Source organism: Tamandua tetradactyla, chromosome 12 (assembly GCF_023851605.1).
Source record: "Tamandua tetradactyla isolate mTamTet1 chromosome 12, mTamTet1.pri, whole genome shotgun sequence".
Taxonomy (NCBI): Eukaryota; Metazoa; Chordata; class Mammalia; order Pilosa; family Myrmecophagidae; genus Tamandua; species Tamandua tetradactyla.
The window spans coordinates 20,029,417-20,101,505 of NC_135338.1; the positions used below are offsets into that span (position 1 = coordinate 20,029,417).

The 72,089-nt window shown below is 42.9% G+C and overlaps 1 protein-coding gene and 2 long non-coding RNA genes across 10 annotated transcripts; 1 reads left to right on the plus strand and 2 right to left on the minus strand.

Annotated features, from left to right (window-relative positions):
- Positions 1-10,742: 10,742 nt before the first annotated feature.
- On the minus strand, positions 10,743-18,977 carry LOC143651853 (uncharacterized). Its single transcript, XR_013160284.1, has 4 exons — positions 18,794-18,977; positions 17,540-17,659; positions 13,866-14,246; positions 10,743-12,051 (listed from the first exon to the last, which is right to left on the minus strand). It is a non-coding gene; the product is annotated as an uncharacterized LOC143651853 (long non-coding RNA).
- Positions 18,978-26,778: 7,801 nt separating this feature from the next.
- On the plus strand, positions 26,779-28,712 carry LOC143651850 (zinc finger protein 354B-like). Its single transcript, XM_077122680.1, has one exon. It carries the CDS (start codon positions 26,799-26,801, stop codon positions 28,602-28,604), a length of 1,806 nt encoding a protein of 601 aa, XP_076978795.1. The 5' UTR covers positions 26,779-26,798; the 3' UTR covers positions 28,605-28,712.
- A 3,722-nt stretch (positions 28,713-32,434) lies between these two features.
- LOC143651852 (uncharacterized) lies at positions 32,435-58,358 on the minus strand. Of its 8 annotated transcripts, none has more exons than XR_013160277.1 (11): positions 58,195-58,358; positions 57,707-57,774; positions 57,193-57,290; positions 56,040-56,076; positions 55,777-55,830; positions 55,525-55,630; positions 49,752-49,875; positions 48,411-48,527; positions 41,467-41,772; positions 40,641-40,699; positions 32,435-32,545 (listed from the first exon to the last, which is right to left on the minus strand). It is a non-coding gene; the product is annotated as an uncharacterized LOC143651852 (long non-coding RNA). The 8 variants fall into 8 exon arrangements; XR_013160280.1 differs by lacking the exon at positions 56,040-56,076 and adding an exon at positions 56,398-56,608; XR_013160281.1 differs by lacking the exons at positions 56,040-56,076; positions 57,707-57,774 and adding an exon at positions 56,398-56,608.
- Between the last annotated feature and the right edge of the window lie 13,731 nt (positions 58,359-72,089).

Genomic DNA, 72,089 nt, shown 5'->3' on the forward strand with positions numbered 1-72,089 from the left:
GATCCCATCCTCACACGGAGCACTGTTGTCTGGGCTCTCCCTGCCAGCACGCCCAGAAGTTGCCGCAACGTCAACTTCCGGTTTCTCACTACCCGAGAGTTCAAGTCTCAGCTTCTCTCTCTCTGGTCGCACTTCACGACAAGCTGTGACGAGAAACCAGGATGCACTTTCCACAGGGAATTCGGAGAGCTCTTCTGCTAACTATCCAAGTTCATGGCATTGAAAATCTACATGCCAGACAAAGCCACTAGTCCATTCGGCCCGATGACCTGCTCTCTGAAAACAAGGATCGCCTCCCTTCCAGTTTGCAAAAACCCATGCCTCATTTCGCTCGACGGCCTCGTCACAGGGATCTTGAGAGTCCATATTTCTCACAACAGTCTCTTCACAGCATTCTAGGCCTTCTCATAAAAGATTTGCACATTCTCCCAGATTCTTCCCCTGATCCATTTCAAAAGCCATTCCAACATCTTTGGTATTTGCAAACTACAGCAGCAGCACCCCACCCTCCGGTACCAAAATCTCTTCCACTTCGCCAGCTGCAGGGATGCAAAATACCAGAGGCGGAGTGGCTTTTCAAACGGCGGGTTGAAGAAGCTGCGAGGTGACAGGCCTAAGGCTGAGAAAATGGCCCAAGAAAAGCAAGTCCACACAAATGTCCAATCACAGGCATCCAGGGAAAGACACCTTGGTTCAACAGCCCCGATGAACTTCAGGGTTTCTCTCGCAACGCACAAGGCCCACGGTCAACGCAGTCAGGGTCTCCTTCTCGCCTGCAAAGGCGAATGGTGAACACGCTCAGGGTGCCTCTCGCATCGGTCAGGGCCCGTGGCAAGCACAGCGTCATCACCGAGCATCTTCTCCTGGCTTCTTATTTCAGGAAGCTCCCTGGGAGGCACGTTCCTTCTTCACGGCCAAAAGTCGCTGGCGGCTGGATTCTGCTCCTCGTGGCCATGTCTTTCTGCTCTGCACTCTCTGGATCTTTCCTTCTCCAAAATGCTTCCTCCTTGACGCGTGTCCAGAAACCTACCAAGACACACCCAAATGGCTGGAGACATGTCGTCACCTAATCCAGCTTGACAACCACTCTGGAGTACATCACCCCTCCAGGGAGACGACCTCATGACACTTTCAAACACACAGAACTGAACACGGACGATTCTGCCCTGAGGAAAGAGGACACAAATTAGGACACAGCTGCTCTAGGGGACACGCACCCTTTCCAATCGGCACATTGCACCGTTTGGACCCAAAAAAGGAAATTTTTTTCCCATGCACAAATTACATGCATCCATAACAATGTCAGAGAACATTAAACCGCTTCGGTAGCAAAAGACATGAAACACAATGTGAGAAACGGACAATCTCCTATGGAAGTTACTTGTGGGCCCGGTCTTTCTAAGGACAAATTAACCTCTGGCTTTAGACCTGCAACAACCCAACACAAGTCATTTGCGGCCAACGTACAAAGGAGGAACAGTCATCGGACATACATATGCATTCCCCTAGGGTGAAGGGAACCCAGGGGACACGGGACCCAAGCAGTTCCAAAAACCTGCAGGAGCAAAGTCCATCAGATTTCAAAGTTGGAAAGCCATTCGTCCTTGGGGCTTCTGAAAGCAGCAGTCCCACCCCTTCCAGAGGCCTACGCGCAGCTCTGCCTCTCTCCAAAGGCAACTTGGGGGAACACTGGGGAGAACACCTTTTTCTTGGCACCACCCTCTCCCAGCATGGGGGCTGCACCCGGGCCAAGCGCCGTCTCCGTGGCCCATGCTCAACCCCACCATGTGGTGGCAGCCAGGCTCTCCCCAAACCCCAGGGAGTGGGCTTCCCGCTCGCCAAGGCCTGACATCGAATGGCTCTGCCCTGCAAAAAACTGGAAAGCCCATCCTCGGCCTGTGGGGCAAACTCACCATCTCCACGGGCCGGGCTGGGTCCGCACTCCTGGCCCGAGGTGTCTCGACGTCGGACCTCAGCCTCCATGCTTTTGCCTCTGAACTTAGTTTCCTGCCACTGGTCCCTCCTCTGAAATACACAGTCCCGACCAACACTGGCTCGCTTTCTAAAGGTACCCCCAGCACTCTCGCTGGCCCTCTAGGCAGGAGCCTTGCAGCATGCTCAGCAGACAGAAGGAGTTTCCACAAATCCTTCCTGGAGAACTCCATGTCCGAACCTGGTTTCCTCTGAGAAGACTGACTGATCCCATCCTCACACGGAGCACTGTTGTCTGGGCTCTCCCTGCCAGCACGCCCAGAAGTTGCCGCAACGTCAACTTCCGGTTTCTCACTACCCGAGAGTTCAAGTCTCAGCTTCTCTCTCTCTGGTCGCACTTCACGACAAGCTGTGACGAGAAACCAGGATGCACTTTCCACAGGGAATTCGGAGAGCTCTTCTGCTAACTATCCAAGTTCATGGCATTGAAAATCTCCATGCCAGACAAAGCCACTAGTCCATTCGGCCCGATGACCTGCTCTTTGAAAACAAGGATCGCCTTCCTTCCAGTTTGCAAAAACCCATGCCTCATTTCGCTCGACGGCCTCGTCACAGGGATCTTGAGAGTCCATATTTCTCACAACAGTCTCTTCACAGCATTCTAGGCCTTCTCATAAAGGATTTGCACATTCTCCCAGATTCTTCCCCTGATCCATTTCAAAAGCCATTCCAACATCTTGGGTATTTGCAAACTACAGCAGCAGCACCCCACCCTCCGGTACCAAAATCTCTTCCACTTCGCCAGCTGCAGGGATGCAAAATACCAGAGGCGGAGTGGCTTTTCAAACGGCGGGTTGAAGAAGCTGCGAGGTGACAGGCCTAAGGCTGAGAAAATGGCCCAAGAAAAGCAAGTCCACACAAATGTCCAATCACAGGCATCCAGGGAAAGACACCTTGGTTCAACAGCCCGATGAACTTCAGGGTTTCTCTCGCAACGCACAAGGCCCACGGTCAACGCAGTCAGGGTCTCCTTCTCGCCTGCAAAGGCGAATGGTGAACACGCTCAGGGTGCCTCTCGCATCGGGCAGGGCCCGTGGCAAGCACAGCGTCATCACCGAGCATCTTCTCCTGGCTTCTTATTTCAGGAAGCTCCCTGGGAGGCACGTTCCTTCTTCACGGCCAAAAGTCGCTGGCGGCTGGATTCTGCTCCTCGTGGCCATGTCTTTCTGCTCTGCACTCTCTGGATCTTTCCTTCTCCAAAATGCTTCCTCCTTGACGCGTGTCCAGAAACCTACCAAGACACACCCAAATGGCTGGAGACATGTCGTCACCTAATCCAGCTTGACAACCACTCTGGAGTACATCACCCCTCCAGGGAGACGACCTCATGACACTTTCAAACATACACAACTGAACACGGATGATTCTGCCCTGAGGAAAGAGGATACAAATTAGGACACAGCTGCTCTAGGGGACACGCACCCTTTCCAATCGGCATATGGCACCGTTTGGACCCAAAAAAGGAAATTTTTTCCCATGCACAAATTACATGCATCCATAACAATGTCAGAGAACACTAAACCGCTTCGGTAGCAAAAGACATGAAACACAATGTGAGAAACGGACAATCTCCTATGGAAGTTCCTTGTGGGCCCGGTCTTTCTAAGGCCAAATTAACCTCTGGCTTTAGACCTGCAACAACCCAACACAAGTCATTTGCGGCCAACGTACAAAGGAGGAACAGTCATCGGACATACATATGCATTCCCCTAGGGTGAAGGGAACCCAGGGGACACAGGACCCAAGCAGTTCCAAAAACCTGCAGGAGCAAAGTCCATCAGATTTCAAAGTTGGAAAGCCATTCGTCCTGGGGGCTTCTGAAAGCAGCAGTCCCACCCCTTCCAGAGGCCTACGCGCAGCTCTGCCTCTCTCCAAAGGCAACTTGGGGGAACACTGGGGAGAACACCTTTTTCTTGGCACCACCCTCTCCCAGCATGGGGGCTGCACCCGGGCCAAGCGCCGTCTCCGTGGCCCACGCTCAACCCCACCATGTGGTGGCAGCCAGACTCTCCCCAAACCCCAGGGAGTGGGCTTCCCGCTCGCCAAGGCCTGACATCGAATGGCTCTGCCCTGCAAAAAACTGGAAAGCCCATCCTCGGCCTGTGGGGCAAACTCACCATCTCCACGGGCCGGGCTGGGTCCGCACTCCTGGCCCGAGGTGTCTCGACGTCGGACCTCAGCCTCCATGGTTTTGCCTCAGAAGTTAGTTTCCTGCCACTGGTCCCTCCTCTGAAATGCACAGTCCCGACCAACACTGGCTCGCTTTCTAAAGGTACCCCCAGCACTCTCGCTGGCCCTCTAGGCAGGAGCCTTGCAGCATGCTCAGCAGACAGAAGGAGTTTCCACAAATCCTTCCTGGAGAACTCCATGTCCGAACCTGGTTTCCTCTGAGAAGACTGACTGATCCCATCCTCACACGGAGCACTGTTGTCTGGGCTCTCCCTGCCAGCACGCCCAGAAGTTGCCGCAACGTCAACTTCCGGTTTCTCACTACCCGAGAGTTCAAGTCTCAGCTTCTCTCTCTCTGGTCGCACTTCACGACAAGCTGTGACGAGAAACCAGGATGCACTTTCCACAGGGAATTCGGAGAGCTCTTCTGCTAACTATCCAAGTTCATGGCATTGAAAATCTACATGCCAGACAAAGCCACTAGTCCATTCGGCCCGATGACCTGCTCTTTGAAAACAAGGATCGCCTCCCTTCCAGTTTGCAAAAACCCATGCCTCATTTCGCTCGACGGCCTCGTCACAGGGATCTTGAGAGTCCACATTTCTCACAACAGTCTCTTCACAGCATTCTAGGCCTTCTCATAAAGATTTGCACATTCTCCCAGATTCTTCCCCTGATCCATTTCAAAAGCCATTCCAACATCTTGGGTATTTGCAAACTACAGCAGCAGCACCCCACCCTCCGGTACGAAAATCTCTTCCACTTCGCCAGCTGCAGGGATGCAAAATACCAGAGGCGGAGTGGCTTTTCAAACGGCGGGTTGAAGAAGCTGCGAGGTTACAGGCCTAAGGCTGAGAAAATGGCCCAAGAAAAGCAAGTCCACACAAATGTCCAATCACAGGCATCCAGGGAAAGACACCTTGGTTCAACAGGCCCGATGAACTTCAGGGTTTCTCTCGCAACGCACAAGGCCCACGGTCAACGCAGTCAGGGTCTCCTTCTCGCCTGCATAGGCGCCTGGTGAACACGCTCAGGGTGCCTCTCGCATCGGGCAGGGCCCGTGGCAAGCACAGCGTCATCACCGAGCATCTTCTCCTGGCTTCTTGTTTCAGGAAGCTCCCTGGGAGGCACGTTCCTTCTTCACGGACAAAAGTCGCTGGCGGCTGGACTCTGCTCCTCGTGGCCATGTCTTTCTGCTCTGCACTCTCTGGATCTTTCCTTCTCCAAAACGCTTCCTCCTTGACGGGTGTCCAGAAACCTACCAAGACACACACAAATGGCTGGAGACATATCGGCACCTAATCCAGCTTGACAACCAATCTGGAGTACATCACCCCTCCAGGGAGACGACCTCATGACACTTTCAAACATACAGAACTGAACAGGGATGATTCTGCCCTGAGGAAAGAGGATACAAATTAGGACACAGCTGCTCTAGGGGACACGCACCCTTTCCAATCGGCATATGGCACCGTTTGGACCCAAAAAAGGAAATTTTTTCCCATGCACAAATTACATGCATCCATAACAATGTCAGAGAACACTAAACCGCTTCGGTAGCAAAAGACATGAAACACAATGTGAGAAACGGACAATCTCCTATGGAAGTTACTTGTGGGCCCGGTCTTTCTAAGGCCAAATTAACCTCTGGCTTTAGACCTGCAACAACCCAACACAAGTCATTTGCGGCCAACGTACAAAGGAGGAACAGTCATCGGACATACATATGCATTCCCCTAGGGTGAAGGGAACCCAGGGGACACGGGACCCAAGCAGTTCCAAAAACCTGCAGGAGCAAAGTCCATCAGATTTCAAAGTTGGAAAGCCATTCGTCCTTGGGGCTTCTGAAAGCAGCAGTCCCACCCCTTCCAGAGGCCTACGCGCAGCTCTGCCTCTCTCCAAAGGCAACTTGGGGGAACACTGGGGAGAACACCTTTTTCTTGGCACCACCCTCTCCCAGCATGGGGGCTGCACCCGGGCCAAGCGCCGTCTCCGTGGCCCACGCTCAACCCCACCATGTGGTGGCAGCCAGACTCTCCCCAAACCCCAGGGAGTGGGCTTCCCTCTCGGCAAGGCCTGACGTCGAATGGCTCTGCCCTGCAACAAACTGGAAAGCCCATCCTCGGCCTGTGGGGCAAACTCACCATCTCCACGGGCCGGGCTGGGTCCGCACTCCTGGCCCGAGGTGTCTCGACGTCGGACCTCAGCCTCCATGCTTTTGCCTCTGAAGTTAGTTTCCTGCCACTGGTCCCTCCTCTGAAATACACAGTCCCGACCAACACTGGCTCGCTTTCTAAAGGTACCCCCAGCACTCTCGCTGGCCCTCTAGGCAGGAGCCTTGCAGCATGCTCAGCAGACAGAAGGAGTTTCCACAAATCCTTCCTGGAGAACTCCATGTCCGAACCTGGTTTCCTCTGAGAAGACTGACTGATCCCATCCTCACACGGAGCACTGTTGTCTGGGCTCTCCCTGCCAGCACGCCCAGAAGTTGCCGCAACGTCAACTTGCGGTTTCTCACTACCCAAGAGTTCAAGTCTCAGCTTCTCTCTCTCCGGTCGCACCTCACGAAAAGCTGTGACGAGAAACCAGGATGCACTTTCCACAGGGAATTCGGACAGCTCTTCTGCTAACTATCCAAGTTCATGGCATTGAAAATCTACATGCCAGACAAAGCCACTAGTCCATTCGGCCCGATGCCCTGCTCTCTGAAAACAAGGATCGCCTCCCTTCCAGTTTGCAAAAACCCATGCCTCATTTCGCTCGACGGCCTCGTCACAGGGATCTTGAGAGTCCACATTTCTCACAACAGTCTCTTCACAGCATTCTAGGCCTTCTCATAAAAGATTTGCACATTCTCCCAGATTCTTCCCCTGGTCCATTTCAAAAGCCATTCCAACATCTTGGGTATTTGCAAACTACAGCTGCAGCACCCCACCCTCCGGTACCAAAATCTCTTCCACTTCGCCAGCTGCAGGGATGCAAAATACCAGAGGCGGAGTGGCTTTTCAAACGGCGGGTTGAAGAAGCTGCGAGGTTACAGGCCTAAGGCTGAGAAAATGGCCCAAGAAAAGCAAGTCCACACAAATGTCCAATCACAGGCATCCAGGGAAAGACACCTTGGTTCAACAGGCCCGATGAACTTCAGGGTTTCTCTCGCAACGCACAAGGCCCACGGTCAACGCAGTCAGGGTCTCCTTCTCGCCTGCATAGGCGCCTGGTGAACACGCTCAGGGTGCCTCTCGCATCGGGCAGGGCCCGTGGCAAGCACAGCGTCATCACCGAGCATCTTCTCCTGGCTTCCTGTTTCAGGAAGCTCCCTGGGAGGCACGTTCCTTCTTCACGGACAAAAGTCGCTGGCGGCTGGACTCTGCTCCTCGTGGCCATGTCTTTCTGCTCTGCACTCTCTGGATCTTTCCTTCTCCAAAACGCTTCCTCCTTGACGGGTGTCCAGAAACCTACCAAGACACACACAAATGGCTGGAGACATATCGGCGCCTAATCCAGCTTGACAACCAATCTGGAGTACATCACCCCTCCAGGGAGACGACCTCATGACACTTTCAAACATACAGAACTGAACAGGGATGATTCTGCCCTGAGGAAAGAGGATACAAATTAGGACACAGCTGCTCTAGGGGACACGCACCCTTTCCAATCGGCACATTGCACCGTTTGGACCCAAAAAAGGAAATTTTTTCCCATGCACAAATTACATGCATCCATAACAATGTCAGAGAACACTAAACCGCTTCGGTAGCAAAAGACATGAAACACAATGTGAGAAACGGACAATCTCCTATGGAAGTTACTTGCGGGCCCGGTCTTTCTAAGGCCAAATTAACCTCTGGCTTTAGACCTGCAACAACCCAACACAAGTCATTTGCGGCCAACGTACAAAGGAGGAACAGTCATCGGACATACATATGCATTCCCGTAGGGTGAAGGGAACCCAGGGGACACAGGACCCAAGCAGTTCCAAAAACCTGCAGGAGCAAAGTCCATCAGATTTCAAAGTTGGAAAGCCATTCGTCCTGGGGGCTTCTGAAAGCAGCAGTCCCACCCCTTCCAGAGGCCTACGCGCAGCTCTGCCCCTCTCCAAAGGCAACTTGGGGGAACACTGGGGAGAACACCTTTTTCTTGGCACCACCCTCTCCCAGCATGGGGGCTGCACCCGGGCCAAGCGCCGTCTCCGTGGCCCACGCTCAACCCCACCATGTGGTGGCAGCCAGACTCTCCCCAAACCCCAGGGAATGGGGGCTTCCCGCTCGGCAAGGCCTGACATCGAATGGCTCTGCCCTGCAAAAAACTGGAAAGCCCATCCTCGGCCTGTGGGGCAAACTCACCATCTCCACGGGCCGGGCTGGGTCCGCACTCCTGGCCCGAGGTGTCTCGACGTCGGACCTCAGCCTCCATGCTTTTGCCTCTGAAGTTAGTTTCCTGCCACTGGTCCCTCCTCTGAAATACACAGTCCCGACCAACACTGGCTCGCTTTCTAAAGGTACCCCCAGCACTCTCGCTGGCCCTCTAGGCAGGAGCCTTGCAGCATGCTCAGCAGACAGAAGGAGTTTCCACAAATCCTTCCTGGAGAACTCCATGTCCGAACCTGGTTTCCTCGGAGAAGACTGACTGATCCCATCCTCACACGGAGCACTGTTGTCTGGGCTCTCCCTGCCAGCACGCCCAGAAGCTGCCGCAACGTCCACTTCCGGTTTCTCACTACCCAAGAGTTCAAGTCTCAGCTTCTCTCTCTCCGGTCGCACCTCACGAAAAGCTGTGACGAGAAACCAGGATGCACTTTCCACAGGGAATTCGGACAGCTCTTCTGCTAACTATCCAAGTTCATGGCATTGAAAATCTACATGCCAGACAAAGCCACTAGTCCATTCGGCCCGATGACCTGCTCTCTGAAAACAAGGATCGCCTCCCTTCCAGTTTGCAAAAACCCATGCCTCATTTCGCTCGACGGCCTCGTCACAGGGATCTTGAGAGTCCATATTTCTCACAACAGTCTCTTCACAGCATTCTAGGCCTTCTCATAAAAGATTTGCACATTCTCCCAGATTCTTCCCCTGATCCATTTCAAAAGCCATTCCAACATCTTGGTATTTGCAAACTACAGCAGCAGCACCCCACCCTCCGGTACCAAAATCTCTTCCACTTCGCCAGCTGCAGGGATGCAAAATACCAGAGGCGGAGTGGCTTTTCAAACGGCGGGTTGAAGAAGCTGCGAGGTTACAGGCCTAAGGCTGAGAAAATGGCCCAAGAAAAGCAAGTCCACACAAATGTCCAATCACAGGCATCCAGGGAAAGACACCTTGGTTCAACAGGCCCGATGAACTTCAGGGTTTCTCTCGCAACGCACAAGGCCCACGGTCAACGCAGTCAGGGTCTCCTTCTCGCCTGCAAAGGCGAATGGTGAACACGCTCAGGGTGCCTCTCGCATCGGGCAGGGCCCGTGGCAAGCACAGCGTCATCACCGAGCATCTTCTCCTGGCTTCTTGTTTCAGGAAGCTCCCTGGGAGGCACGTTCCTTCTTCACGGCCAAAAGTCGCTGGCGGCTGGATTCTGCTCCTCGTGGCCATGTCTTTCTGCTCTGCACTCTCTGGATCTTTCCTTCTCCAAAACGCTTCCTCCTTGACGGGTGTCCAGAAACCTACCAAGACACACACAAATGGCTGGAGACATATCGGCACCTAATCCAGCTTGACAACCAATCTGGAGTACATCACCCCTCCAGGGAGACGACCTCATGACACTTTCAAACATACAGAACTGAACAGGGATGATTCTGCCCTGAGGAAAGAGGATACAAATTAGGACACAGCTGCTCTAGGGGACACGCACCCTTTCCAATCGGCATATTCCACCGTTTGGACCCAAAAAAGGAAAGCTTTTTCCCACGCACAAAATACATGCATCCATAACAATGTCAGAGAACATTAAACCGCTGCGGTAGCAAAAGGCATGAAATACAATGTGAGAAACGGACAATCTCCTATGGAAGGTACTTGTGGGCCCGGTCTTTCTAAGGCCAAATTAACCTCTGGCTTTAGACCTGCAACAACCCAACACAAGTCATTTGCGGCCAACGTACAAAGGAGGAACAGTCATCGGACATACATATGCATTCCCGAAGGGTGAAGGGAACCCAGGGGACACAGGACCCAAGCAGTTCCAAAAACCTGCAGGAGCAAAGTCCATCAGATTTCAAAGTTGGAAAGCCATTCGTCCTTGGGGCTTCTGAAAGCAGCAGTCCCACCCGTTCCAGAGGCCTACGCGCAGCTCTGCCTCTCTCCAAAGGCAACTTGGGGGAACACTGGGGAGAACACCTTTTTCTTGGCACCACCCTCTCCCAGCATGGGGGCTGCACCCGGGCCAAGCGCCGTCTCCGTGGCCCATGCTCAACCCCACCATGTGGTGGCAGCCAGGCTCTCCCCAAACCCCAGGGAATGGGCTTCCCTCTCAGCAAGGCCTGACCTCGAATGACTCTGCCCTGCATAAGATGGAAAGCCCATCCTCGGCCTGTGGGGCAAACTCACCCTCACCATGGGCTTGGCTGGGTCTGCACTGCAGGCACGAGGTGTCCTAACGTCAGACCGCAGCCTCCATGTTTTTGCCTCTGAAGTTAGTTTCCTGCCACTGGTCCCTCCTCTGAAATGCACAGTCCCGACCAACACTGGCTCGCTTTCTGCAGGTAGCCCCAGCACTCTCGCTGGCTTTCTAGGCAGGGGCCTTGCAGCATGTCATCAGACATAAGGACTTCCACAAATCCTTCCTGGATAACTCCATGTCCGAACCTGTCTTCCTCTGAAAAGACTGACTGATCCCATCCTCACACGGAGCACTGTTGTCTGGGGTCTTCCTGCCAGCACGCCCAGAAGTTGCCGCAACGTCAACTTCCGGTTTCTCACTACCCAAGAGTTCAAGTCTCAGCTTCTCTCTCTCCAGTCGCACTTCACGACAAGCTGTGACGAGAAACCAGGATGCCCCTTCCACATGGAATTCGGAGAGCTCTTTTGCTAACTATCAAAGTTCATGGCATTGAAAATCTACATGCCAGACAAAGTCACTTGTCCATTCGGCCCGATGACCTGCTCTTTGAAAACAAGGATCGCCTCCCTTCCAGTTTGCAAAAAACCATGCCTCATTTCGTTGAACAGCTCTGTCAGAGGCATCTTTTCAGTCCACATTTCTAACAACAGTCTCTTCACAGCATTCTAGGCCTTCTCGTAAAAGCTTAGCACCATTTTCCCAGATCCTCCCTCTGTTCCATTTAAAAAGCAGTTTCACGATCTTTGGGATTAGTAAACTTTAGCAGCAGCACACCACTCTCCGGTATCAAAACCTCTTCTATTTTGCCAGCTGCAGGGATGCAATATTCCAGAGGTAAAATTGCTTTTCAAACAGCTGGTTTAATAAGTTGCTAGTTTACACTTCTAAGTCCGAGCAAATGACCTCATTAAAACAAGTCTACAGCAATTCCAATCTAAGGCATCCAGGGAAAGATACTTTGGGTTTCAAGGAGGCCAGTGAAGTGGAGGGTTTGTCTCTCAACTGAAAAGGCACAATGTAAACACTGTCAGACTTTCTCTCTCATCTGCAGAGGCACATGGTGATCATGGTCAGGGTGCCTCTCTCATATGGATGGAGATATCGTGAGCACGGCATCTTCTCGTAGCTTTCTCTCCTGGCTTCCAGTTTCAGGAGGCTCCCTGGGAGGTATGTTCCTTCTTCATCTCCAAACGTCACTCACTTCTAGACTCTGCTTCTCGTGGCCAGGTTGTTTCGCTCTGCTCTCTGAGCATCTGTCATTCTCCAAAAACTTTCATCTTTTACAGGACTCCAGCACCATACTGAGACCCACTGAAAGGACTGGAGTCATGTCCTCACCTAATCGAGAGAAACAAAAAGGCCTGATTATATCACACCTGCAGGGAATAGATCTGATTCCAGTTTGAAACATACACTATTGGATAGGGATTCTTCTGTCTTTTTGAAATGGGATTGAAATTAGAACACAGCTTGTCTAGGGGACATGCATCCCTTCAAATCAGCACCTTTCACCGTTTGGACCCTAAAAAGGACCTGTTTCTCCCATGTGCAAAATCATTCATTCCATAACAGGATCAGAGAACCTTAGACCACTTCACTAGCAACAGACACGTAATACAAAGCGAGAAATGAACAAAGTCCTTTCAAAGTTCGTTAGGGCACAGTCTCTGAACAGCAAAACTACACTCTGGCTTTGGACTTCTAAAAATCCAAGACAAGTCATTTGTTGCCAACATGCGAAGGAGGAACAGTCCTGGAATACACATATGCTGTCGGATAGGTTGGGGGGAACATAGGGGACACAGGACCCAAGCAGATTCCACAATCTGCAGGACAAAGTCCACTGGATTTCAAAGTCTGACAGTCATTGGTCCTTGGGGCTTCTGAAAGCAGCAGGCCCACCCGTAACAAAGGCCTCTGCAGACGTCTGCCTCTCTCCAAAGGGAACCTTGTGGGAAATTGGGGAGAACACCTTTTCCTTGGCACAACCCCCTCCCAGCATGGGGGCGGCAGCCGGGCTCTGTGTCATCTCTGCCGCGCATGCTCACCCCACCATGTGGTGGCAGCCAGGCTCTCCCTAAACCCCAGGGAATGTGCCCCCCTCTCTGCAAGGCCCGAGGCGGAACGACGCTTCCATTGCCATGAGGTGGAAGGCCCATCCCTGGCCTTTGGGGCAAACTCACTCTCTCCACGGGCTTGGGTATGTCCGCTCTCCTGGCCCAAGGCTTCTTGACTTCAGACCTCAGCTTCCATGCTTTTGCCTCTGAACTCACTTTGCTTCCATGGTGTCCCTTCTCTGAACCCCACACTCCAGACTGGCAGTGGCTCTCTTTCTACAGGTCCCATGGCCCTCTCGTTGGCTTTCAAGGCAGTAGCTTTGGATCATGCCCATCAGACAGACAGCGTTTCCACAAACCCTCCATGGAGAACTCCATGTCCAATTCTGGCTTTCTCTGAAAAGACTGACTGGTTCCATCCTCACAGGGAGCACTATTCCCTGGCGTCTCAGTTCCTGGAAGCCCACACTTTACCCGAGCATCAACTTCTGGTTTCTTCCTACCCTAGAGTTCAGGCCTCAGCTCATCTCTCTCCGATCACATCTGACAATAACGTGAGGAGAAACCAGGCTGCACTTTTCACATTTCAAGGGGAGATCTCTCATGCTAAACATCCAGGTTCATGATGTTTGAAATCTACCTTCCAGACAAAGCCATTAGTCCATCCTGCCAGACTACATGCTACTGGAAAACAAGGATCGCCTTTCTTCCGCTTTGCAATCGCACATGCCTCTTTTCTGTCTACGGCCTCATCTGAGGTATCTCTAGGGGCCACATCTCTACCAACAGTTTCTTCAAAGCATTCTAGGCCTTCTCTGTCAAGGTTCTCACAATTAGCCCACATCCTTCCCTCATCCATTTCAAAAGCCGTTCCAACATCTTTGGTGTTTGCAAACTGCAACAGCAGCACCCCACTCTCCACTACCAAAATCGGTTCTGCTTTGCCAGATGAAGGAATGCAATACATCGGAAACGGAATGGTTTTTCAAAAGGCCAACTCAGTAAGTTGCTAGTTTACACTTCTAAGGCTGAGCAAATGACCCAGTTAAAACAAGTCTATAGCAATTCCAATCTAAGGCATCCAGGGAAAGATACCTTGGGGATCAAGGAGGCCAACGAAGTGCAGGGTTTGTCTCTCAACTGAGAAGGCACATGGTGAACACAGTCAGACTTTCTCTCTCATCTGCAGAGGCACATGGTGAACACGGTCAGGGTGCCTCTCTCATATGGATGGAGACACAGTGAGCACGGCGTCTTCTGCTAGCTTTCTCTCCTGGCTTCCGGTTTCAGGAAGCACACTGGGAGGCATGTTCCTTCTTCATCTCCAAACGTCGCTGGCTGCTAGACTCTGCTTCTCATGGCCAGGTCGTTCTGCTCTGCTCTCTGTGCATCTGTCATTCTCCAAAAAGGTTCCTCTTTTTCAGGACTCCAGCACCATACCGAGACCCACTGAAAGGACTAGAGTCATGTCCTCACCTAATCGAGCGAAACAAAAAGGCCTGATTAAATCACACCTGCAGGGAGAGGATCTGATTCCAGTTTGAAACATACACTATTGGATGGGGATTCTTCTGCCTTTTTGAAATGGGATGGAAAATAGAACACAGCTTGTCTAGGGGACATGCATCCCTTCAAATCAGCACATTTTACCATCTGGACCCATAAAAGGACTTGTTTCTCCCACGCGCAAAAGACATTCATTCCATGACAGTATCAGGGAACCTTAGACCACTTCGCTAGCAACAGACATGAAATACAAAGTGAGAAATGAACAAAGTCCTTTCAAAGTTCTTTATGGCACGGTCTCTGAACTGCAAAATTACCTTCTGGCTTTGGACCTCTAAAAACCCAAGGCAAGTCACTATTGCCAACATATGAAGGAGGAACAGTCCTGGGGTACACATATGCTGTCTGATAGGGTGGAGGGAACACAGGGGACACAGGACCCAAGCAGATTCGAAAATCTGCAGAACAAAGTCCATTGGATTTCAAAGTCTGACATTCATTGGTCCTTGGGGCTTCTGAAAGCAGCAGGCCCACCCATAACAAAGGCCTCTGCAGAGGTCCGCCTCTCTCCAAAGGGAACCTTGTGGGAAATTGGGATGAACACCTATTTCTTGGTGCCACCCCCTCCCAGCATGGGAGCGGCACCTAGGCTCTGTGCCATCTCTGTGGCATATCCTCACCCCACCATGTGGTGGCAACCAGGTTCTCCCCAAACCCCAGGAATATGCCCCACTCTCTGCAAGGCCTGAGGTGGAATGATGCTTCCACTGCATCAAAGTGCAAGGCACATCCTCAGCCTTTGAGCCAAATTCACTCTCTGCACAGGCTTGGGTGGGTCCGCTGTCCTGGCCTGAGGCTGCTTCACTTCGGACCTCAGCTCCCATGGTTTGGCCTCTGAAGTTGTTTTTCATCCATCAGGTCCCTTGTCTGAACCCCACAGTCCAGGCTGGCAGTTGCTCTCTTTGTACAGGTCCCAGAGCACTCTCGCTGGCTTTCTAGGCTGTAGCCTTGGACCATGCCCATCAGACATAGAAGTATCCTTCCTGGATAACTCCATGTCCGATCCTGGCATTCTCTGAAAAGGCTGACTGGTGCCATCCTCACAGAGAGCACTATTCTCTGAGGTTTCCATTCCTGGAAGCCCATAATTTTCCACAATATCTACTTTGTGTTGTTTCATACCCAAGAGTTCAGGTATCAGCAAATCTCTTTCTGGTCGCATCTCACAATAAGGGCTGAGGAGAAACCAGCCTGCACTTTCAACCTTTCACTTGGCGATCTCTTCTGCTAAACATCCAAGTGGTGTGGCATTTAAAATCTACCTTCCAGATGTGTCAAGAGCTCACAGATAGTGGGGTGGGGTTGCACACACATGGTATGGGGCTGGGGGTGGCTCGAGGCACAGGACCACAGTTGCCCAGAGTTGGGAGGGTTGGCAGAAATGCACACATGCACGTGCATGGGTCAGGGGAGGCCAGACACTGATGTATGTTTGTACAAGGTTTGGGGGTGTTGTATGTCTCTAAGTTTTGGGGGCAGATGTTGCCCAGCTATGCAGGTGAGCACTTGCAGCCTTGATGTGCAGGTGATTATTCACAGGGGGTAGGGAGGTGAGGGGGACTAGGGGTGGGATCAGGTTCACAGTTCCCAGCAGGGGTGGGGTGAGACTGTGCACTTGCCTGTGAGAGATGTGTCATTCTGGGGTATGTGAGTGGGTTTGTGTGGGGCGAGGATGTGTGGGGGCTTTAAGGCAGGCATGCTTGGAGGGTGATGAAAGGGAAGGTGATGAGGTTCAGGTGCCTGGGTGTTGGGGAAGGACATGGCAGGAACTGCATGCGTGAGTGTAGCATGTTCAAGAAACATGGCTTGGCTTATTTCCTAGTACCTGTCTCCCTGTCTCTGCATTCCTGAGGGTTCTGAACCTCTCTGTGGAAAGCAGCACATTAGACTATGCACTAGCTGGTTGAACTCTGGTTCTATGCATCTCACTTCTTCAGTTTTTGCAACCAGGGCAACCCTAAGTGGTACAGAAGACAGTCCCAGGTCACTTACGCCCTGGAATCGATGTCCCAGTCATTTTTCTGTCACTTCTCTAGCTGTTCTTTGGAGCAGGGGTGACTTCAACCTATCTTATTCTGCCATCTTCCTGCTAGTAATAAAGACTTCAGATATTCACCATTAAGATGACAACGGTGTTTTTTTTTTCTTATAAGCAATAAGGACAACCAGATCAATATACTGAGCCCTTGACCTTGGGGTCTGCTCCTGTGCTGGTTTGAAAGATGTACATATTCTAGAAAAGCCATGTTTTAATCCTAATCCCATTTTGTAAAAGTAGCTGTTTCTTCTAATCCATATTCAGTACTGGATGTTTGAAACCTTAATTAGATCATCTCCCTGGAGATGTGACTCCATCAGGAGAGGTTGTTAAACTGGATTAGATGGAGATGCGTCTCCACTCATTCTAGGTGGGTCTTGATTACTTTACTGGACTCCTATAAAAGAGAGATTCGGAGAGAGCAGAGAAGGATGACAGAATGTCACAGAACAACAAAGCAGAGAGTCCACTGGCCAGCAAATTTTGGAGATGAAGAAGGGAAATGCCTCCCAGGGAGCTGGAAAGGAAGCTAGCAGATGAGGCCATGTTCATTATGTGCTTTTCCACTTCAGAAAGAAACCCTGAACTTCATCAGCCTTCTTGAATCAAGGTATCTTTCCCTGGATGCCTTAGATTGGGTACTTCTATAGACTTTCTGTAGTTGGCATATTTCCACAGCATAAAAACTGGTAACTAACAACTTATTAAATTCCCCTTTTAAAAAGCCATTGCATTTCCGGCATATTGCTTTCTGGCAGCTAGCAAACTAGCACAGCCCCTAAGAAACTTATTCCTGCAAAGGTTAGGCTAAGTCTACTTAAAATTGAGCCTAAGTTTCACACCCAGAGAACCTCTATTGTTGCTCAGATGTGGCCTCTCTCTCTGAGCCAACTAGCAGGTGAACTCACTGCCTTCCCCACTACATGGGATGTGACTCCTAGGGGTGTAAATCTCCCTGGAAATGTGGAACAGAAATCCCAGGAAAAGCTGGGCCCCAGCATCAAGGGTTTGAGAAAGACTTCTTGACCAAAAGAAGTAAAAGAGAAATGAAACAAAATACACTTTCCATGGCAGAGTTAAGAGGTTATGCTGGAGGTTATTCTTCTGCTTTCTACAGATATCCCTTTTTAGTCTATGATGTATTAGAGTGGCCAGAGGGAAGCACCTGAAAAGTTGAGCTGTGTTCCAGAAGACTTGATTCTTGAAGATGATTGTATAGTGAAGATATAACTTTTACAATGTCACTGTGTGATTATGAAAACCTTGTTTCTGATGCTCCTTTTATCTAGAGTATGGGCAGATGAGTAAAGAAAAATGGATAAAAATAAATAAATAATAGAGGTAAAATAAATTGGGAAGATGGAAAAACTAGTGGTCAATGAGAGAGAGGGGTTAGGGGTATGGGATTATGAGTTCTTCCTTTATTCTTTCTATTTCTTTTCTGGAGTTATGAAAATGTTCTAAAAATTATCATGGTGATGAATTCACAACTATGTGATGATATCATGAGCCACTGATTGTACAACAGGTGTGGACTGTATCTGTGTGAAGATTTGTCAACAAAAAATTTTTTTAAATGACAGCTGTGTGCTTTTTCTAAGGTCCTTCTTGATGTTGAGAGATTTCTTTTATAGTTCCAGTTTGTTGAGTGATTTTACCGTGGATGGGTGTTGTTCTATCAGATGCTTTTCTGTCTCAATTAGGATAATCATGGGTTTTCCCCTTCATTCTATTTACCTGGCACATTATATTGCCTTATTTTTGTAAGTTGAATTGCCCTTTATTCCTGGAGTAAATTGTGCTTATGACAGTGTATTATGTCTTTAAAAAGCAGCTTGATTGAATTTGCTACTTATTGAGCATTTTGGGTCAATATTTCTAAGAAATACTGGTCTGTATTTTATCTTAATACTTTGACCTAGTATTGGTATCTTGGAAAAACTGGTCTCCCAGAATGAGTCAGGAAGTGTTCCCTCACCTTCTACATTTTGGAAGCGATTGAGAAATCTAGATGCTAATTCTTTAAATGTCAGGTAAAACACCAATGAGTCAAGCAATTGTGGACTTTCCTTTTTTGGAAGTATTTACATTACTGATTCAATCTCCTTACTTGATGTGGGTCTGATCAGTATTTATATTTCTTCAGGATCAATTTAGGTGGTTTGTGTCTTTCTAGAAATTTGTCCATTCTATCTGGGTTATCGAATTCGTAGATGTTATAGTTGAGGGTAATATTCTCACTCTCATTTCTGCTTTTAGCAATTTGAGTCATCTCTTTTTTACAGTTGCTGGAGCAAAAGTCTGTCAATATCATTGCTGTTTCAAAGAACAAACCTTTAGTATCTGTCTTAGTTTGCTGGGGCTGTTGCACAAAGTACCACAGATGCACTGTCTTAAAACAGCATATTTATTGTCTTACCATTTTGGAGGTGAAGTGTTATCAGGGCCTTGTCTCCTCTTAAAGGAGAGAATGCATTATAAGCCTCTCTCTTGGCTTCTATTGGGTGGCAATGAAATTTCTCTGCTTGTGGCAGTCTAATTCAATCTCTGACTCCATCACATGGCTGTCTCTCTATTTCACTCTTACTGTGTCCAAGTTCACTCTTCCTAAAACAACAATCATATTTTATTAAAGGCCCATTCAAACACCAGTGTTCATCCTCTTGAAATACCAGGTGGTGGCCACATCCTCTCTAAGCTCTGCAGAATTGACCCTTACTCTTCATTCGCAAGGTTGATATTCACCGCAAGACTTGAGGATGTTCTTAGGGCCAGACAGCTGCATCAATGGTTCTATATTTCAGTCATTCTTATTTCATTTTGTTCCATTTTTGGAACAAATTGATCTACAGATTCAACAAAGTGCCAATGAAAATTCCAGCAAACTACTTTGAAGATTTGGAAAAAGCTAACTACCAAAATCATCTGGAAGGGAAAGAGACTCTGAATAGCTAAAAGCACCCTAAAAATACAAGAACAAAGTGAGAGGATTAATACTCCCTGACTTTAAAACCTATTATAAAGCCACAGTGGTCAAAACAGCATGGTACTGGCACAAAGATGGAAGCAATGAACAACAGAATCGAGAGTGCAGAAATAGACCACCAAATCTATGGTCAACTGATTTTGACAAGACCCCCAAATCCTTTGAACTGAGACAAAATAGTCTTCTCAATAACTGGGCATGGAAGAACTCGATCTCAATAGTCAAGAGAATGAAAGAGGACCCCTATCTTACACCCTACACAAAAATTAACTCAATGTAGATCAAACACATAAATATAAGAACTAGCATCATACAGCTTCTAGTAGAAAATATAGGGAAACATCTTAAGACATAGTAATAGGAAGTAGCTGCCTAAACTTTACAACCAAAGCACAAGCAACAACAACAAAAAACAGATAAATGGGAACTCCTCAATATCAAATGCTTCTGCACCTCAAAAGATTTTGTCAAAAAGTTGAAGAGGCAGTCAACTCAATGGGAGAAAATATTTGGAAATTACACATCGGACAAAGGTTTCATTTCCTGTGTATACAAAGAAATCATACAACTCAACAACAAAAGAACGAACAACCCAGTTTTAAAATGGGCTAAACAAATGCATAGGTCTTTTTTGAATAGCAAATACAGATGGCTCAAAAGCACATAAAGGAGTCCTCATTTTCATTGGCTATAAGGGAAATGCAGACTAAGACTACAATGAGATACCACCTCACATGTATAAGAATGGCTACTATTAGAGTCAAGAGATTATCCTGGAGGTTATTCTTATGCATTAAATATATATCACCTTGTCGAGAAGATGGCGGCTTAGTAAGACGCGCGGGTCTTAGTTCCTCCTCCAGAAAAGCAACTAAAGAAACAGAAACAATACGAAACAGCTCCCGGAGTCACGACAGAGACCAAAAAGACAGCGTACCCCATTCTGGAACAGCTGAACGGGCAGGGAGAATCTGCTGCGGTGAGATACCCAAGGGGCGCGCGTTTTCCCGGCGGGGCGGCTGGCGACTGGGGTCCCCTCCACGCACGTGGCTCCCCGGTCTGACTGGGAACGTTGGATAGCGGGGCCCTCCCGTCACGCTTGGCGTTTCGGGCCAGCTGGGCAATTAGGACCGGCACTCTCCCAAGCCGCGGCGGCCAGCGGTTTCCCGGGCCGACTGCCGTGCAGACAGACGAGCGCCACGAGCGCCACCTACTGGGCAGGAAAAGAAAAACAGAGCCCAAAGATTTCACAGAAAAACCTTTCAACCAGCTGGGTCCCACACCCAGGGAAATCTGATCAAATGCCCAGACACCAGCAGAAAATAATGGATGACGCTCGGAAAATTGAAGATATGGCCCAGTCAAAGGAACAAACCAATAGTTCAAATGAGATACAGGAGCTGAGACAACTAATGCTGAATATACGAACAGAAATGGAAAAACTCTTCAAAAACCAAATCAATAAATTGAGGGAGGACATGAAGAAGACATGGGCTGAACAAAAAGAAGAAATAGAAAATCTGAAAAAACAAATCACAGAACTTATTGGAGTGAAGGACAAAGAAGAAAAAATGGAAAAAACAATGGATACCTACAATGGTAGATCTAAAGAGACAGAAGCTACAATTAGTGAACTGGAGGATGGAACATCTGAATTCCAAAAAGAAACAGAAACTATAGGGAAAAGAATGGAAAAACTTGAGCAGGGGATCAGGGAACTGAATGACAATATGAAGCGCACAAATATACGTGTTGTGGGTGTCCCAGAAGGAGAAGAGAAGGGAAAAGGAGGAGAAAAACTAATGGAAGAAATTATCACTGAAAATTTCCCAACTCTTATGAAAGACCTAAATTTGCAGATCCAAGAAATGCAGCGCACCCCAAAGAGAATAGACCCAAATAGGCGTTCTCCAAGACACTTACTAGTTAGAATGTCAGAGGTCAAAGAGAAAGAGAGGATCTTGAAAGCAGCAAGAGAAAAACAATCTGTCACATACAAGGGAAACCCAATAAGACTATGTGTAGATTTCTCAGCAGAAACCATGGAAGCTAGAAGACAGTGGGATGATATATTTAAATTACTAAAAGAGAAAAACTGCCAACCAAGACTCCTATATCCAGCAAAATTGTCCTTCAAAAATGAAGGAGAAATTAAAACATTTATAGACAAAAAGTCACTGAGAGAATTTGTGACCAAGAGACCAGCTCTGCAAGAAATACTAAAGGGAGCACTAAAGTCAGATACGAAAAGACAGAAGAGAGAGGTATGGAGTAAAGTGTAGAAAGAAGGAAAATCAGATATGATATATATAATACAAAAGCCAAAATGGTAGAGGAAAATATTATCCAAACAGTAATAATACTAAAAGTTAATGGACTGAATTCCCCAATCAAAAGACATAGAATGGCAGAATGGATTACGACCCAGCAATACCACTGCTAGGTATCTACTCAAAGGACTTAAGGGCAAAGACACAGACGGACATTTGCACACCAGTGTTTATAGCAGCATTATCTACAATTGCAAAGAGATGGAAAGAGCCAAAATGTCCATCAACAGACGAGTGGCTAAACAAACTGTGGTATATACATACGATGGAATATTATGCAGCTTTAAGACAGAATAAACTTATGAAGCATGTAATAACATGGATGGACCTAGAGAACATTATGCTGAGTGAGTCTAGCCCAAAACTAAAGGACAAATACTGTAAGGTCCCACTGATGTGAACCGACATTCGAGAATCATCTTGGAATATATCATTGGTAACAGAGACCAGCAGGAGTTAGAAACAGGGTAAGATAATGGGTAATTGGAGCTGAAGGGATACAGACTGTGCAACAGAACTAGATACAAAAACTCAAAAATGGACAGCACAATAATACCTAAGTGTAATGTAACTAGGTTGGAACACTGAATGAAGCTGCACCTGAAATATGGTTTTTTGTTTGTCTGTTTGTGTGTTTGTATCTTTTGTTTTTGTTTTTTTTCTTTTTCCTTTTTATATATATATATATGCAATTAGTATTATTATTTTAATTCTCTTCTCTATATTAACATTCTATATCTTTTTCTGCTGTTTTGCTAGTTCTTTTCCTAAATCGATGCAAATGTACTAAGAAATGATGATCATACATCTATGTGATGATACTAAGAATTACTGAGTGCATTTGTAGAATGGAATGATTTCTAAATGTTGTGTTAATTTCTTTTCTTTTTTTTGATTAATAAAAAAATTAAAAAAAAAAAATCAGCCAAAGCGGGAAGGAGGAAGGCTGAAAGATAGGGATCTACAAGCCCAGGCAGCTCCAAGCAAGGACGGAAATCAACCAACCCAAAGATGGGTTTCGCACGGCCCCGGTGTAGCTCTCGGACATGCTTCTCTCTCTCCCCTTCCTTTTCTTTTTAGTCTCGTACCAGAATTTTATGGGGGAAAAAAAAAGGTGACGCCTTTCCCTGGCGATTTTTCCAATCCCAAGGCTCCAAGGCTCAAAGCCCAAGTTCCAGAATCTTTGTGCCTGCGACCATTGGCCCTAATATCCCACAACACAGGCTCCCTCTCAGAGTGAGATCTTGGAGACAAGATGTGCGCTCTGATAGAAGGACCTCTATTCACCTTAGTTTCCAGCTCTTAACGCCTGATTCTTTAAAAGCTGTGGAAAAATTGTTTTGAAGTTATAACCAGGTACAATGACAAATTGTAAAATGACAATTGATCCCATTGTTAAACATGATAGAAACCACCATTAGTGAGCCATGTGCCATTGATAAAGCTGGTTTGAACCCAGCTATAATCTAATTTCAAAGCCCATAGTGAAGAAAATGCATGAAACAATACGATAAATTATCTGACATAATTTTGGCATGTTAGAAAATGCTCTGGACAAGGACTTAAGAGATCTGATTTCTAGTATCAGCTCCCCACTGGCTTCTTGCTGAGCCACGTTTGTCAAGGAGGAGATTGGACCAGAACAGTGATTCTCAAGCTTAAATGCATACACGAATCACCTCGGGATCTAGTTAGTTAATTATCCAAAGTAATTATTTAACAGAATGAATTGGGACCATATAATTCAGAAGGTAACTTCTAGCAGTAAGATTTGCTCCTGAGTCCCGATTCCTAGAGTTAGACCATTATTCTTCTTTTCTGGCTACGCATTAAAATCAATTTTCAATCCTATAATGAGCTGGGACTCAGCACCAAGGGATTGAGAAAACCTTCTGGACTGAAAGGGATAAGAGAGAAATGAGACAAAATGAAGTGTCAATGGCTAAGAGATTCCAAACAGAGTCAAGAGATTATCCTGGAGGTTATTCTTGCGCATTAAATAGATATCACCTTTTTAGTTAAGGCATAACAGAGAGGCTGGAGGAAACTGCCTGAAAATGTAGAGCTGTGTTCCAGTAGCAGTGTTTCTTGAAGATGATTGTATAATGATATAGCTTTTGCAGTGTGACTGTGTGATTGTGAAAACCTTGTATCTGATGCTTCTTTTATCTACCTTATGGACAGATGAGTAAAACATATGGATTAAAAATAAATAAATAATAGGGAGAACAAATGTTAAAATAAATTTAGTAGATTGAAATGCTAGTGATCAATAAAAGGGAGGGGTAAGGGGTATGGTATGTATGAATTTGTTTTCTGTTTTCTTTTTATTTCTGTTTCTGAATTGGTGCAAATATTCTAAGAAATGATCATGATGATGAATATGCAACTATGTGATAAAAAAGAATGTTCACATTGTATGTTAATTGGTTCTATTAACAAAATTTTTTTTTAAAGTTCTATGAAAAAAATCACATTTCAAACTGAAAAATATATACTCATGCCAGGGCCTTCCTGCAAATCAGTTAAAAAAGAATCTGTGAGTGGGGCATGGGTATTTTTTAAAGCTTCCCCAGTAATTCTAATGTGCAGCAAGGTCTGATACTAGGAAACATTAATGGAATAAAAACAAACTTTTAATGAACACTTTCTATGTCCTAGGCTTTATCTTCTGTCATAAATTCATAGAATCCATTTGATTTAGTGATAAGTTCACAGAAACCCTTTGATTCAATGAAAACCCAGGCTGCCAAATGAATGTTTACCAAAAGGAAGTGAAACCTAAATTCAGGATAATAATCATGAACATGTGTTCTGTACCTAGCTGTGGGAGGTATAAAAGGAATCTATTTTATTGGTTCCTGCCATAATGGGCTTGCACTGCCATCAAAGGGACAAGATTGAATTTAGGACCCACGGGTTAAATCAAGCCTCCCAAACCATTTTCCTAAAACACTGTAAATTTGTTGCCAACATTTTTAAATTGGGAGGTTTTGTATACAATTCCAGGTTTCCACCTCCTCTTGAACAATTGGAAGATCTAACAACTCTGGGTGTCCAAGTAGCAATATTTGCCTGGCACTGAACTGGGAAATCCCCCCTGTAAATAGGGCCTGCACTATTGAATATGCCACAGTCCTCCCTACTCCCTGTTACTCCCTGATACTGAAGCTAAGTGTCAGTTGTCAGGTATGACCCCAATTTAGCTTAATATTTTAAAGATTATAAAGAAAGTGAAATATTTCTTGATCCATATTTTTATCAGGTGTAGAAAAGCAAAATATAGAGCAAGAAGGCCTTTGTTTCAAATTAAAAGGAAGAAAAATGTATTTGAGAAAATAAAGACTACTATACCAAGTTATCTTCACTTATGACCCTGATAGACATCTGAGTTTATGACCTGTGATCTATAATCATTAAAATATATATTCAGGGGCAGTGCAAGGGTGGCTCAATGGCAGAATTCTTGCCTGCCATGCTGGAGACCTGGGTTCAATTCCCAGAGGCTGCCCTTGCCAATACACACACACACACACACACACACACACACAGAGTATATATCCAAATGCAATAGAAAACAGTACATGGTATAGTATAGCCTAGTGGTTAAATGCATGTGGTCTAGAGTAAGATAGAGATTCAAATCCAAGCAATTACAAATTGTACAATATTAAACTGCTCTATGCCTCAGATTTCCCTTTATCAGTATAAGGGTTAAATCAGAGGGCTGATCTGAGGATTGAACAAGATAACACAAATTAATGTGGTATCTGGTATCTAGTAACAGTTTCATGAATGTTAACAATTATTGTCATTATCCTGGTCAGGAAATTCTAAAGGATGATTTAAGGAGCTGGTAATGTGAATTGTAGTTGGGAAAACTGTAGAAGTGTAGAAGAGATGGCCTGACTAAGGGCAGGAGGAAGAGACGGCTTCATCCAGATGAAGAGAAGACAGGTCAGTAGACGCTTGAGCAAAGGTTCAGAAGAGATGGTGACCACAGCCTGGGTTCTTAAACCATACAGTTGCAAGACAGTCACACTGGAGTTTTCCTCATGTTTTTAATCTTTAAAGATTTTGCTGACCCTTGCTTCATGGTGTATGGTACGTGATTGTAGCAATCACTAGAGCGATTTTGTGCTTTTGTTCATCCACAATTTGGCAACGATTCCACGATTTCAAGAACTGAAACCTCTGCTGTGTGTTTCAGAACTTTATTAAAGATATGTTTACTTTAGGACCTTGGCTTGGGTACAGTCATCAGCATTACCTGATGCTTGCCACTAGAGGGTCTAGAACCAAAGGAATCATCAAGCTTCTTTTTTACCGTGTTCACTTGCCTTGATTCCTATTCAACACACTATTTAGAATCCCCCCTTCCCCTTAGGAGCATATTTTTTATTTTGTGTATTTTAGAATACATTTTAAAATTTAAAATTTAGAATTAATTTAAAATATTTTTATTTCTATTCGAAGATAGGGAACTAGAGTCCTACTGACTCCATGTCCAATTCCCAAAATAGCTGCCATTAGTAGGATTCTTATGTATCTTTCTAGATATTTACATGGGTATGTGTAGTTATCAAAACTTATCAAAATGTAAGTTAAGATTCGTGTATTTTTGGTGTATGTAAATTTTATCTTAATTTAAGAAGAGATCATTCTGTCTGCAGAGTTACTTAAGTGAAGTCGCTCCAAGTTTCAAAATACATAAAATTGAGGTTAAAAAATTTTTTTTAAGGGTAAAAAAATTGAGACCAAGAGAAATAAGTTTCTCTCAGACCTCAAATTGGCATTTAGTTTATTTAAAACTACTGTGTTCTATAAGTAAAAAAGAACCCAACTAATAAAGAGATGTGATACTTTCTAAAAAAAAAAAAAAAAATATATATATATATATATATCACCTTGTTAGTCAAGATGTAATGGAGAGGCTGGAGGGTACTGCCTGAAAATGTAGAGCTGTGTTCTAGTAGCCATGTTTCTTGAAGATGATTGTATCATGATATAGCTTTCACAATGTGATGCTGTGATTGTGAAAAACTTGTGTCTGATGTTCCTTTTATCTACCTTATCAAAAGATCAAGGGAAGAACCCAGAAAGAGGACATGGCTACTGAGCAGGGGGAAGCAAGGTCTCAGATATCCATAACCTTCAAGGATGTGGCTGTGCTCTTTACTCGGGATGAGTGGGCAAAACTGGATCCTACTCAGAGAAACTTGTATGAGAACGTGATGCTGGAGAACTATAAGAACCTTATCTCAGTGGGACTCCCATTTGCCAAACCAAAAATCATCTCCCTGTTGCAGCAAGGAGAAGAGCCCTGGAAGGTACAGAAAGAAAGTCCTGGAGGATGGAAGAACAATCTCCAAACCACAAAGTCAACTCAAACTCAAGACACATCATTTCAAGGACTAATGAGGAAAATACTCAAAATAGATGAACCTGCAGGCTTCAAATCAGATAAGCCCTGTATATATGAAGACAGGTTAAAAAAACAGCAGGACAAAAATGAAGGTTTCCAAATAATTTCAGTCACCCATAAGAAAGTCCTTACCATGGAAAGAAGCCATCACAATCTTGAATTTGGCCAAAACTGTACCCTGAAATCAGTCCTTGTTAGGCAACAAAGGGTTTCTAGAGAAAAAACACCCTTAAAATGTGAAATACAAAGAAATAGCCTCAAGGAGAATTCAAATTTACTTAACCACACAAAAATCAAAACAACAGAGAAACGCTATAAATGTAATATATGTGAGAAAGCCTTCATTCATAATTCATCCCTTCGTAAACATCAGAAAAACCATACTGGAGAGAAGTTATTTAAATGTAAAGAATGTTTGAAAGCCTTCAGCCAAAGCTCAGCTCTTGTTCAACATCAAAGAACTCATACTGGAGAGAAACCTTACATATGTAAAGAATGTGGGAAAGCTTTCAGCCATAGTGCATCCCTTTGTAAACATATAAGAATTCATACTGTGGAGAAATCCTATAGATGTAAAGAATGTGGCAAATCCTTCAGTCGAAGGTCAGACCTTTTTATACATCAAAAGATTCATGCTCAAGAAAATTCCTATAGATATAAACCTGGTAGGAAGCCATATAGTTGTACATCCCTTCCTGGATGTCAGAGAATTCATCTTAGAAAGAAGTCCTATTTATGTAATGAATGTGGCAACACCTTTAAGTCTAGCTCATCCCTTCGTTATCATCAAAGAATTCACACTGGAGAGAAACCTTTTAAATGTAGTGAATGTGGGAGAGCCTTCAGTCAGAGTGCATCTCTTATGCAACATGAAAGAATTCATACTGGAGAAAAGCCCTATAGATGTAATGAATGTAGAAAAGGTTTCACTTCTATTTCACAACTTAATAGGCATCGAATAATACATACTGGTGAGAAATTGTATAATTGTAATGAATGTGGTAAAGCCTTAACTCTTATTATTCATGAGAGAATTCATACTGGAGAGAAACCATGTAAATGTAAAGTGTGTGGAAAAGCCTTCAGACAAAGTTCAGCTCTTATTCAACATCAAAGAATGCATACTGGAGAAAGACCCTATAAATGCAGTGAGTGTGGGAAAACATTCAGGTGTAATTCATCCCTTAGTAATCATCAGAGAATTCATACTGGAGAGAAACCATATCAATGCCTGGAATGTGGGATATCTTTTGGCCAAAGTGCAGCTCTTATTCAGCATCAAAGAATTCATACAGGAGAGAAACCCTTTAAATGTAATACTTGTGCGAAAACTTTTAGACAAAGTTCATCACTTATTGCACATCAAAGAATTCATACAGGAGAGAAACCCTATGAATGTAATGCATGTGGGAAACTCTTCAGCCAGAGATCATCCCTTACTAATCATTATAAGATTCATATTGAAGAAGACCACTTGAAAGTAGATTAGCATGTGAAAGCCTTAAACCAAAGCTTATCAGAGAATATGTGCTTGAAAATGATTTAATGTAACAAATATGGTACAACCTTTTCTAATTTAGTCCCCATCAGATATTAAATTCCATAAAACATATGGAATAAAAATAAACACGTTAAATAAATTTAGATTGGGATGCCAGTGATCAATGAAAGTGAGGGGTAGGGGTATGTTATGTATGAATTTTTTGTGGTTGAGATTTTATTTCTTTTTGTGAATTGATGCAAATGTTCTAGGAAATGATCATGATGATGAATATACAACTATGTGATGATATAGTGAATTAGTGATGATATATGTAGAATGGAATGATGAAAAGTTAAGAATGCTTACATTTGTTTGTTGTTATATATTTTTTTAATTTAAAAATTAAAAAAAATTCAAAGTAAAAAAATGGCTACTATTAAACAAACAGGAAACTATAAAGTTGGACAGGATGTGGAGAAATTGGGACACTTTTGCACTGCTGGTGGAATGTATAATGGTGCAGCCACTATGGAAGGCTGTTTGGCAGTTCCTTAGGAAAATAAATATTGAGTTTCCCTATGACCCAGCAATAGCACTATTTGGTATATATCCCAAAGAGCTGAAAGCAACTATGCAGACATCTGCACACCAACGTTCGCAGCAGCATTATTCAAAATCACCGAAAGATGGAAACAGACCAAATGCCCATCAACAGATGAGTGGATCAGCAAAATGTGGTATATACATATGATGGAATGTTATGCAGCAGTAAGACAAAATGATGTCCTGAAACACACAACAAGATGCATGAGTCTTGAGGAAAAAATGCTGAGTGAAGTTAGCCAGACACAAAAGGATAGATACCATATGAGTCCACTTTTTATGACCAGAATAAAGGTATAATCAGACACTTATAACACAGGATATAGGAGACTTAGAGATACACAGATGCTAGAGATGGGAATATAGTCCTCTAGCCTCCTATACTCTGGAGCAGCTAGAAGGAAAAATATGAGAGGATCGTATGGTAGCCCATGACAAACTCTGGGATCTGTCCTGTAAACACTTGTTGAAGAGTGCTTTGAAAACTATTGTTTCTTTTATTTCTTTGCTTGTATATATGTTAAACTATACAATAAATAAAAAGGTAACAAAAAAAAAAGAAAAGAATTGCAGTGTCCGTACAAGCCAGCCCAGAATCAAGAAAAAAGGCTGAAAAATGGTGGGATCTCACAGCACCCTGGCTGGCCTCTTCCTTATTTCACCACCAGCTTAGCATGGGGCCACTCATGTCCCAAGTGCAGATCCCTGGCCCCAGTTCTAGAGGGGGCAGAGCAGCCCTCGTGCACACACTCAGAACATGTGTGGCTGGCTGAATCTGTCTGGTCATGGCCCGAGGGGCTCACCCTCCCAGAGTCGGCCCTGCACGTGGAAGGTGGTTCACTGATCCCCCTACAAAGAACAGGCAAATGGCTACCTGGGGTGAGAGGCTGCTGACTGTAGGATGAACAGTGCAGTGGCCAGGACCATGAGGAAACTATTTCCTAGGGAAGAGAGGACATTCACACCCATGTAGATGGGATTTCTTAGGGCCAAACCTGCATGCCCAGGACAAGACATCCCTGCAGAAAGGACCAGGGAGGGCTTGGCCTGGAGCTATTCTCCAGACTCATTGTATGGAAAAGCGCTGAAGGACAGAACTTGCCCAGGCCATCTGCAAAGACACAGAAAGGTGTTTTCTTTCTCCTTTCTTCCCATCTTCCTTTCTTTCGTTAGTGTCTGTCTTTCAAGGAGAGCTCCTGTCATAACAGTAGTGGGATATAAATTTAAGGAATGCATGCCTCAGAGTGGAAATTCCAGCAATGATGCATTAAAATATAAAAATTTCCAAGTTTAATCAAAATAGTACAACTCACAAAGAAAGAGGAAGTGATGGCCCAGGCAAAGGAGAAGATTAAAGCACAGAAACCACCAGTGAGGCTGCTCAGACCTGGGACATTCCAAACAAAGATGTTTTAAAATTGTTCCTAAATATGCCCAAGAGCTAAAGGAAAACATGGACAAAGAATTACAGGAACTCAGGGAATTGACAGATGAGCACAAAGAGAGTACTGATAGTGAGATGAAAACTATGAAAAGGAACCAAAGCCGACCATGACTCTGTATCTGGCAAAACTGCCTTTCAAAAATGAGGGAGGAATTAAGACATTCCCAGAAAAACAAAAGCTGAGGGACTTCTTCCCCATCAGACTCAACCTACAAGTCATGCCAAAGGGAGTCCTGCAGGTTGAAAGGAAAGGACACTAGACATGAAATCACAGACACATGGAGAAATAAAGATCTCCAGTAAATTAATATCATGGGCAAATATAAATACCAGCACTACTGTATTTTGTATTAGTAACTCCACTTTTCACTTCCTACAAGATCTAAAAGGCACATGCATAAGATATGATAAATCAATGTCCGGGACTCATAATGTGTAACTATGTAATGTGTGATATGCGGTACATAAAATTGGGTGGGTAAAGGGGTTTGGGAGCATGGTTTATGATGGTATTGAAGTTCTTAAATTGGTAGCTAAGCAAATGAAATTGTTATAAACTTGGCGTGTTAAATTTAAGATCATGGTAATCATGAAGAAACTTAATTATTAGGGAATATGCAAACTCATAGTGACAGAAAGCAGAGCACAGGTTACCAGGGGTGGGAGTTAGGGCAATAAGGAGTTAATGCAAAGTGAGTGCAGGGTTTCATCTGGGGTGTAGGGAAAGTTATAGTAATGGATACTGGTGAGGATATTTCAATACTGAGTGTGATTAATCCTACTGCATCGTGTGCTGGGAGGGGCTGGGAGGGGCTGGGATGGGAAGGTTTATGTTGAATATATGATTCTACAAAAAAAAGAAGAAAAGATGAAGAGATAATGACAATTAAATGTAATACATGATACCAGATGGGAGCAAATAAGGAAGGTAAAAAGGCTCAAAAGGATATTAGTGAAACATAAGAATATAGTGGAATACAGATTGTCACCTTTATATCTTAACTTTATAGATTTAAGTTTTTGGAGGTTGATAACCACACTTAAGGTGATTACACAAATGAATATGCTTGTTTATAGGAAATGTATGTGGAATTATGTGCCAAGGAGTAAAATGTGGACAACCTTCTTTCAGATGTTCAGAAAATACATAGATAGATGGAGAGACAGGCAGACAGGGTAGAGGAGGCAAAATGTTGAAACTGGCAAATCTGGGTACCTAATTGGGGGGGGTTCTGGTGTTCTCTGTACAGAGTTTGTATTAATTTTGCTTCTGTCCTGTAAGTTTGAAATTATTTTTTATGGCCAAATAAATAATTTGCTTATTGCCAAATAAAAAGTTAAAAAATATATATATAACATTATTCTATTGATGTAAAAAAAGACTTCTTGATGATTCTTCCCTATTTTGAAATGTTCACCTTCACTGAACATTTTTAAAAAGTGTTATAAAACTTTGTAAAACATATAGTATAAATATAACCATATATAAATCACAATCACAGAATCACATTTGCATTTCCCTTTCTCAAATACCTGAAATCACTCAGGCATGGAATGACAGTCACTTTATCTTAAATAAACAGCCATCGAATTACACAGACATCTTTGAAAACAAAAATGCCCCCTATGAAATCACAACACCCTGGCTGTTACAACGTCAAGGTCCCCACTTTCTTAGGGCGGCTATTTCATAGAGGAAATGAGTGACCTCTGGACGTTTAAAAGGCACAGCCCATGCACCTGCTGAACCTGTGCTGTGAAGCTTACCTGGACCTGAGATGAGAGTTCCACCTTGCTGAGCGGCATCTCCTTGAAAATTAAGAAGAGGGCCAGTCAACATTTGCCACAGGCTCTGAGTGCTTCCTGAGGGCATGTCTGACTTCACATGGGGGGCTCTGCCCTGAAATATTAGGAATTTAATACTTTAAATATTTTTATACTTTCATGTTACTTAAATGTCATATTCTGTAAGATGTTAAGACGTTAGCATTTTTATAAAATATTTTTTACTTGCAAGTCATTTTACTTTCTCCCTGTCTTTTCAATCATGCAGCGTTTCTCTGGGGGCACCTAATTCTTAAACATTATAGAATGTTTAGCACATTCCTGGCCTCTGCACATGCAACTGCAGTAACACATGCAATGCTACCCATAGTGTGACAACCAAAAATGCCTCTAGACATTGTCAACTGTTCCAGGAAGAGGATCTGATTACAGTTTCAAACATACAGTATTGAATCGGGATTATTGTGCCTTTATGAAATGGGATTTACATTTAAATATGGCTTTTCTAGGGGACATACATCCTTTCAAAACAGCACAATCCATCCTCTGGATCCTAAAAAGGACATGTCTTCACCATATAAAAAATACATTTATTCCATAACAATATCAGAGACCCTTAACCCATTTTGGTAGCAACAGATATGAAATACAAAGCTAGAAACACACAAACGTCTATCCATGTTTGTTATGGGCACATTCTTTCTAAGGCAAAATTATCCTCTGGCTTTGGACCTGTAAAACCTGAAGACAAGTCACTTGTTGCCAACACACAAAGGAGGAACAGACATGGGATACACATATGCATTCCCATAGGGTGGAGGGAACAGAGTGGACACAGGACCCAAGCAGTTTCAAAAACCTACAGCGCAAAGTCCATTAGATTTCAAAGTCTGAGAGTCATCTCTCCTTAGGGCTACTGGAAGCAGAAGCTCCACCCATTCCAAAGGCCTATGCAGAGGCCCGCCTCTCTCCAGATGCAACCCTGTGGGACACTGGGGTGAACACCACTTTCGTGGCACCACCCTCTCCCAGCATGGGGGCGGCACCCAGGCTCTCTGCCACCTCCACGGCACATGTTCATCCCACCAGGTGGTGGCAGCCAGGCTCTCCCCACACCCCAGGGAATGGGCTTCACTCTCCACAAGGCCTGAGGCGGAATGACTCTCCCACTGCAACAAAGTGCAAGGCACATCCTCGGCCTCTGAGCCAAATTCACCCTCTCCAGGGGCCTGGGTCGGTTGGCTCGCCTGGCCAGAGCCTTCTTGACTTCAGACCTTATCCTCCATGGTTTTGCTCAGAGGTTATTTTTCTTCCATTGTGTCCCTTCTCTGAACCCGACAGTCCAGACTGACAGTGGCTCTCTTTATACAGGTGCCAGCAGCACTCTCGTTGGCTTTCTAGGCAGGGGCCTTGGATCACACCCATCAGAAACAAGGAGTTTCCACAAATTCTTCCTGGATAACTCCATGTCTGGTCCTGGCTTTCTCTGGAGAGACTGACTGGGTCCATCCTCACAGGGAGCACTATTCTCTGGGGTCTCCCCTCCAGAAGCCCATAATTTTCCAGAACATCCATTTTGGTTTTTCTACCAAGAGTTCTGGTCTCAGCTTTATTTCTCTCAGGTTGTATTTCATGTAAAGCTGTGAGGAGAAACCAGGCTGCACTTTCAACAGTGAATTTTGAAGATCTCTTCTGCTAAATATCTAAGTTCAGGGCATTTAAAATCTACCTTCGAGAAAAAGCCACTAGTTCATTCTGCCCGATTATCTGCTAATTGAAAACAAGGATTGCTTTCCTTCCAGTTTGCAATAACACATGCCTCATTTCAGTCTATGGCCTCCTCAGAGGCATCGTTGGATTCCACATTTCTGCCAACAGTCTCTTCAAAGCATTCTAGGCCTTCTCTACCAAGGCACTCATGATTCTCTGAGATTCGTCTTCTTATCCATTTTATAGGTGTTCCAACTTCTTTGGTATTTGCAAACTGCAGCAACAGCACCCCATTCTCTGATACCAAATCTGTTCTAGTTTGCTAGCTGCAGGAATGCAATATACTGAAACTGGAGTGGCTTTTAAAAAGGCAAATTCAATAAATTGCTAGTTTACAGTTCTAAGGGCGAGAAAATGTCCAATTAAAACAAGCCTTCAGAAATATCCAATCTAAGGCACACATAAAGAAATACCGGGGGCCAAGAAGGCCGATGAAGTTCAGGGTATCTCTCTCACGTGAGAAGGCACATGGTGAACACAGTTATACTTTCTCTCTCGTGTGCAAAGGCAAATGGTGTACGCGTTCAGGGTGCCTCTCTCATCTGGAAGGGGACATGGCAAGTAAGGCACCATCTGCTAGATTCTTCTCCTGGCTTCCCATTTCAGAAAGCTCCCTGGGAGGTATGCTCCTTCTTCATGTGCAAAGGTTGCTGGCTGGTGGACACTGCTTCTTGTGGCCATGTAGTGCTGCCCTGCTCTCTGTGAATCTTTCATTCTCCAAAATGTTTCTTCTTTTAAAGGACTTCAGAAACTTATCAGAACCACCCAAATGGCTCGACAGATGTCATCATGCAATCCAGTTTCACAATGACTCTTGATTAAATCAAATTTCCAAGGACAGCATCTGATAATAGTTTGAAACATACATTATTGGAAAGGGATGATGCTGCTTTCATGAAATGGGATTTAAATTAGAACACAGCCTCTCTAGTGGACAGCTATCCTTACAAATCAGCACACTCCACCACTAGGACCCTAGAAAGGATATGTTGTTGTCATATACAAAATTCATTCACTCCATAACAAAATCAGAGAAACTTAAACCATTTTTGTAGTGACAGACATGAAATACAAAGTTAGAAATGAACAAACTTCTATCAAAGTTAGTTATGGGCACTGTTTTTCTAAGGTAAATTAGCCTCTGGCTATGGACCTGTAAAAACCAAAGACAAGACATTTGCTGCCTACATACCAAGGAGGAAGAGTCATGGGATACACCTATGATCCCACAGGGTGGGAGAAAACAGTGGACACAGGAACCAAGCATTTTCAAAAACCTGCAAGGCAAACTTGATTAGATTCCAAAGTCTGAGCATCATTCATCTTTGGGGCTTCTAAAAGAACCAATCCCACCTGTTACAAAGGCCTATGAAGACGTCATTCACTATTCAAATGAAACCGTGGGGGACAGGGGGAGAATACCTTTTTCTTGGCACCACCCTCTCCCAGCATGGGGGCTGCACCCAGGCTAACCACCGTCTCCGTGGCCCATGCTCAACCCCACCATGTGGTGGTAGCCAGGCTCTCCCCAAACCCCAGGGAATGGGCCTCACTCTCGGCAAGGCCTGAGGTCGAATGACTCTGCCCTGCAACAAAGTGGAAAGCCCATCCTCAGCCTGTGGGGCAAACTCACCCTCTCCACGGGTTTGCCTGGGTCCCCACTCCTGACCCGAGGTGTCTCGACTTCAGACCTCAACCTCCATGGTTTTGCCTCTGAAGTTAGTTTTCTGCCATCAGGTCCCTCCTCTGAACCGCGCAGTCCAGGCTGACATGGGCTCACTTTCTACAGGTACCCCCAGCACTCTCGCTGGCTTTCTAGGCAGGGGCCTTGGATCATGCCCATCAGACATAAGGAATTTCCACAGATCCTTCCTGGATAACTCCACGTCCGATCCTGGCTTTCTCTGAAAAGACGGGCTGGTTCCATCCTCACACGGAGCACTATTAATTGGGGTCTCCCTGCCAGGAAGCCCAGAGGTTGCCACAACGTCAACTCCCGGTTTCTTTCTACCCAAGAGTTCAAGTCTCAGCTTCTCTCTCTCCAGTTGCAGTTCACGACAAGCTGTGAGGAGAGACCAGGCTGCACTTGCCACATCCAATTCGGAGAGCTCTTCTGCTAACTATCCAAGTTCATGGCATTGAAAATCTACATGCCAGACAAAGCCACTAGTCCATTCGGCCCGATGATCTGCTCTTTGAAAACAAGGATTGCCTCCCTTCCAGTTTGCAAAAACCCATGCCTCATTTCGGTCAACGGCCTCGTCAGAGGGATCTTTAGAGGCCACATTTCTAACAACAGTCTCTTCACAGCATTCTAGGCCTTCTCATAAAAGCTTAGCACCATTTTCCCAGATCCTTCCCCTGTTCCATTTAAAAAGCCTTTCCAGGATCTTTGGTATTTTCAAACTACAGCAGCAGCATCCCACTCTCCGGTAACAAAATCTCTTCTGCTTTGCCAGCTGCAGGGATGCAATATACCAGAGGCGGAATGGCTTTTCAAATGGCGGGTTGAATAAGCTGTGAGGTTACAGGCCTAAGGCCGAGCAAATGGCCCAATTAAAACAAGTCCACAGAATGTCCAATCACAGGCATCCAGGGAAAGATACCTTGCTCAAACAGGGCCGATGAACTTCCGGGTCTCTCTAGCAACGGAGAAGGCCCACAGTCAACAGAGTCAGAGTTTCCCTCTCGCCTGCAAAGGCACATGGTGAACACGGTCAGGGTGCCTCTCACATCTGGCAGAGCCTGTGGCAAGCACAGCATCATCACTTAGCATCTTCTCTTGGCTTCCTGTTTCAGGAAGCTCCCTGGGAGGCATGTTCCTTCTTCATCCCCAAAGGTCGCTGGCTTGTGGACACTCCTTTCATGGCCATGTCATTCCGCTCTGCCCTCTGTACATCTTTCATTCTCCAAAATGTTTCCTCTCTTACAGGACTCCAAAAATTTACCAAGAGCCACCAAAATGGCTGGAGACATGTCATCACCTAATCTGGCATAACAACCACTCTTCATTGAATCACATCTCCAGGCAGAGGACCTGATGACCATTTCAATCTTACAGTATTGGATAGGGATTATTCTGCCTGTATTAAATGGGATTTAAAATTAGAGCACCTCTTTTCTAGGGGACACACATCATTTCAAATCAGCACATTCCACTGCATGGACCCTAAAAAGTACATGTTTTCCTGATATACAAAATGCATTTATTTCATAACAATATCAGGGGACCTTAAACCATTTCAATAGCAACAGACATGAAATACAAAGTTAGAAATGAACAAACTCCTATCAAAGTGAGGTATGGCACGGTCTATCGAAGGCAAAATTACCCTGTGGCTTCGGACCTGTAAAAACCCAAGACAAGTCATTTGCTGCCAACATACAAAGGAGTAACAGTCATGGGATACACCTATGCATTCTCATATGGTGGAGGGAACACAGGGGACACAGGACCCAAGTGGTTTCCAAAACCTTCAGGGCAAAGTCCACTAGACTTCACAGTCTGAGAGTCATTCCTCCTGGGGCCTTCTGAAAGAAGCAGTCCAACCCATTCCAAACACCTATGCAGAGCCCTGCCTCTCTCCAAATGCAACCACGTGGGACACTGGGGAGAACACCTTTTCCTTGGGACCACCCTCTCCCAGCATGGCGGCTGCACCTGGGCCCCCTGACATCTCCACGGCACATGCTCAACCCCACCATGTGGTGGCAGCCAGGCTCTCCCCAAACCCCAGGGAATGTGCATCACTCTCTGCAAGGCCTGAGGCCAAATGACTCTTCCACTGGGATGAGCTGGAAGGCCCATCCTCGGCCTGTGGGGCAAACTCACCCTCTCCACCGGCTCAGGTGGATCCACTCTCCTGGCCTGAGGCTGCTTCACTTCGGACCTCAGCCCCCATGGTTTTGCCTCTGAAGTTGTTTTTCATCCATTAGGTCCCTTGTCTGAACCCCACAGTCCTGGCTGGCAGTGGCTCTCTTGACACAGGCCCCACAGCACTCTCGTTGGCTTTCTAGGCAGTAGCCTTGGTCCATGCCCATCAGACATAAGGAGTATCCTTCCTGGATAACTCCATGTCCAATCCTGGCATTCTCTGAAAAGGCTGAATGATGCCAATTTTCTCACAATTCTCCCAGACTCTTCCCCTTATCCATTTCAGTAGCTGTTCCAACATCTTTGGTATTTGCAAACTGCAGCAGCAGCATCCCATTATCCCATACCAAAATCTGTTCTTGTTTGCTAGCTGCAGGAATGCAATATACCAGAAATTGAATGGCTTTTAAAGGGGAATTTAATATGTTGCTAGTGTATAGTTCTAAGGCCAAGAAAATGTCCCAATTAAAATAAGTCTTTAGAAATGTCCAATCTATGGCATCCTGGGAAAAATACCTTGGTTCAAGAAGTCTTATGAAGTTTAGAATTTCTCTCTCAAGTGACATGGGACATGGTGAACACAGTCAGACTTTCTCTGTCTTCTGCATAGGCACAGGGTGCCTTTCTCATCTGGACGGGCACATGGTAATCACGGAGTCATCTGCTAACTTCACGTTTACATATTGACTGTGGAGCTGAATAGTCACAGATCTTATGACTCTCACAGCTGAAAATACTTTCTACCTAACCCTTCAGAGAAATAATGTACCAATTCTTGGACTACATAGCCAATTATGAAAGGACCGTCTCACTATATTCAAATAACAAAGAAAGCACATTTTAAAGAGAGAGAAATGTAGGCATGTTTTTTTGCTTGCTTTGCACTCTGGTATGGGTGGAACTATTGTAAATACAATATTTTCAAAAATACTTGTACTAAGCTTGGGTTTTAATCCAGATTCCTGGAATCCTTTATAAGTAGAGTGAATATCAGACTGAGAATAAGTCATGAGAAGGATTTGAAAAGCAGTGGAACCCAAAGAGGCCAGGAGAGGCTGCCACATGCATTGCCATGTGACATAAAGCCATGGAAGAAGAACTGTTGGTAAGAGAACCAGAATGCCAGTCTTCTGGAGAAAGCATCACCTTGATTGTGGACTCCTAGCCTCAAATCCATGAGTCATAAATTCTCAGTGTTTAAGCCAACCCATTGCATCGTATTTGATATAGCAGCCAGGAAACTAAAACAATAAGAGAATATCCATGTTCATGGGAAATGTACCTGGGACTATTTTGTGTTTAATGTGCAATTGTGTAGCCTGCTCTCAAATGTTCAGAAGATAGAAAGCATACACTCAAATGCAAATAGGAGTAGCCCAAAGGAAGAATGAGTAAACATGAATCAAAGTCAACTGGGATAATCCAAGCTGAGGGACAGAAAGTAAAAAGGAATGGGAAACAATGAACAAAGACTTGGAGACCAGTGGGACGTCAACATACATGTAACAGGCACTGCAGAAGGAGAGCAGAAAAAGGGGAAGAATAATTTGAAGTAAGGAAAATGGCTAAAAACTTCCCAAGTTGGATGGGCAATATTCACATACACATTCAAGAATGTCAATAAACTCAAAGTACAATAATTCAAACACAAATACACTATATCACAAACATGATAAAATATTGCTGGAAGTTAAAGTCAGTGAGTGAATCTTGAAAGCACTAACAGAGAAGCAACTCATCAATTACAAAAAATCCTAAGTAAGAATAACATGCATGCAACTAATAACAAATTTCTAAATACAGAAGGTAAAAATTTAGAGAATGGAAAGATAGATATTTTGACAATGAATCTAATGAAAGATGTCCAACATTTCATTCACCTCTATAGTGAAAAACCCCTCAGCAGCATCTTCTGGGGAAATTGACAACATTCATAGGATAATGCAACAGACCCTAAATAACCATAAATTACTGAAGAAGCAGGACTTGGGGACTCTACACTACCATTTTTCAAGACTTACTATAAAGCAACAGTAATTATGACAGTGAAGTATCAGCCAATAGACAGACAACTGGGGCTTTATACAATACCAAGTTTAGATTAGACCTGCACAGTCAACTGATTGACAACAGAGGCCCCAATGTAACTTGGTGGACCAAGCATGGTCTTTCCAACTTGAGGGTTGTTACTGAAAAGATCTGCAAGTCACCTACATGAAAAACATCAGGATGTTTAGCAAAAACGTCACTGTGTTTTGTTTCCATGAGGTTTGATTTATTCTTCCCATTAATTCAAATATTTAAACAAATATTATCTGTTCTGACTTTCTCCAGTGGCTTTCACAGTGGTCAGAAATAAACTTGAAGCTCCACTTTGGAAATCTACAACACCAGAGGAACTGAGTTTTCCTAGATGACAACTTTATCCCACTATTCTGCTTTTCCTCCCTAATGAATATTACCTAATGATTCTGATGTACTTTGAATTCTACTTTTTCATTTTAATGTGTGGACCCATACACATCTATAAAATCCACCATAAAACATGCATCAAGAAACAACTCACCTGAGTTATGTCCAATTTCTGCTCCTTTTGGAAGAGTGTAGAGAACGGGAATGGATAAGCTGAGGTTAAAAAGAGGAACTGAGTCACGAGAGATCTGGTGAGCTCCTTCTCTTCCTACCTCAAAATCTTATCACAACAGCTTTCATGACCTGAACTTGTGCATCTCCTATAGGATACCTGCGCTTAATCCCACAATTTTTCACTGGTTGAATTAAATTCTCTTCCTACTGATCTATGAACAATCTATGTCCCCTCTTACTAACTCACAAAAAATTAAAAGAGGATTAATATTAATAGCTTCTTAATATTATTTACATCTCAAGGTAGAAAATCAACAGAAAATTCTGAAAAAAGAAAGATGGGATTTTTTAATGACAGAAAATTTCTTAATCCCGTTGTTTTAACTGGTTGCTGTTTTTCAAGAGGACTTTTTGATCAGACACTTCTGTTGACTTATTGAGACAGACTGAGCACCAGTACTCCTAGCACTGTGCTAAGTGATCCTGGAAAAGGCACTCCTTTGAGGCCTGATAGTTTATTAAGCTTTCAAGAATTAGAAATAGAATCCCCTACCTGTACTATTATTTTGTGACTATATTCATAATAGAGGGAGCCACAGACAAGCTCTAGATACAACCTGTGGTGATTGACATGGTGTGAGAACAACTCAGAATCTAGAAAGAGGGAGGGAAGAATGAAGAAAATGGAAGGCCCTTGAAGGAGGGGTGGAGGCAGCATTTCCTCAGCTCTCGGTGGTTCTGTCTTCCCTGCAGATAATGCCCTCATAAGCCCTCCAGCCATGTGGCTCTTCTGGGCATTCACTCACCCCTTTCATCCCAGGTCACCACCTTCTGTAAGTTGATCCACGATGTCCACTATCACATGGACTGGGATTGCTTGTGGATGTGGCAACATCACCATCTGGCTCACTCAGGGCAAGGGGATCAAAAACTACTTCTGGTGGATGAATTCAAGACCTGCTCTTTTCTGGACTCTTCTGCCCTGCTCTGTAGCTCTGCTGAGTAGTCTCTGGCCAGTGAGGCTGTTCTTTCAGGTAGGTGTCCTGTTTGTGTGGCTCTGTCCTTCCTGCCCCATAAACACTGCTATATTCCAGAGAGGATGGGACCTAGGCCTGGGGAGAAATATCAGGTTAGTTGAAACCTTCATGTAGGGTAGAGTTGCTCAAAATCAGCAGTACTGATATTTTGTGCTGGGTAATTGTGTGGGATGGGGGGCTGACTTGCACATTATGGAATATTTAGCTATATCTCTGGCCTCTTCCCAATAGAGTCCAACAGCACTTCCCTTCTCAGTTGTGACAACAAAACTTTCTCCAGACATTCCAAAAAGATCCTGGGGAGCAAAACTGGCCCTTCTGGTCCCCAGTTGAGAGCTAATATAGGACTTTAAGACTGACTCTTGGATTTCAGGACTTTTCTACCCATGTCTGTGGCCAGTAGCCACATGTGACCAAAGTACTTGAAATGTACTAGTGTAACATGGTGAAATAATATTTTGGATATTTTGGGTTAAACACAATGCATCCTTAAAATTAATTTCACCTGCTTTTTGTCACTAGGAGAAAATTAAAAATGTCACTAGGAGAAAATTAAAAATTGCCCATGTGGCCCCCTTACCTATCTATCAGACAAGTGCTGCACTAGAACATCAGGCTGTGCCTACTGAAAACATACACAGACTTGACAGAGCAGGAAGGGCAAGAGCCTTAGTCTGGCCCAAGGTCTTTGGACAGATGCCAGAATTCACAGCATAAATCCACCTGGCAGAGGGTCATTGTGTCCACACTCACTTCACCATCATAGTCTTGGAGATCTGGAGACAAGTCACTCTGCTAAGTGCTGTTAACATTGAATTTTAGGCATGGAGTCTATTAGGAATAACCTGAATTTGGGAAGCATATCTGCATTTGCATCCTAGCTCCCCCACCCCTGAAAGTTATATTTAAAGGTTATATAACCTTTAAAACTGTTTTCCTTTTTGAAAATACAGTGTTCTAGTTTGCTAGCTGCTGGAATGCAATATGCCAGAAATGGAATGTCTTTTAAAAAGAGGAATGTAATAAACTGCTAGTTTACAGTTCTAAAGTCGAGATAATGTCCCAATTAAAACAAGTCTATAGAAATGTCCAATCAAAGGCATCCATTCAGGAAAAGATACCCTGGTTCAAGAAGGCCGATGAAGTTCAGGGTTTCTCTCTCAAGTGAGAAGGCACACGGCGAACACAGTCACGGCTTCTCTCTCAGCTGGAAGGGCACGTGACAAACACAGTATCATCTGCTAGCTTTCTCTCCTGGCTTCCGGTTTCATGACACTGCCCGGGAGGCATTTTCCTTCTTCATCTCCAAAGGTCGCCGGCTCCTGGACTCTCTGCTTCATGGTGCCACAGCATTCTCTGCTCTCTCCAAATCTCTCTCATTCTTCAAAATGTTCCCTCTTTTATAGGACTTTAGAAACTAATCAAGACCCACCCAAATGGGTTGAGACATTCCTTCAGCTAATCCAGTTTAATAACCACTCTTGATTAAATCACATCTCCAGGGAGATGTTCTAATTACAGATTCAAACATACAATACTGAATAGGGATTAGAAGAAACGCTGCCTTTACAAAATGGGATTAGGATTAAAACATGGCTTTTCTAGGGTACGTACATCATTTCAAACCAGCATATATGGTTATACCTATAATTAGGGCATTTGTAAGGATTAAATGAAATACCAAATGAAAAGAACAAAGTGGCTTCTGAATATGATGGAAGCCAACATTTACACGTTACTTATTAAGTGGGCTTTGGCTGAACCATATACAGGCAACACCCTGTTCTGAGAATGACACCACGAGGCAGTTTTACTGACACCCCCCTTTTCAGATGAGGAACCCACCTGTCGCTCATGTGAAAATGCTGGAATTTACCGGGGTCTCTCTGGCTGTGGAGGTTACTTTTCCTGGAACTGCCATATCTGTGCACTTGTGGTCCCCTTTATAAATTTTACTATGCTTTGCCTCTTCGACATAGTGTGCTGCTCTTATAGTGGGTCGTGCAGAAGTCTGGGAGGTCCTGGAGATGCAGCATCAGACAACGGGGAGGGAATGGAGGGAGAAAGGAGGGGAGAAGGTGGGGTCAGGGGGTGTGGAAAGGGAGGGCCAGGTGCACAAACAGCTCTCCCCCTGGCTCAGCTGACCAGGGCTGTGTTGGGGTCACAAGCACAGCTGGAAGAGTTGAAGGCAGGGACTGAGTCTTCTAAGTTGTTGGATTTCTGAAGGTCCTGTGGATTTGTCCTCTTTATAGACATGAACGTCTGTCTTTGCCAAATTGGGCCCTTCTCAGTATCATATGAGCTTCCTCAGAGAAGAAAAAAACAAACTTACTTTCCCTTAAACAGGTTTCACTTTCATTTTATCTATTTAGGATAGTCTTTCATTGGTGCATGTCCTTAGTTGCTAGAGTGAAAGGAATTTTTATTTCCATTTAATTTGTTCTTTGTTGGCATACAGAATCACAACTGATTTTTTCTGTTTATCTTGTGGCCCCCAACTCTGCTGACTTCATTTTTAAACAGTTTGTTTTCTTGTGGATTCTTTGGATTTTCTATGAGAAGGATAATGTCATTGGGGAATAAAGTTTTAGTTCCTCCTTTCCAATATGGATGCCATATATTTCCTTTACTAGTCTAATTCCTTGTCCCAGAACTTCCAATACAGTGGTTCAGTAGAATTGGCAGGAGCAGGCATCCATGTCTATTTTCTGTTTTCAGTAAGAAAGTTTCTTTTTCATTTTCATAACTTTTTTATTTTTATTGACATATATTACATATTCACATGTGATGTAATCATCTAAAATGTACAACAAATGCTTCACAATGTCATCATATAGCTATGCATTTATCATCACAATCAACTTTTTTTTATTTCTGAAAAATAACATATACACAAAAAACAATTAATTTCAAAACACATTGCAACAATTAGTTGTAGGACAGGTTGCAGAGTTTGGTATGTGTTACAATTCCACAATTTCAGGTTTTTACTGCTAGCTGCTCTAAGATACTGGAGACTAAAAGAAATATCAATATATTAATTCAGAAATCATGCTCATTTGTTAAACCCTACATTCTCTGTATAACTCCACCATCATCTTTGATCTTTCTCCCACTCTTTAGGGCTATTTCTGCTATGCCCATTCTAAGTGTTTCACTTTTGAAGGACAACTTGACTGGGGAGAGAATTATTAACTGGAAGTCTTTGTCTTGCAGGATCTTAAATACATCATACACTACCATCTTGCCACCACCAGCACCAGTTGAGTAGTCCCAACTCAATTTTGCATATTTTCCTTTGTATGTAGTAGACTGTTTTTCTCTTGCTGCTTTCAGGATTTTCTGCTTATCTTCATCTGATAGACTGATTAATATGTGTCTTGGAGTAGGCCTATTTGGATTTATTATATTTAGAGTTCATTGGGCTTCTATGATTTGTACATTTATGTTTTTTATAAGAGTTGAGATGTTTTCCCCCATTATATGCTAAACTAATCTTTCTAGCTGTATACTCTTCTCTTCTCCTTCTGAGACACTGATGATACTTCTATTCATGCACTTTGTTTTGTCCATCATTTCCCTGAATTCCAATTTACATCTTTCCATTATTTTCCTATGTGCTCATTTGTGCAATCAAAGTCATTTGTCCTATCCTCTAGTTTCCTTGTTCTTTCTTCTACCTCTTGAAATCTGCTGTGTTGTGTCTCTACGATATTTCTGACGTGGTTTACAGCATCTTTCACCTCTATGATATCTGCTATTTTTCTATTTATTCTTTCAAATTCCTCTTTATGCTCTTCTAGTGTCTTCTTGATCTCCTTTCTGTCATTAACCATCCCGTTCACTTTATATAGAGGATTTATATGAACATCTTTGATTAGTTGTTCCAAAGTCTGTGTCTCCTCTGCTGTCTTAATTTGGTCATTAGGCTGGGCTCTATCTTTCTGCATCTTCATATGGTTAGAGATCTTCTGTGGCCTTTGAGACATGTAGATATCTTGATAGCACTTCTTTTTAACTTTATTTCATTCAATAGTCTAAAGCTTTGTATTTGTGGGATGGATGTGGGGCAGGATGTGGGGCACATTAGTGTGGCAATGGGTTGCAGCACATGCATAGGTACAGGTTTGGGATGCTCTGCTGGTGCCCGTGAGCCTGGAGTGCAGGGCACTGGGCTGTGGAGGTGAGTATGCGGGCCGTCGGGGTGAAGTCCAGCTCAGGCAGGCCTTGGCACACACCAGCAGGGTACGGCAATGGGGACACAGAGAAAGGGTGTGGAGGGTGGCAGATGGGGACTCTGTGGACATACAGGGTATGGCGTGTGGATAAAAGGTGGGTGGGTACATGGAGTGTGGGGGTTCTGGGTAACAGAGGGTTTGGCATGGGGCCCAGGTAGTGCATGGCAAAGGTGTGTCCTTGTACAGGAGTAGGGGTCCATGGGGGGCTGGGATGTGGATGAACATGTGTGCAGGGTTTGGGCACAGGTCATGGGGGTTGCAGCTGCAGGACGGTGGGGAAGAGTAGTGCATGTGCATGGCAGTGGCTGTGTGGCACAGATATGCACATGAGCATCTGCAAGGTGTGGGAGCAGGGCACATGTGCCAGGGGGTGGGGCAAAGATCTGCACTTGTGCAGGGCAGGGTTTATGGGGTACAGGTGTCAAGAGGTTGGTGCACAGATGCATGGGTGCACAGTGGGATGCGGCTATGGATATATATGTGTCTGAGGGACAGGGTGGTAGTGTGTGCGCATCTGGGGATGGAGTCCTTATGTGTATGTGTTCAGAGTTCACAACCAGTGGGGTGGGGTTACACTCACATGGAGTTAGGCCGGGTGTGGCTGGAGGCACAGGACCACAGTTGCCAAGAGTTGGGAGGGTTGGCAGAAATGCACGCATGCACGTGCAGGGGTCAGGGGAGGCCAGACACTAATGTATGTATGTACAGGGTTTGGGAGGGGGTCGCATGACTCTAAGGTTTGGGGGCAGATGTTGCCCAGCTATGAAGGTGAGAGCTCTCAGCCTTGATGTGCAGGTGATTACCCACAGGGGTTAGATAGGGGGAGGGGGGCTAGGGGCTGGGAGCAGTTTCACAGTTCCCAGGAGGGGTGAGGTGAGACTGTGCACTTGCATGGGAGAGGTGTGTCATTCTGGGGCAGGCGAGTGGGTTTGTGTGGGGCAAGGATGTGTGGAGGCTTTGAGGCAGGCATGCTTGGAGGGTGATGAAAGGGTGGGTGACGGGGTTCAGATGCCTGGGTGTGGGGTCTGCCCAGGGCATGAACAGCGTGTGTGGGTATAGCATGTTCAAGAAACATGGCTTGGCTTACTTCCTAGTCCTGTCTCCCTGTCTCTGCACTCCTGAGGGATCTGGGCATCTGTGTGGAAAGGGGCACATTAGACTCTGTCTACTAGCTGGTTGGACTCTGGTTCTCTGTGTCTAAATTCTTCAGTTTTTGCAAACAGGGCCACCCTAAGTGGTACAGAAGACAGTCCCAGGCCACTTACATCCTGGAATCGATGTTCCAGTCATTTTTCTGTCACTTCTGTAGCTGTTCCTTGTAGCAGGGGTGAACTCACCCTATCTTATTCTGCCATCTTCCTGCTAGTAAGAAAGAGTTTAGATTTTCACCGTTAAGATAACCACTGTGCGTTTTTCTCTTATAAGCAATAAGGACAACCAAATCAACAGACTAAGCCCTCGACCTTGGGGTCTGCTCCTGTGCTGGTTTGAAAGGATGTATGTAAACTAGAAAAGCCATGTTTTAATCCTAATCCCATTTTGTAAAGGCAGCCATTTCTTCTAATCCCTATTCAGTACTGCATGTTTGAAATCTTAATTAGATCATCTCCCTGGAGATGTGACTCCATCAAGAGAGGCTGTTAAACTGGATTAGGTAGAGATGTGTCTCCACCCATTCTAGGTGGGTCTTGATTACTTTACTGTAATCCTATAAAAGAGAGATTCAGAGTGAGCAGAGAAGGATGACAGAATGTCATAGAACCACAAAGCAGTGAGTCCATTGGCCAGCAAATTTTGCAGATGAAGAAGGAAAACACCTCCCAGGGAGCTGGAAAGGAAGCTAGCAGATGATGCCATGTTCACTATGTGCCCATCCACTTGAGAAAGAAACCCTGAACTTCATCATCCTTCTTGAATCAAGGTATTGTCCTTGGATGCCTTAGATTGGGCACTTCTATAGACTTGCTTTAATTGGCATATTTCCACACCCTAAAAACTGTTAACCAGCAACTTGTTAAATTCTCCTTTTAAAAAGTCATTCCATCTCTGGCATATTGCTTTCTGGCAGCTAGCAAACTAGCACAGCCCCTAAGAAACTTATTCCTGCAAAGGTTAGGCTAAGTCTACTTAAAATTGAGCCTAAGTTTCACACCCAGAGAACCTCTATTGTTGCTCAGATGTGGCCTCTCTCTCTGAGCCAACTAGCAGGTGAACTCACTGCCCTCCCCACTACATGGGATGTGACTCCCAGGGGTGTAAATCTCCCCAGCAATGTGGAACAGAAATCCCAGGAAAAGCTGGGCCCCAGCATCGAGGGTTTGAGAACAACCTCTTGACCAAAAGCAGTAAAAGAAGAATGAAACAAAATATACTTTCCATGGCAGAGTTAAGAGGTTATCCTGGAGGTTATTCTTATGCTTTCTATAGATATCCCTTTTTAGTCTATGATGTATTAGAGTGGCCAGAGGGAAGTACCTGAAAAGTTGAGCTGTGTTCCAGAAGGCTTGATTCCTGAAGATAATTGTATGAAGATATAACTTCTACAATATCACTGTGTGATTGTGAAAATCTTATTTCTGATGCTCCTTTTATCTAGGGTATGTACAGATAAGTATAGAAAAAATGGATAAAAAGAAACTAATAATAGGGATAAAATAAATTGGGTAGATGGAAAAACTAGTGGTCAAGGAGAGGGAGGGGTTAGGGGTATGGAATTATGAGTTCTTCCTTTATTTTTATTTCTTTCTCTGGAGTTATGAAAATGTTGTAAAAATTATCATGGTGATGAATTCACAACTATGTGATGATATCATGAGCCACTGCTTGTACACAATGCATGGGCTATATCTATGTGAAGATTTGTCAATAAAAATATTTGTTTTAAATGATAGCTGTGTGTTTTTTACTAAGGTCCTTCATGATGTTGAGAGATTTCTTTTATAGCTCCAGTTTTTTGAGTGATTTTATCATGGATGGGTGTTGTGCTATCAAATGTTTTTTCTGTCTCAATTATGATTATCATGGGTTTTTTCCCTGCATTCTATTTACAAGGCACATTATATTGACTTATTTTTGCAAGTTGAGTTACCCTTTATTCCTGGAATAAATTCTGCTTATAACAGAGTATTATATCTTTAAAATGCAGCTTGTTTGAATTTGCTACTTATGGAGCATTTTGGATCAATATTTCTAAGAAATATTGGTTTGTATTTTATCTTAATATTTTGGGCTAGTATTGATATCTTGGAATGGCTGATCTCCCAGAACGAGTCAGGAAGCATTCTCTCATATATTCTACATTTTGGAAGTGATCGAGAAGGCCAGATGCTAATTCTTTAAATGTTAGGTAAAGCACCAATGAAGTCAAGCATTTGTGGACTTCTCTTTTTTGGAAGGTTTTACATTACTGATTCAATCTCTTTACCTGATGTGGGTCTGTTCAGTATTTCTATTCCTTCAGGGTCAGTTTAGGTGGTTTGTGTCTTCCTAGAAATTTGTCCATTTCATCTGGGTTATCTAATTTGTAGATGCTATAGCTGATGGTAATATTCTTTCTTTCATTTCTAAAATTACTAAAATTTGAGTCTGCTCTCTTTTTTATGGTTACTGTAGTAAAAGTTTGTCAATATTGTTGCTGTTTCAAAGATCAAACCTTTAGTATCTGTTTTAGTTTGCTGGGGCTGCTGCACAAAGTACAACAGATGGACTGGCTTAAAACAGCACATTTAGTGTCTTACACTTTTGGAGGCTAGACGTCTAAAATAAATGTGTTCTCAGGGCCTTGTGTCCTCTTAAAGGAGAGAATGCATTACATACCTCTCTCTTGGCTTCTAATGGGTGACAATGAAATTCCTCTGCTTGTGGCAGTCTGAAGCAATCTCTGACTCCATCACATGGCTGTCTCTCTATTTCACTCTTACTGTGTCCAAGTTCACTCTTCCTAAAACAACAGCCATAGTAAAGGCCCATTCAAACATCAGGCTTCATTCTCTTGAAATACCAGGCGGTAGCCACACTTTCTATAAGCTCTGGGTTATAACTTGACACCTACTCTTCAATCACAAGGTTGGTGTTGACCTCATCATTTTGGGATGTCCTTAGGGCCAGACAGTTGCATCAGTGGTTCTATCTTTCAGTCATTCTTATTTCATTTTGTTCCATTTCTGGAATAAACTGATCTACAGATTCAACACAGTACTAATCAAAATTCCAGCAAACTACTTTGAAGATTTGGAAAAAGCTAATTACCAAAATCACGTGGAAGGGAAAGAGACTCTGAATAGTTAAAAGCATCCTAAAAAAGAAGAATGACGTGGGAAGATTAATACTCCCTGACTTTAAAACCTATTATATAGCCACAGTGGTCAAACAGCATGGTACTGGCACAAAGATAGAAGCACTGACCAATGGAATTGAGAGTACATAAGTAGACCACCAAATCTATGGTCAACTGATTTTTGACAATGCCCCCAAATCGTCTGAACTCGGACAAAATAGTCTTTTGAATAATTGGGCATGGAAAAATTGGATATCAATAGCCAAGAGAATGAAAGAGGATCCCTATCTTACACCCTACACAAAAATTAACTCAAAGTTAATCAAACAACTAAATGTAAGAACTAGCATCATAAACATTCTAGAAGAAAATATACAGAAACATCTTCAAGACCTAGTAACAGAAGGTAGCTTCCTAAACTTACCACCCAAAGCACAACCTACAACAACAAAAAACAGATAAATGGAAACTCCTCAATATCAAATGCTTCTGCACCTCAAAAGACTTTGACAAAAAGGTGAAGAGGCAGCCAACTCAGTGGGAGAAAACAGTTGGAAATCACATATTGGACAAAGGTTTGATTTCCTGTATATACAAAGAAATTATACAGCTCAACAACAAAAGAACAAACAACCCAATTATAAAATGGGCTAAAGATATGCATAGGCATTTTTCTGAAGAGCAAATACAGATGGCTCAAAAGCACATGAAGAGATGCTCATTTTCATCGGCTATAAGGGAAATGCACACGAAGACAACAATGAGATACCACCTCACACCTATAAGAATGGCTGCTATTAAACAAACAGGAAACTATAAATGTTGGAGAGGATGTGGAGAAACTGGCAAACATGTGCACTGCTGGTGGGAATGTATACTGGAAGACTGTTTTGCAATTCCTTAGGAAACTAAATATCGAGTTGCCCTATGACCCAGCAATAGCACTATTTGGTATATACCCAGAAGAGCTGAAAGCAATGACTCAAACAGATATTTGCACACCAATGTTTGTAGCAGCATTATGCACAATCACCAAAAGATGGAAACAAACTAAATGCCCATCAACAGATGAGTGGGTCAACAAAATGTGGTATATACAAACAGTGGAATATTATGCAGCAGTAAGACAAAATGACGTCCTGAAGCACATAATAAGATGCATGAGCCTTGAGGAAAAAATGCTGAGTGAAGTTAGCCAGAAACAAAAGGATAGATACTACAACAGTCCACTTTTATGACCAGCATAAAGGTATAATCTGAGGCTTATAATACAGAATACAAGAGGCTTAGAGATACATAGAAGCTAGAGATTGGAATATAACCCTCTAGCCTCCTATATTCTGGAGCAACTAGAAGGAAAAATACGAGAGGATCATACGGTAGCCCATGACAAACTCTGGGATAAGCCCTGTAACCACTTTTTGAAGAGTGCTTTGAAAACTATTCTTTTTCATTTCTTTGCTTGTATATCTGTTACATGATACAATAAAAAAAAGTTAAAAAAAAAAAAAAAGAATTGCAGTATCATGATAACTCAGTCCTGAATCAAGAAAAAAGCCTTAAAAGTGGTGGGATCTAACAGCACCCTGGCTGGCCTCTTCCTTATTCCCCAACTAGCTTAGCGTGGAGCCACTCAAGTCCCCAGTGCAGATCCCTGGCCCCAGATCCAGAGGGGGCATAGTAGCCCTTGTGCACACACTCAGAACATGTGTGCCTGGCCCAATCTGTCTGGCCATGGCCCGAGGGGCTCGCCCTCCCAGAGTTGGTTCTGCACATGGAAGGTAGTTCACTGATCCCCCTACAGAGAGCAGGCAAGTGGCTGCCTGGGGCGAGGGGCTGCTGACTGTAGGATGAGCAGTGCAGTGGCCAGTACCATGAGGAAACTATTTCCTAGGGAAAAGGAGACGTTCACACCCATGTAGATGGGATTTCTTACGGCCAAACTTGCATGCCCAGGACAAGACATCCCTGCAGAAAGGACCAGGGAGGGCTTGGCCTGGAGCTATTCTCCAAACTCATTGTATGGAAAAGCGCTGAAGGACAGAACTTGCCCAGGCCATCTGCAAAGACTGGGAAAGGTGTTTTCTTTTTCCTTTCTTTCTGTCTTCCTTTCTTTTGTTATTTCCTGGCATTCAAGTAAAGCTCTGTCATAACAATAGCGGGATACAAGTTTAAGGAATGCATGCCTCAGAGTGGAAATTCCAGCAATGATGCATTAAAATATCAAAATTTCAAGTTTAATCATAATAGCACAAATCAAAAAGAAACAGGAAGTGATGGCCCAGGCGAAGGAGAAGATTAAAGCACCAGAAACCACCAGTGAGGCTGCTCAGACCTGGGACATTCCAGACAAAGACATTTTAAAAAGTGGTCCTAAATATGCCCAAAGAGCTAAAGGAAAACATGGACAAAGAACTACAAGAAATCAAGGAATTGACAGATGAGCACAAAGAGAGTATCGATATTGAGATGGAAATTATGAAAAAGAACCAAAGCTGACCATCAGTCTGTATCTGGCAAAAGGGTCATTCAAAAATGAGGGAGGAATTAAGACATTCCCAGAAAAACAAAAGCTGAGGGACTTCTTCACCATCAGACTCGCCCTACAAGTCATGCCAAAGGGAGTTCTGTAGGTTGAAAGGAAACAACATGAAATCAAAGTCACATGAAGAAATAAAGATCTCTAGTAAATTAATATCATGGGCAAATATAAATACCAGTACTATTGTATTTTGTATTAGTAACTCCACTTTTCACTTCCTATAGGATCTAAAAGGCACATGCATAAGATATGATAAATCAATGTCCGGGACTCATAATGTGTAACTATGTAATCTGTGATAAGAGGTACATAAAATTGGGTGGATGAAGGGGTTTGGGAACATGGTTTATGATGTTATTGAAGTTCTTAAATTGGTAGCTAAGCAAATGAGATTGTTAGAAACTTGGTGTGTTAAATTTAAGATCATGGTAACCACGAAGAAACTTAATTATTAGAGAATATGCAAACTCATAGTGACAGAAAGTAGAGCACAGGTTAGCAGGGGTGGGAGTTAGGGTGATAAGGAGTTAATGCAAAGTGAGTGCAGGGTTTCATCTGGGGTGAAGGGAAAGTTACAGTAATGGATACTGGTGAAGATCCTGCAACACTGAATGTGATTAATCTTACTGCATTGTGTACTGGGAGGGGCTGGGATGGGAAGTTTTATATTGAATACATGAGTCTACAAAAAAGAAGAAAAGAAAAACTGAAGAGATAATGACAATTAAATGTAATACATGATACCAGATGGGAGCTAAGAATGGAGGTAAAATGGCTCAAAAGTACATTAGTGAGATGTAAGAAAATAGTGGAATATAGATTGTAACCTACGTATCTTAACTTTATAGATTTAAGTTTTTGGAGCTTGATAAAGTACACTTAAGGTGATTACATAAATGAATATGCTTGTTTATAGGAAATGTACGTGGAAGTATTATGTGACAAGGAGTAGAATGTGGACAACTTGCTCTCAGATGTTCAGAAAATAGATTGATGGACAGAAAGATGGACAGGGCAAAGGAGGCAAAACATTAAAACTGGCAGATCTGCCCATGTATAAAAAAAAAAGCAAAAAAAACTGGCAGATCTGGGTATCTGGTGGAGGGGGTTTGTTGGTGTTCTCTGTATATGAGGTTTGTATTAATTGTGCTGCTGTCCTGTAAGCTTGAAAATCTTATTTATTGCCAAATAATTTATTTATTGCCAAATTATTTACTGCCAAATAAAAAGTCCAAAAAATATATACAACATTATTCTGTTGATGTAAAAAAAAAAAAAAGGTCTTGATGATTATTCCCTATTTTGAAATCTTCACCTTCACTGAACATTTTAAAAAAGTGCTATAAAACTTGGTATTTTAAATTATAATTATGTAATATCTTTTCACTGTCTTAAATTTCAAGTAGGACTATTCTGATACTACTAATCCTGAGATTTAAGCCTTTATACTTTTCATTGAGGTATTGCTAAAAATTATTCTATGAAAACCTAATATTTTTGGTTTGGAAATACAGTACTTTAATAGAAGTCAACAGAGTTTAAAAGATTTTAATATACCCTCTCTAATAATTATAAGCATGTATTTTGCTTAGAATTCATCTGTTTTCTTTACAAGTCTATAACTTTATTTTGGCAGTGAGATTTAATTAGTGTGAAAACTCGCAATTTATATCTAAAGTGCTAAACGATATGCAGAACTTACAAATATTGAGCCTCCATAATAGCACATGAAAATAGTATACCAAAAAGGAAGTAAGGCTGGCAATCTGTCCTGTTATGGGTAGATAGATAGACAGACAGACAGACAGATAGATAGAAAGAAATGAGAAAAGAAGAGAGAGAGAGAGAAATAGAGAGAGAATGCAAACACTGTATTTACGCCAGCTCATCATAAGTTTAGACTGCCTTCTTTAACAACATCTGCCAAGAGACCATGCCAGCTTCATCTCATGAACAGGCCCCAGACATACCTCCTCCCTCCGTCTCCACTGCAGGCCCTCTGATTTCTTTCTAGCCTATAATCACAACCCAACTCACTGGCTTGCGTTTCACCTGCTCCAATTCCTCCTCCACAGAGTGTATGCAACTCTACCACTTTTCCACTTCAAACACTGTCTGACTCCCTCACAGCCTTCAGAATAAACCCAAAGCTCTTGGCCTGTCACACCAGACCTGACATCAGTTGGACAAAACCTCTCTGTCGGTTCACACCAACCTCCCAACTGGCTCCCAGACTCCAGCCAGAGACACCACCTGCCACGAGTCCCGTCTTTTCATGCCTCGTATGCTACTTTCTGTCACGCTTCCCCACCCTTGTCTTCACTCAGCTAAATCCTTTTGGGGACAGCTTAGACTTTACCTCCTCTGTAAAGCCTTCCCAGACCTTCCTCTCACCTTTCTGGCACAGTTGGTATTTTATATGTATGTATAATATATATGTATATATTTATATATAGTTGTGTATTCATCCCCATGATCATTTTTAGAACTTTTGCATCACTCCAGAAAAAGAAATAAAAAGAAAAAACCCATACATCCTAAACCCCTGACCCCTCCCTCTCACTGACCACAATGGGGTACTAAACTTCACGACAGCCTTCTGTGTCATTACACCCAGGAAATGGAATCTTTTAAGAGTCTGGTGCATCTGTCTACACCACTTATTGGAATCACAAAAAGAAGTCTGATTTATGAATTTGCTTCCCTATGAGTATAACATGCAAACATGAAAACATACCATCAGCTTTTCTATGTAACACGTCATGTCTTACCTGAGGAGTCAATTTCTTCACCTCTTTTCATTCACAATCTTTTATAAATTCCTCTCTCAAGATCAACATAGATTTCTTGAGAATATCCAGTCAGTTTGCAGACAGGCTAAAGAACGAAAACAGCTGGGATTTTTAACAGGAACAAATAAGAGAAAAGTAACAGCATCTAATGCAATTTGTGCAAATTTTACCTACACTTAGTGTCTCAAATAAAATTTTTATCTCTGGAACAGATTTAATGTTAATATTTACCTTAATATAATGGCAGGATGACTGTCCAATCACTATAAGGGTGACATTTCCTTCCTTCAAAAAAAAAAAAAAAGAACAGACACGGATGATTAGAAATTATATACATTTAAAAACTAAAAAATAGAAAAGAAATTATATGTTTTATACAACTTCCCTCAACCCAAGTTTGTTATTCCCTTCTAATGCTACCTATAGGCTTTTAAAGCAGCAAAACTGCATGAGCCAGGGCGGGCCACGGTGGCTCAGCAGGCAAGAATGCTCACCTGCCATGCCAGAGGACCTGGGTTCGATTCCCAGTGCCTGCCCATGTAAATAAAAAAAATAAATAAAAAAGTGTTAGTGGTTGTGTGCATCTGCATTCAGTATGATTAATTTTCAAAAGAAACATAACCACTGGCCAAAATGCATCAAAAATGTAGTTGAGAAATGAAAAGAAGCTTTAAAAAAATTGCATAAGCCAGAGCAAAGAATTATATGCTAAAATGTTCAAATAATTTAGATGATTCTTTTGCCAAGAATTTAAAAATGATATAGATAATAATTCTCTTCACTTTCCCCAAAGGTATACATAAAAAAGGATAAAAGCTATTAAACTTAGGTTATTTAATCAGACAATTTTACCTTCTTTTACATTCCAGTTGATATCTTCTGTTGGAAACAGATCTTAGATTCAGAAACGCTACCCAGTCCCTTCACACAAAGCTCAATTGGATGAACTCACTGCCCTCACCCCTGTGTGGGACATGACTCCCTGGGGTGTAAATCTCCCTGGCAATGTGGAACAGGACTCCCAGGGAAGAGCCAGGAAATGGCACCATTGGACTGAGAAAGCCTTTTTGACCAAAAGGGGAAGAGAGAAATGAGACAAAATAAAGTTTCGGTGGTTGAGAGATTTCAAACAGAGTAGAGAGGTTATTCTGAAGGTTATTCTTATGCATTACATATATCCCTTTCTGGTTTATCATGTATCAGAGTGGCTGGAGGGAAGTACCTGAAACTGTCCAGCTGTGTTTCAATAGCCTTGATTCTTCAACATGATTGTATAAATATATAACATTTACAATGTGACTGTGTGATTGTGAAAAACTTGTGTTTGTTGCTCCTCTTACCCAGGGTATGGACAGATGAGTAAAAAAATATGGATAAAACACTAAATAATTGGGGGACAAAGGGTAAAATTAATTAGGTAGATGGAAATACTAGTGGTCAATGACAGGGAGGGTTAAGGGGTCTGGGATGTATAAGTTTTTTCCTTGTATTTTTCTAGGGTGATAGAAATGTTCTAAAAATGATCGTGGTGATGACTACACAACTATGGGATGGTATTTTGTGCCACTGACTGTTTACTTTTGAATGGACTGCATGTGCATGAAGATATCTCAATAAAAATATTAAAACAAAAACAAAAAATCTCACCTGGAGATAAACTTATACATGTGCCTGAAGGAAACTACAGATACCTGGCCGTCATGAGGACGAGGTATGCACATTTAGTTACAACAGCACATTTTCACCTGTAAGATAAAATAATATTTCCTACTGTGAACAAATATTTGGAGCATAAGAAAAGAAGCAAAATAAAAAAAAAGAAGCAAAAGGAAGAGTACATCAGCAATTTCCAGAATTAATGTTCTTGATCATTATTTTTCGACATTTGAAAACATACTGTTAAGTAAGATGAAAATAACTACCATGGTTAGTAGTTTATAAGTAGGCAGCCTTGAATAAACTAGGACAGAAGTCCATTGCTAAGGTGTCTCACCTGTTTTATGGAGGTGCTGGAGAGGTGAAAGGGGGTGAGGAGCTAAAACTCTGGCTCTCTGGGTGTCTGCATACTCCACACACACCTACTGCCCTTCTTATAAACCACAGGTACTTTCAGAAGGTCCCCTTGAAGTGGGCACAAGACCCACGCTCTCAGAAAACTTACTTGTAAAAAAATCCTGGCGATTTTGGCCAGATTTTCTACATATTCCTTGCAGATATTAAACTGAAATGCTGAAATTACAACAGGGCAAAGAGGGTAAATTAGCAACATAACATCCTCCAGGATCAGAAGGGACCAAGTATTTCTTCAGGCTTGATGTTAATAGCCAAGACAGGGTGGGGAATGGGGGGGGGCAGGGGAGGTGAGTGCCCGAGGCGCCCGATTTGCATTAAAATCCGGTTGCACCCAATCCAGGCTGAGCCACTCCTCTGCCTGACAAAAGGGCCTGGGCTCTGGGGGCTGGTTCCCATTCCTGTTAAAGGAAACGGGAGGAGCAGTTTCCACCCCTCAAACCCCTAGTGGGCGGGAAAGGCCCGGCGGACCCTCCCTCACAGGCTCTGAACCCTCCGAGGGCCCCGACGCGCACCCCGGGCGGGGGAGGCACCCTGCGCCTGCCACCCCTCAGCGCTCTCCCCGCCGCCCGCACTCACCGCACGAAGACCACGATGGCCCGGCGCTCCCGGAACAGCGCACCCAACAGAACCTGCTTCCCGGAGGCATCCAGCGCCGGCAGTTCGCCCACCGCGGACCCAGGGGCGGCCCGCGCTCAGGGCTGCTCGGCGCCGGGGTTGCGTGACCGCTGACCTGCCCTGTGACCTGCGTAGCGGGGCGGGGCGCGGGGTCCTGGCGGGGCTTAAGGGGCGGGACGGGTCCGGGGGGCCGGGCGCGCGGGAGGGGCGGCTCCAGGTTGCTCGCGGAGTCGGCGCAAAGCCGGGAATGGGAGCCTGGGGTGAAGGGCGCAGGTGTGTGAGCAGAGCTGGAGCCGGGCAGGGTGCGGGGCGCGCCGGGGTCTTGCCGGGATGCTCGCGGGGCGCAGAGAGGCGGGGGCGGAACGAGGTCCAGGCGGACTGGGCACTGGGGGCCGGGCGGGGCGCACCCGGGACGCGTTGAGGTGCTGGTGCCGCGGTCCTCAGTGCTTGGGGAAACTGCAGACCACGCGGGGATTTTCTTCCTCGGGATTCAGGGTGGGAGGAGCAAGAGGTCTCAGATGAGAAAAGCGAATTTTAAGGAGAAAGCAGCCCTGTACTCCAAAGTCGTCTTGACCTAGGATAGTTCTTACCTATCTACTTAGGAGAACCGGAGTTGCCCAGGAAATTAAAAGGAATTTTTTTTCTTTTAAAAAATGTTTAGAAGAAATAAACAATCACATCTGTCAACCAATAGGATTATTGTTTTCTTTTCATTCCATTATTAACCCAACCCCTCCTCAGCTCTGGTACTATTCCTTTTTTGAGATATCAATTACACATAATGTAACGTACAGCAACATTATTTAACATTATTTAATAAAAATTTTCAAACATAACGAAAAGCTGGAAGAATTTAACAGTGAACACGGTATACCCACCACCTAGAGTCTACCCCTAATGTTTTGCTCCACTTCATCACGCATCTATCCACAGTTAGCTGAGTTTTACCTGATTATCATCCCTGCCATTCACACCCCTATCGAAATACTGGAACTATTTCATCACTCGAGAAAATCCCCTCAACTTCACTATTTTTAACAGTGGGAATAATAAACCTATTTAGAATTGTGCTGGGAAAGATTTCAAGAGTCCATGTGATCTCCAGAGTGTTTCTAGCTAAAGCTGTTGATGAGACCCTGATGTGAGGTAACCCAGCAGTGTGTCATGTGCGGGCCCCTGAAACGGTAGATTGGCAGGGATGAGGAACATGGAGTGAGAGAGCTGACATCAGTTTTGTAGAGGAAGTCCCACCATGTCTCAGGAGTACCTACCAGGTGGTCCTTTTTTAAAATATGTTTACTTTTAAAAAAACAATACAGTTCCGATATACCACTCTATTAGTAACACCTTGCATTAGTGTGGCACATTTATGATTCATGAGACAACATTGTTATAATTGTTCTATTAACTATAATCCATCCTTTACAATACAGTTCACCATGTTGGACAACTGTATGTTTTTTCTTTTATTTTTTATTCTAGTAACATATACACGACCTAAAATTTCTCTTTTTTACCACATTCACAAATATACTTCAGTGCTGTTAACTGCATCCACAATATTGTGCTACCATCATACCAGGCAGTCTTTTTTTTTAAATTTTTTTTTATTAATCAAAAAAAAGAAAAGAAATTGACACAACATTTAGAAATCATTCCATTCTACACATGCACTCAGTAATTCTTAGTATCATCACATAGATGTATGATCATCATTTCTTAGTACATTTGCATCGATTTAGGAAAAGAACTAGCAAAACAGCAGAAAAAGATATAGAATGTTAATATAGAGAAGAGAATTAAAATAATAATACTAATAAAAATATATATATATAAAAAGGAAAAAGAAAAAAAACAAAAGCAAAAGATACAAACAAACAAACAAACAAAAAACTATATTTCAGGTGCAGCTTCATTCAGTGTTCCAACATAGTTACATTACACTTAGGTATTATTGTGCTGTCCATTTTTGAGTTTTTGTATCTAGTCCTGTTGCACAGTCTGTATTCCTTCAGCTCCAATTACCCATTATCTTACCCTGTTTCTAACTCCTGCTGGTCTCTGTTACCAATGGTATATTCCAAGCTGATTCTCGAATGTCGGTTCACATCAGTGGGACCATACAGTATTTGTCCTTTAGTTTTTGGCTAGACTCACTCAGCATAATGTTCTATAGGTCCATCCATGTTATTACATGCTTCATAAGTTTAGTCTGTCTTAAAGCTGCATAATATTCCATCGTAGGTATACGCCATAGTTTGTTTAGCCACTCGTCTGTTGATGGACATTTTGGCTGTTTCCATCTCTTTGCAATTGTAGATAATGCTGCTATAAACACTGGTGTGCAAATGTCCGTCTGTGTCTTTGCCCTTAAGTCCTTTGAGTAGATACCTAGCAGTGGTATTGCTGGGTCGTAATCCATTTGGCCATTCTATGTCTTTTGATTGGGAAATTCAGTCCATTAACTTTTAGCGTTATTACTGTTTGGATAATATTTTCCTCTACCATTTTGGCTTTTGTATTATATATATCATATCTGATTTTCCTTCTTTCTACACTTTACTCCATACCTCTCTCTTCTGTCTTTTCATATCTGACTCTAGTGCTCCCTTTAGTATTTCTTGCAGAGCTGGTCTCTTGGTCACAAATTCTCTCAGTGACTTTTGTCTATAAATGCTTTAATTTCTCCTTCATTTTTGAAGGACAATTTTGCTGGATATAGAAGTCTTGGTTGGCAGTTTTTCTCTTTTAGTAATTTAAATATATCATCCCACTGTCTTCTAGCTTCCATGGTTTCTGCTGAGAAATCTACACATAGTCTTATTGGGTTTCCCTTGTATGTGACAGATTGTTTTTCTCTTGCTGCTTTCAAGATCCTCTCTTTCTCTTTGACCTCTGACATTCTAACTAGTAAGTGTCTTGGAGAACGCCTATTTGGGTCTATTCTCTTTGGGGTGCGCTGCACTTCTTGGATCTGCAAATTTAGGTCTTTCATAAGAGTTGGGAAATTTTCAGTGATAATTTCTTCCATTAGTTTTTCTCCTCCTTTTCCCTTCTCTTCTCCTTCTGGGACACCCACAACACGTATATTTGTGCGCTTCATATTGTCATTCAGTTCCCTGATCCCCTGCTCAAGTTTTTCCATTCTTTTCCCTATAGTTTCTGTTTCTTTTTGGAATTCAGATGTTCCATCCTCCAGTTCACTAATTGTAGCTTCTGTCTCTTTAGATCTACCATTGTAGGTATCCATTGTTTTTTCCATTTTTCCTTCTTTGTCCTTCACTCCCATAAGTTCTGTGATTTGTTTTTTCAGATTTTCTATTTCTTCTTTTTGTTCAGCCCATGTCTTCTTCATGTCCTCCCTCAATTTATTGATTTGGTTTTTGAAGAGTTTTTCCATTTCTGTTCGTATATTCAGCATTAGTTGTCTCAGCTCCTGTATCTCATTTGAACTATTGGTTTGTTCCTTTGACTGGGCCATATCTTCAATTTTCTGAGCGTCATCCATTATTTTCTGCTGGTGTCTGGGCATTTGATCAGATTTCCCTGGGTGTGGGACCCGGCTGGTTGAAAGGTTTTTCTGTGAAATCTCTGGGCTCTGTTTTTCTTTTCCTGCCCAGTAGGTGGCGCTCGTGGCGCTCGTCTGTCTGCGGGTCCCACCAGTAAAAGACGCTGTGGCTCCTTTAACTTGCCAATCCGAATCTCGAAGTCGGCCCGAGAAATCGCGCATGGAGGGGGGGTCACCGGCCGCCTCGGCTTGGGGGAGTGCTGGCCCAAATTGCCCAGCTGGCCCGAGATGCCAAGCGTGGCAGGAGGGCCCTGCTATCCAACATTCCCAGTCAGACCGGGGAGCCACGTGCGTGGAGGGGACCCCAGTCGCCAGCCGCCCTGGCCGGGAAAACGGGCGCCCCTCGGGTATCTCACCGCAGCGGATTCTCCCTGCCCGTTCAGCCGTTCCAGAATGGGGTACGCTGTCTTTTTGGTCTCTGTCGTGGCTCCGGGAGCTGTTTTGTATTGTTTCTGTTTCTTTAGTTGCTGTTCTGGAGGAGGAACTAAGACCTGCGCGTCTTACTAAGCCGCCATCTTCTCCGGAAGTCCCCAGGCAGTCTTTTAAGCAAGCTTCCTGTTCCACATCAATTTCTTCTAGGGCAAGAAGAGGGAAATTGAGGAATTTCTGCAGCCTGCATGAGACCCAACCAGCTTTAGACTTGAAATGGGGTCTCTCACGGGTGGTGGTGACCTGTGTGCAACACTTGCAGGGAAGGAGCAGATAACATGCAGGGTTTTTGTCTTCATAAGTGCACTCACTTTTCTGTGTGGGTTTGGAGTTCAGGAAGTTCACTCCTCTCCATGGCACGCGTCTTGCTGAAGCCCTTCACGGCATTAGCCTACGTCAAGGGCAGAGCATTGCTCAGGATGTGATTCATATGACTCAGCCACAGGGTGTAGGAGAAGCTGGTCTTGAATACTCTGTGTTTCCACGGTGTGACAACTGAGGGCTTCTACTTTATTGAACACATTTAAATGATACCCAGTTTGAGGTCCTGAAGTGGACATAGACATATAGAACTGTTTCCTTCCTCCTCCACTCTGAAAGGAGGATACAGAAAAGGCTTTAATTTCCACCTCTATAAATTGTGATACTTTGTTTGAGTAGATGACCCTTAGGATTCTCTGGCTAAGATAAATATCTTTGGTCCTGGTTTTTCCATCAATGACCTGCTGTGCTCTGAGCACCTTGGAAATGCTTTCTACTCCCTGGGGGTTTTCTAGTGAGACAGGGCCAACAGAATATACATGTAAATAGTGTGAGGTTTTAAAAAGGGCCTCATGCCACTGCAGAGGTACAATTCCAAATTACTTAGGGCAGGATGTAAGCTGGCACTCTGAAGGTCTTCAATGAATTTACCTGCTGGCTGAAGTGGAGATGAAAGTTCTCTCTTCTGACTGCTGAGTTCATCACTTCACTCTTAAAAGCATCCAATTGATTGGATTAAATGTTTCTCATTGTGGAAGACACTCCCCTTAGTTGACTTCAGATACAATGGGGGATAGATGCGATCAACTCACTGGTGATTCAAGTCTATGAAATGTCCATGCAGCAACAGTCAGGCAAGTGCTTGCTTGGCCAGACAACTGGGCACCATCACCTGTCCAGGTTAATGCATACACTAACCATCCCAAGGCCTCTTCCCTGGCTTCTGATGGGTGATTGGATTCCATGGTTTCCTTGGCTCCTGGAAGCAAAAATCCAAGTCTAGGTCTATGCCATGGGCATCTCTCCCTGCCTCTCTCTTACTGGCTGTTTGGGTTTGCTCATGCTGCTGGATTACAATATACCAGAAATGGACTCACTTTTATAGAGGGAATGTATTAAGTTATAAGGTTATAGTTCTAAGGCCATGAAAATGTCAAATTTAAGGCATCCAGAGATAGATACCTTGACTTTGAAGAAAGAATGCTGACATCTGGAGAAACTCTTTCAGTTGGGAAGGCACATAGCTGGCATCTGCTACTCCTTCCCAGTTTGTTGCTTTCAGCCTCAGATTCCAGTGGCTTTCTCCATAAGTGCCTGTGGGACCTTACTTAGCTTCTCTGGGGCAAACTCTGGATTTCATCTCTTAGCTTAACATCTTCAAATGTCCATCTGGTTGCATCTCTCTGCTCACTATGTCAGATCTTTTAAAGATACCAGTAAGCTAATTAAGACCTACCATGAATGGGTATAGTCACATCTCAATGGAAATAATGTACTCAAAAACCCCACCACAATTGGGTAGGTCATAGCTCTATGAAAACCATTGAAACAAAAGGTTCCACCCTACAGTAGGTCTGCCCCCACATGACTGGATCATGAGAACATGGTTTTTCTGGGGTACATGAAATTTTCAAACCAGCACACTAGCTCTATTTAAGGTTTCTCTGCTCATAAGGACACCAGCAGTTTTCATTTGCAAAACCTGCTGGAATGCAACATACCAGAAATGGAATGGCTTTTATAAAGGGAATTTACTATGTTACAAGTTAACAATTCTAAGGTCAGAAAAATACCTAACTCAGGCATACAGGAAAGGATACCTTGACTCAAGAAATACTGATACCTGTTACATGGGTGGTGTCTGCTCGCCCTTGTTCCTGGTTCTGTTGCTTCCAGCTTCTGATGCCAGTGGTTTACTCTCTAAGCATATGTGGGCCTTCACTTAGCTTCTCCCAGACACAACTCTGGATTCTGGCTTGCTCAGCATTGAATGGGAAGACACATGTCAATATCTTCTTGGTTCTTCCTGTGTCCAGGCATTTCCTCTGTCAGCACTGCAAGCATTTGCATCTGTGGTTTCTCCAAAGTGTTTCCCCTTTTAAAAGATTCTAGCAAACTATTAAATACCCACCTTCAATGGGTGGAGTCACATCTCCATTTAACCAAAAGCCAACACCCACAATTGTATTCCATCTCCATAGAAACAGTCCAATCAGAGTATCCCAGTGTTAACAATAGGTCTAGCCCCACAAGACTGGATTTGGATGAAAACATAGTTTTTCTGGAGTACATAATAGTTTAAACCCACCATACAAGTCATTTTGGATGAAGGGCCCAACACAATTCAGGGTAGCCTCATTTGAACTAATCATGTCTTCAAAGATTCTATTTCCAAATTGGATCTCAGTCTTGGGATTGGTGCTTGGGACTTTAACATATCTTTTTCAGGGAATCAATTTAACCTATAATGTTTATCACTTACTTCACTTTTTTCCTACTCTCTATTTTGTTTTCCCTCCTCTAACTGAATTTTCCTTCATTCTGCTGGCACTGAGTTTACTTTCCTTTGTTTTATCTTGAAATGTCCCCAAAACAAAGAAGGACTGAACTGAGGGGCTAAAATTGTCTACATCTTTTCTCTTAAAAAGTATTATCTGGAAACATCTATTGTGGAATGTCAAAAAAGTTGCCTCATTTGTCCAATGTTAGCTCTTCTGGAAGAAAGTCAGGCTTGTATGAGTTACTCTGTCTTGTCCAAATGTAATGTACCTATAAACTATCATTGTTTCTAATTAAGATCACTTAATACTATATAGGTTATGGTGGTTAAAATAGAGAATTCCATGTTCTAGTATGTTTCTACAATAAAAATTTTTTTAAAATAGAACTTTACAACAGAAAGATTGAGTCTTAAGGTGAAATATTGACTTTAGCTAACAATACAAATAACAATATTGGTTCATCAATAACAAACATGTGTAGATGTCCATTTCTGACCCCACTCACAGTTCCTCCAGTAAAACACCTAGCAATGGGGTTGCAGGATCATAGGGCAACCTTATCCTTAGCCCCCTGCAGAGCCACCACACTGCCCCCTGGAGGAGCTGCACCTCTCAGCTTCCCGACCAACAGTGAATAGGTACTTCTTTATCACCACATTGTCTCTAGTATTTATTTCTTTCTGCTCATTTCTAAATAGCTTTATTTGTACACCTACAATTCAACCTAAGGAAACAGCCACACCTTCGCCACCATAACCTATATGAAGACATTTCTTTTCTTCTTGAAAGAATCTAGTGTACTCCTAGGGATGAAGTCAGGACCTGGCAACATGGGATTAAGAAAGCCTTGCTGATGAAAAGGGGGAAAAGAGAAATGAAACAAAATAAAATTTCAGTGGCTAAGAAATCTCAAACAGTGTCAAGAGGTTGTCCTGGAGCTTATTCTTATGCATTATATAGATAACCCTTTTTAGTTTATGGTGTATTGGAGTGGCTAGAGGGAAGAACCTGAAACTGTTGCACTGTGTTCCAGTACCCTTGATTCTTGCACATCATTGCATAGCCATGTAGCTTTTACAATGTGACCATGTGATTGTGAAAACCTTGTGTCTGTTACTCCTTTTATCCAGGGTATGGAGAGATGAATAAAAAAATAATGGGGTGGATAAAGGGTCAAAAAGATGAGGTACATTGAAATATTAGTGGTCAATAAGAGGGAGGGGTAAGGGATCTGGGATGTGTATCAAATTTTTATTTTTATTTCTTTTTCTGAAGTGATGTGAATGTTCCAAAAATGATCATGGTGATGAATATACAATAATGTGATGATATTGCAATCATTGATTGTATATTATAGATGAACTATGTGTGAATATTGCTCAATAAAAATAATTTTTTAAAATTAGCAAATGTGCCATACTAAATCAAAATCTTCTAAAACTGATCACTGGAATGTATACACAACTATGTGCTGAGACTGTGAGCCAGTGATTGTATATTTTGGATAGCTCTATGAAACTGCATTAAAAAAGGGAAAAATAAACCAGCAGGGAAAACAGTTTGTGTGAGGGAAGGGGTATGTGGGAATTCTGAACCTTTTGCATTATTTTTTTTTGTAAACATGACTCAACACTGGAAAATAGCAAAAAGGTCATAAGATCATTGTGGTTGTTGTGCAGAGTGTGACTAAAGGTGCGAAGATTACAAAAGTTAAAATCTTGTTGAAATAAACCCAGAAAAGAGAGTCAGTGGCCCCAGATATGAAGAGAAGGGAAGAGATATTTTGGGAATCTAGGAGACAAAATAGAAAATACCATATATTTGGGGGTAGTTAAGGAAATAGTTACCGCTGAATTCTAAGGCTTTTGTCTGAATTGGGGATGTTGGTGGAACCCACCAATAAAGTTGCAAACATTGATTTTGTTTGTTCATACACACAAATGTTTTTAACAGAAAAAAAACCCTGCATTTTAAAAATAGTAGGGGCTCATTTAATCAGTAGATTGAGGAATGCAGTAATTGTACATAACAGCTCTCATAATTATACTGTATACACCCTCATGGCATTATATACAGGTATTCACACCCATGGTGTTTGCAATAACTGGAGAAACTCTTCTTTATGACAGAATGTCAGCTGACGAATGCAGAAGGAATGCATTTTAAAAGATCACTCTTAGGCAACTATGGTAAGGGTGATGAATATATGCTTGCTCTAGAGGTGAAAGTTTGAGAATCAGCAGGATGTCCAACCAATAGTATCTCATCACATGATATGTATTAATACAAAAGCTAAAACGGCGCTCTCCTTACCAAGTTGACATCAGTTGCAATGGGACGAGTTGACAGCATGTTGCTCCTGGTCAGCGTCTTTTCTGTGCTACTGCTGCAAAGGGGCACTACTATGCCTAATCATAAGGAAACAGGAAAAGTCCAAACAAAATATGCTCCAAACTCTTGAAATATGACATGGTTGTAAAACACAATGAAATGGTAAGATGTTTGAGATTAAAGGAGAGGGAGGAGACATGACAACAGAATGTAATACAGTGCTCTGGATTTTCTTTTCTGCAATGGGTGTTATTTGGAAAATAGGTAAAAAAAAAAAAAAAATGAATAGGCTCCACTTAGTAAATCCTAGCATTTTATCAACGTTGATTTCTTGATTTTGATAAATATTCTGAGATAGTCAAGGAGATCTCATTTTGGTAAATTATTTCTTATTTATACTGAAATGTTGGCTATCTCCTGATACCAACCTTTTAAGTAATGAAGAATAATTCTGGGTAAGTTCTTATGATCATTTGGGATGTCATGAGGGATTACCCCTGTGTAAATTTTTTGATACACATTGAGCTTGCTCATCACACAGAAGTTATATTTTTAAGGTTTTTTAAGCTATGATGAGTATACTTCAGGATCAAGTACATTTAACCTACAGATGCTCAGCAAAGAACAAATTTTCTTCATCACAGTAAGAGCAACTGTGCACATGGAGGAAAAACTCCATTCCACAATGACTCTTTTACTATGGAAATTTTGATCTTGGACTTTCTATCATTATCAGAGTCCCATGGTTTCCCCTGGGTTAATTTCCTTTCTGTTCTGATGAGGAACAGGAGACAACATGAAGATTTTGAGGGATGTCTTTAATGAGACTTGTGTGTCACTGACCTCTATGTTTCACTATGCAGAGGCTGGTGAATATGAATGCAGAATGGTTAAAAATATGTAATTAATATTAAAAAAAGAAGAAGAAGAAAAGAGAAATAATTCCATGGGGGGCTACAATGTGCTTGCCCGCTGAGATGAGGTGGCTGTTGTTCTCCAGCCTCACGCCTCTGTACAGGGTCCTCTGGGCAGGGCCCAGGAGCTGCCACTCCTCCGGGGCGAGCTCCACAGCTGCATCCTTGAATGACACTGAGGCCTGTGACAGCACATTTCTGGTCAATCTGAAGGGTCTAGAAACAAATGACATAGAAAATATCTTAGGAAATTGACTCTTAGTATGTTTACTGTTGAGAGTTTCAAGAAAAAATCTAAAAAGGTTGCTGAATGTGCCCTAGAAAAACATGTTCTTAAATCTAAGTCTTTCCTGTGGGTGCAACCCCATTGTTAAGTAGGTACATTTGATGGAGCTACTTCAGGGAAAGTGTGACCACCTCGTTCAGGATGGGACTTAATCCTACAAATATGGACAATTTCCTAATACAGATGACATCTCAAATGAGTAGAGAAAAGCTGATGTCAATGTCACAGGGATAACTAGATGGCCCTATGGGCCATGAAAGTTACATCTATACCACACCCCTAGAATAGGACAAAATTCAAATGCATACAAAGATATGAATCTATAAAATAAGGTCTATCACATTCTAGAAGACTACACAGAATGATTCTTCACAATGTTACTATGTTACAATGTTACTATGACTCAAAATCATAAAGGAAAACTGCTATATTTGAAAAAATGAACATCAAATGTTTGTATGGAAACAAATCTGCATGGGACAAATAGTAAGTGTCAAACCCTAGGAAAATTGTGCAATTTATATGACACTCACAGAATAGAGGTAGTAGGACATAGTAGACACTATAATTAAAATATGAGCACATCAATAGAAGAATAGGTAAGGGATAAACAGTTCAATAAAAATAAATACAAATGAAAAATGATGCAGGTGTACAGAAGACAGCTTGGCGGTTGCTCAGTAAGTTAGGTATAGAATAACCATATGACCCAGTAATCCCACTTCTAGGTATACACCCAAAGCATAGTACATAGGTACTAGAACAAATATTTGCACACCAATGTTCATGGAGGAATTATTCACAATTGCCAGAATGTGAAAGCAATACAGATGTCCATCAAATGATGACTGGATCAATGCAGTATATACATACAATAGAATATTGTGAATATTGGCTTCATAATATGCCTGAAAGTCAGACATCGTGAGACCTCCAGCTTCGTTTTTTTCCCTCAAGATACTTTTAGCAATTCGGGACACCCTGCCCTTCCAGATAAATTTGCTTATTGGTTTTTCTATTTCTGAAAAGTAAGTTGTTGGGATTTTGATTGGTATTGTGTTGAATCTGTAAATCAATTTAGGTAGAATTGATATCTTAACTATATTTAGTCTTCCAATCCATGAACATGGTATGCCCTTCCATCTATTTAGGTCTTCTGTGATTTCTTTTAACAGTTTCTTGTAGTTTTCTTTGTATAGGTCTTTTGTCTCTTTAGTTAAATGTATTCCTAAGTATTTTATTCTTTTAGTTGCAATTGTAAATGGAATTCGTTTCTTGATTTCCCCCTCAGCTTGTTCATTGCTAGTGTATAGAAACACTACAGATTTTTGAATGTTGATCTTGTAACCTGCTACTTTGCTGTACTCACTTATTAGCTCTAGTAGTTTTGCTGTGGATTTTTCAGGGTTTTCGACGTATAGTATCATATCATCAGCAAACAGAGACAGTTTTACTTCTTCCTTTCCAATTTTGATGCCTTGTATTTCTTTTTCTTGTCTAATTGCTCTGGCAAGAACTTCCAACATGATGTTGAATAACAGTGGTGATAGTGGACATCCTTGTCTTGTTCCTGATCTTAGGGGGAAAGTTTTCAATTTTTCCCCATTGAGGATGATACTAGCTGAGGGTTTTTCATATATTCCCTTTATCATTTTAAGGAAGTTCCCTTGTATTCCTATCCTTTGAAGTGTTTTCAACAGGAAAGGATGTTGAATCTTGTCAAATGCTTTCTCTGCATCAATTGAGATGATCATGTGATTTTTCTGCTTTGATTTGTTGATATGGTGTATTACATTAATTGATTTTCTTATGTTGAATCATCCTTGCATACCTGGGATGAATCCTACTTGGTCATGATGTATAATTCTTTTAATGTGTTGCTGGATTCGATTTGCTAGAATTTGGTTGAGGATTTTTGCATCTATATTCATTAGAGAGATTGGTCTGTAGTTTTCTTTTTTTGTAATATCTTTGCCTGGTTTTGGTATGAGGGTGATGTTGGCTTCATAGAATGAATTAGGTAGCTTTCCCTCCACTTCGATTTTTTTGAAGAGTTTGAGCAGGGTTGGTACTAATTCTTTCTGGAATGTTTGGTAGAATTCACATGTGAAGCCGTCTGGTCCTGGACTTTTCTTTTGGGGAAGCTTTTGAATGACTGATTCAATTTATTTACTTGTGATTGGTTCATTGAGGTCGTCTATTTCTTCTTGAGTCAAAGTTGGCTGTTCATGCCTTTCTAGAAACTTGTCCATTTCATCTACATTGTTGCATTTATTAGCATAAAGTTGTTCATAGTATCCTGTTATTACCTCCTTTATTTCTGTGCAGTCAGTGGTTATGTCTCCTCTTCCATTTCTGATCTTATTTGTGTCCTCTCTCTTCTTCTTTTTGTCAATCTTGCTAAGGGCCCATCAATCTTATTGATATTCTCATAGAACCAACTTCTGGTCTTATTGATTTTCTCTATTGTTTTCATGTTTTCAGTTTCATTTATTTCTGCTCTAATCTTTGTTATTTCTTTCCTTTTGCTTGCTTTGGGGTTAGTTTGCTGTTCTTTCCAGTTCTTCCAAGTGGACAGTTAATTCCCAAATTTTTGCCCTTTCTTCTTTTTTTGATATAGGCATTTAGGGCAATAAATTTCCCTCTTAGCACTGCCTTTGCTGCATCCCATAGGTTTTGATATGTTGTGTTTTCATTTTCATTCGCCTCAAGGTATTTACTAATTTCTCTTGCAATTTCTTCTTTGACCCACTCGTTGTTTAAGAGTGTGTTGTTGACCCTCCACATATTTGTGAATTTTCTGGCACTCTGCCTATTATTGATTTCCAACTTCATTCCTTTATGATCCGAGAAAGTGTTGTGTATGATTTCAATATTTTTAAATTTGTTGAGACTTACTTTGTGACCCAGCATATGGTCTATCTTTGAGAATGATCCATGAGCACTTGAGAAAAAGTTGTATCCTGCTGTTGTGGGGTGTAATGTCCTATAAATGTCTGTTAAGTCTAGCTCATTTATTGTAATATTCAAATTCTCAATTTCTTTATTGATCCTCTGTCTAGATGTTCTGTCCATTGATGAGAGGGGGGAATTGAAGTCTCCAACTATTATGGTAGATGTGTCTATTTCCCTTTTCAGTATTTGCAGTGTATTCCTCATGTATTTTGGGGCATTCTGGTTCGGTGCATAAATATTTATGATTGTTATGTCTTCTTGTTGAATTGCTCCTTTTATTAGTAGATAGTATCCTTCTTTGTTTCTTTTGACTGTTTTACATTTGAAGTCTAATTTGTTGGATATTAGTATAGCTACTCCTGCTCTTTTCTGTTTGTTATTTGCATGAAATATCTTTTCCCAACCTTTCACTTTCAACCTGTGTTTATCTTTGGGTCTAAGATGTGTTTCCTGTAGACAGCATATAAAAGGATCCTGTTTTTTAATCCATTCTGCAGTCTATGTCTTTTGATTGGGGAGTTCAATCCATTAACATTTAGTGTTATTACTGTTTGAGTAGTACTTTCCTCTACCATTTTGCCTTTTGTATTTTATATATCATATCTAATCTT

Excerpts from the sequence above, each read along its gene's own strand:
- LOC143651850 (XM_077122680.1), top strand. The coding sequence starts at position 26,799 with ATGGCTACTGAGCAGGGGGAAGCAAGGTCTCAGATATCCATAACCTTC.